The following is a 68,711-nucleotide window of genomic DNA, read 5'->3' on the forward strand; positions in this document are numbered from 1 at the left end:
CGATGTTCTCTCTCATTAATGTTTCTATCTCCCTCTCCCTCTCCCTCTCCATTCATTCTCTAAAATCAATAAAGAATTTTTTTTTTAAAAAAAGAAGTAAAAGTTGATCTAGAATGAAGTAAATCAACGAACAAACACAATCAAATGCAGATATTCATCAGAGAGATAAAACTTTGGAAAGTTCTCTCCCCACCCCACCTCACTCCACCCTATTATTTCCCCACCTCTGTGGTTACAGTGGTTAAGAGCGCAGCTGGGGAGGCAACCGTGGATGGGGAACACAACTGACTCCTTCCACGTGGGTGCACATGGGCTGTTCTCTCAGGGATGCTGCCTCCGGCTGAGCATCCTGACCTGACATTCTTCTATCCAGAGTGGCCATGAGGAAACACACTGACGAATACAACATCATTCCCTAATATGTTGATTCATTCACTCCATTTATGATTGTGTGTTTTCTAGATTTTAGATGCTATATTTAGTAATTGGCATGCACCTCAATAAGTCATAGTCCTCTTTGACAGAGTGCTTAGGAGCCTGGGGAGAATCAGACAAATTAGATCACTACAAATCAGTGTGGGGACATTAGGGTAAGTAGAAGGTGCATCAGGTTCCCTTCGTAAACTCTGATACACACATGAAATTTATTATGCCACACTCCTGATTAAAATCCTCCTAAATATGCTCATCCTCTTCAGACTAAATCAACATATCTTGGACTGGCATGTCAAAGGCTTAACCATTGCTCGCCACCAATTCTGCCAAGTGTCATCTCAGCCACTGCTTGGCACACTCTCTGGACTAGGAATGCTAAGAAGTTGATGGCCGCAGACGATTTCCACTGGACCACCTGCCAATGGCCCAGCACTCGCCATGCTCTCTGTGAGATACATTGACACCCACATTGAGACTCGGCTGCCACAGGGCTGTCCTCCAGTGTATGCTGTACCCAACAAATGAGACATAAACTCACCCAAGTCGGTCCTGTCTGCTCCCAGACTTATGTAGGCCAGCGAACTTGTTTCTGCAATGATATTATGCAAGCTGATGAAATATGAGTATGCAAAGTAAGACTGATGTTGATCTGTGAGAACAACCTTGAATGGTTTGAAAAGACTTCATCAAGCCACGTTGACAGAATCCTGCTAGTGTACAGTTGGAAAGGTGATAATAAAAGATTGGTGTGGGAGATCCTTAAGAGTTAGGCAACTGCACTTAAATATTTTTTGAAAGCTCTTTTCCACTTTAAAGGAAGCAGAATTAGAAAGAGAAGATGATGCATGATGGTGTGTGTCACTCAAAGGATCAGCCTTGGCCTTGTACCAAAAGAGCGCAGAATGGATATACAGATATATGTTGTTAATTAAAATAAAGTGTTACAGGAAAATACCTATTTTTTATGTTTTATTTTTATGAAAGTTTCCTGTGTCTTACTTTCAGGAGTAACCACCAACACCCTACTGTTTGCAGCTGAGACCAATAAGGGAACATCACCCAGTGTATTTGTAACAAGTAATGTTCCATTACTTGTCACAGATCCATGACTTTGAACATGCTCTTTCTTCTGCTCGGAAATGTCTCCTTCGTACTCCAGGCTCCTTGATCAGGCACCCACCTATGTACTGTGTGCCACCACATTAAGTGTGACTTCCTTCACCTTACCCTTCTTGGAGCTTCTTCTCTAAGGCGTGTATGTGTGTGTGTGTGTGTGTGCACGCAGAACTTCTTTCCTTTACTTGGGGAACGCCCCGTTCTCTGAGGCCGAGCCTGCCTCTCACTGTAGAAGAGGCTCCCGTTGCTAGGTCCTCGGCTCATGAGCTGGGCATAGTTGCAACTGGCCACGGGCTGCAGCTCTGCCTTGAAACCAGCCGAGAGTGATGTGAAGTCACAGGGCTGCTGCGAGAGCTACCAGTGGTGGAGACAAGGCTGTCTCTGTGACTCCCATGTTTGATTCTTCCATCCTCCCAGATAGTCTGAGTGCCCTCATTAGCCTTTAATCAATTCCTTTTCTGCTGAAATTAGCCAAATTGATGTTCATTGCTCAAAGCTAAGAATTCTGATGATACTTAGCCTTGAAGAAATGATATCACACTGTAACCGTTCCTGTGTGTCTTTGTCCCCATGTGTTTCCAAGCTGGGACCATCCCATCTCATCTCTGACAGCCCAGTGTCCAGCACAGTGCAAAGCAAATCCTCAACACATTTCTGTTAATTGATTAATATGTGAATTAACTACTTAATTGATGAAACAGTCTTCTCTGAAAATCCAAACCTATATAATGACAGCAAAGGGCACCAGAATGTTTCCTTTCCAAAGAGAACTGTGGCCACCGGGGTGTCCCTGCATCCGTATTTCTCACAGAAGACAAGTACAGTCACAAAGAGGTCCATAGCATTTAATTAAGTATGAGATGGTAATACATATCGGATACTTATATACTTAGCAGCTCTGCAAAACATTTTTAATGCACGTGGAAAGTACACATTCAAATCAGGAATGTTTACTGTAGTGAACAATGGATACTTTTAAGAATAGCCCCATCTGATCTGTATCTTTCCAATTGTCCATCCATGTATGGTCAGCGTCTCCTTGGCTACGTCTGTCTTGAAGCCCCTGTAGCAATGCTATGAACACAAGAATACACATGTGAAACAGCCCAAACTTGGCTTTCTGAAGCAAATTCCCATGGAAACCAGGATGACAAGAGAAGCAAGGGCTGGTCGAAAGCCAACTGAATGAGCCAGGGATCCCAAGATCCAGACGTATAGTGGTTTCATTGACCAACTTTAGCTGTCTATCTGCTTTCTTTCCATTTCTTGCTATACAGAACTAGCAGTTTTCATCTCTCACTTATACTTTGTCTCTGACCAGAAATTTTTCTTGCTTAATAAAATCCAAAGTGTGGTTGGTCAGAAGAAATTTGTGACCTTACAGTATACGTCGTCTCTGAGTATATGATCAAGCATTAGCAGCAGTGACAATTATAATACATGATTTTCAATGCCTGCAGTGACAGTCACACTCTAAATTCAAATTATAACCTATGCCAAACAACACTAAAATATATTTTAAAGCTGGAGGGACCTTGACTTTTCTCTTCATTTCTTTAAGAGATTGCCTACTTTTTCCAGGGATATGAACTTCTGGCTTCTATTCCCGAGTTAATGAGGAAGCCTGAGTAATTTACCTGTCTTCTCTGTGTCTCAATTTTTCCTTAAGTCAGAGAAAACGGCAACACATACTGCAGAGGGCCTCTCTGAATAAGGTACAAGGCAGCTGGGCCGGGCATGAGGTTTTCTGGGATGGCTTTCTCTTTGAGGTCACCTTGGTTCCCACTTCTTCAAAGGGTAACGAACACATGCCCACCTGGGGAAGATGTCTTCTACCTACACATCAGCAGGTTCTGCTTTTCCTCCTTGCCACTGTGTGTCATTTTGTGGTATGTCCCTGTCTCCAGCAGGGCACTGTGAACAGGTCTCCGCTGTAGCACTTCACATCATTACAACCACTAGTTTACAAAGCTGCCAGTTTCATTAAATTGTTCACTTAATGGGGGCAGGGTCCCAACCTTGCTTCTTAGATCTCCTGTTCCTAATCCGGTGGTGTGCACATAGCAGGCTGTTCATGAATCCTTATCAAGGAAATGAGAGAGATAATGCTCATGGGGGTGCTTGAAAAACCACAGGCACAAAGCGAGACTGCGGGGTTACGGGATTATGTTCATTACTCCTGATCAGACAAAAGGACTTGGCAAGTGCAACCCCCGACTGAAGAGTGAGATGATCTGATTGATTACTGTTGGGTCTAAACCAACAGATAATGTGGATTAGTCCACCGTTTAAACTCCCTTCACAGACATTACAAAACAAAACAGCCACAAACAAGAAAATTGAAAACAGTCCCCTCCCAAACGAACTCCAATCAGAACAAAGAAAAAAAACCCCACAAAACATAAACAACAACAATGACAACCAGCCCCAAACAGAACCCTGACCGTCTACCCCTCTTCGCTTCCCGTCTATGGCTGCAGATCTTGGGACGAGTTGGGCCGGGGCCTCCTCTACACACACAGAGGGTGACTCCCCGTTCACTGCTCTCATGCACCAGAACCAGAGCGGGCAACAGGTTTTTCTTCCACCCATGGAAGCAGCTGAGTGAGGTAGCAAGAGGTTGGGTTGGTGATAACCAGCAATAGACATCCCGGGCTTCCCCTCCCGCACTTCTTCAGGAAAATGAAATGAAATGGGCTTTGGCACTTGGCTGCCTCCTTCACTTCGTGTGGATGCGGTGGGCCCTGCCTGGTGCTTCACACGTCACGACTTTCTCCCGTACTTCCTTCCCCACAGCTCTCCTATTATATCTCCACTTGTCCGGGACACTCCCGGTGCATGCTTATTGTCCTGGAGTAACTATTTATAACCTCCTTTCACTTTCTAAAGTGACCCAGTTTGGACACAGATTATCTAGTCGTCTTGCTGTTAGGGAGGGTTGGTACTGGAGAATGGACAGCCCCTAGTCAGGAGGAAGGCATGGCTGCGGGCGGACTGCCCTGGACTCTCGGCAGCGACTCTGGTCCCCACCCTCTCTGAGTGGGAAGCATGGCGGTTACTTTAAGCCTCCGTTTCATCATCTATAACAAAGAGAATACTAATAGTTAATAATGATAGTAAGAACTGCTCCCATCTCCCAGTATGGTGAGGGTGCAGGGAGACATGCCGAGTCCTGACCCAGCCCTGGACGCACAGCAAGTCCTCCTGACAGCAGCCCTCCTCCAGCCCTGGATGTACAGCAAGTCCTACTGACAGCAACCCTCCTCCAGCCCCAGACACACAGCAAGTCCTACTGACAGCAGCCCTCCTCCAGCCCTGGACGCACAGCAAGTCCTCCTGACAGCAGCCCTCCTCCAGCCCTGGACGCACAGCAAGTCCTACTGACAGTAGCCCTCCTCCAGCCCTGGACGCACAGCAAGTCCTACTGACAGCAGCCCTCCTCCAGCCCTGGACGCACAGCAAGTCCTACTGACAGCAGCCCTCCTCCATCCCTGGACGCACAGCAAGTCCTCCTGACAGCAGCCCTCCTCCAGCCCCAGACGCACGGCAAGTCCTCCTGACAGCAGCCCTCCTCCAGCCCTGGACGCCCTCTTCTTCCCGGCTCGCTTCCTGCCTTCCCTGCCCCCATCTTCATCATTTCCTCCACTCGTTCTTTGGCTCTTTTCTGCTTTTTGTACTTTCTGAAATAATTGCATCATTTGGACTGCCCAAAGCAGAATGTCCCTGCCCCATGCTGGTAGGGGGAGGGTGGGGTAAGCGATGGTTCAGAATCCTGTAGGTAAGGAGAGGGGTGGGTTAGTTCTGTCTCTGTGCTGTGAAGGGAGTGGGAGCTCAGCCGTCTTTGTTGCTCGCATGGTTCCAGTCCTGGGTTTCTGACAGCTCACTGGTTTTGGTAGAAGCTGGACATGGTGACATACGCTTCTTCTTGATTTGATCCCAAGGAAGTGAGGAGGGGCTGTCCCTGGGCAGCTGGGTTCAATATCAGGATTTCTGATGGGAAGAAAAACGGAGGGTGCAGAGTGGTGTTTGTCGTTCCAGGCCCAAGCAGCAGGCCCTGGTACACAGGGGGCCCGTTCTTGCCACCTGCCCTGCAGTCTGGGGACCGGGAGGAGGGGAGCACAGGGGTGCCACACACATTCGCATTCCCAGTCAGGCACTTGGGTGGTGTATCTTCTCTGAAAGGTTTTGGGGTGATGACCACATGCTCTATTGGCCAGTTGGGGCCCTGCACACCCCCTCCAAGCCTCTGCTTCTCAGATTCCTCCAGATGTGGCGGAAATGTGTCTTGAAGGAAGCTTTCCACTTCTTCTCTAGCTAGGATGCCATCCACCTTGTGAATCTGGCAGTCCAGGAAACTTTCAGGATTGAAACTCACGTTCAAATTCTGCATCAAAAAGAAAAGAGAGAGAAGGCATAAAACGTGCCCTGGAGAGACATACCACTGAATGGTCTTTTCAGGAAAAATCTAAAGAACTTCTAACAGGGGTTTACCAGGGAACGTCAGAGATGAACCCACATATTCTAGTTGACTTTTTGCTTTTGGAGGTGCTAGGACACCTCAGGGTCAGAAATGACCACTGGCTGTGCCCTTTAGTCCTGGGAAGCCTAGAAAATTCTGAAACTTATATCTCACTTTTGTTTCCTACCCCTGAAGCTACAGGTAGAACCTTATGAGGAATCCTCATTTGGGATCGCACAAAAGACCAAAACTTGAGTTCAACTCTTTCTTATCCTGCAATATCATTTCTGGCTGTTGCGACGCCTTGAACACAGTGACGGAAGGGCATCAGAAGCACTTGCCTTTTTTGGTTTCTTGCACAGTTGCTCCAGAGTCTTCTTATGATCAGGGAGACTGGGCCATACAATAGGCTTAATTCTGAAATTAGAGGACATTGATAGATGAAAAGAATGGCGGAGGGAGCAGGCACATTAGATCTTTCCACTTATTCTGAGCCAGAAACCAGAATAATGGATTTCTAGTCTTGGCTTTGTCCCAGCTAGGTGGGTCACCTTGGGCAAATGATTTATCTGGGCCTCAGTGTCCTACTATCCATGGAAGACTTAGACCAGAGACTGCTTTCAGTGATCTACTCTGCGAACAAGACAAAACAATGATACACCTCTGGGAAAGAGCACTGGAGAAAAGGAACGATGAGGCTTGGCAGTGCAGAGGTTTGGTGACAGTTGGAGCTGTTCATCGATTCCTAATATATATGTTGTCATCTTATTCCTTCTCTTTTTTGGCAGCAACTCCTTCTCTCTCATTTTTGTAGAAGTAAGGAACATTTTCTAAGTTACACAAAGAAATTGCTTTGAGATGGTGCTTTTCAAATGGGAGTATTTGCATTCTTGGACGTGTGGCCCTGTGCTGAAGGCATCTTTCTAGAGCATTCATAACTTGACTGGTATGTATCTAAAAGACCATTTTTATGGTGAAACAAACATGGACGTATCATAAGGTAGAATGCAAATGTCCTGTGAACATGTGCTAAAAGTCAAGACTTCAAATATGTTCTACATTTTCTATAGGTGTCTTTGGTTGCTCAGTCATTCTGAAGGCACGACTCCTACTCCTTTAGGAGGAAAAGTTTGTGGTGAGCATTCACCTGATGTCTGGTTTATATATTTCGCCTCTTAGGAAACTAGGAAACGTCATGAATGTCTGAGGATGAGGGATGTTGGGCACTATAATTTCTGAAATGCCTTATTCCTCTTTGTAGTTTTCTCATCAATAAGTAGGGTTAGAGCTCTGACTGTCTGGGATGACACACAATCACCCATTTAATGAAAGAAATTCACCTTTTTTTCCATAACACACAGGCCAAGATGACCATCACAGCCAGAGAGAAGAAACTCAGAATGCTGACTGTTAGTAGAATAGGCTCCAGCCTTCCTGGAATGCAAGGATAGTTCTATGTTAACAATCATTAGCATGTCATGGGAGAGACTTCAGGACGATCAGTTTATTTGGTAACTTGGTTCATTTACTATTTCTTGGAAGTTGCTCTTCAGTGAACAGGATGATGTTATAGCTTTATGGGGGAAATCTTGGCTTCAGAAAGTGGCCCTGACTTAGGTGACCAGGTCCAGAATATCTGTCACTTACAATGTAAAAGTGACCTAACATTAAAGATACCAGCACTCCCTCCTCAACTCCCATCACCAAGAGTAAGAAGCCAGGCAGTGGGGTGATGAGATAGATACTCTCTCCTATAGTCTCAGCCATTTCTAGGGTGAGGGTGAGAGGTTAGTGTGTCCGATCAGCTCCCCTTATCCCCCAAAGGGGAGATATGTGCAGTGCTTCAGGTCCCCAGGGAGCTGCCTAAGACATGCCCTTTGGCTCTTTCGGCCACTCTCCTTTCCTAGACCACCGGGGTATCTTCACTATCTGGAAAGAGGGCGTGGAGAGCCCTATCAGCCTGCTAACCTGCCATCCACAGAGATATTCCCTGGAGGGGTCTTAGAGACACCAGGCACTAGGATCCTCATCTGAATTGGTAAACTGGAGGCAGTGGATGAGGGTTTTTTTTTTTTTTTTCAGATATTAGCAGAACCAGGAACACCCAGGGCAGTAGACAGGCCCATCAGTTGGTCAGCAACTGATATAGGTGGGAGGGTCCAACTCCCACCACTTCCTGGTTCTTCACATAAAGGGCAAAGATGGCAGCTCTTCTCCAAATAAAGTGTAAGAAAGCCCTTTGGGGCGTCATCTCCCTCGCTTTCCCTCTCCCTCTCCCTCTCCCTCACACACTTGGATCTGAAAATCTCTCTGCGGGGAACGGAGACTCTTCAGTCACTTCTCACCTGGGACCTTGGTCTCTGGAGTTCTGAAGTGGACACTTGGACTCCATTCACTCCAGAAGCCTTTAAAATAAATCATGGTGGGGATGGATCGGACTTTAATCTCATACATTGCATCAGGTTGTAGCTTTCTCTGTAGGAGTGTCAGCTTCGTACTGGATAAATTCACGTGCTGAAGAGCAAAAAGTGCCACTACATTTTTAGGATGAAAAAACAGATTCTGCCCAGATCTTTCAAGTCACTCAAGTCAAGTGTCTTTAGTCTTGTGGACATTCACTCAAAGTTCTCTCATATGTGTTACAAGAAGAAACTGATACGTGAAGGGGTCAGCAGCAAAATGTGGAGCACAGACTATGAGCTCATAAATGATGCTACAGATGGCAAAGGAGGACGGACCCTTGTACAATGGGTTATTATTCAGGTGAGTGGGCTCTCCTACTTCGGGAGGATATAAATCATTCCCAGGCTCCACCTCTCTTCCCACACTTCAAGCTCTTCTTTTTCTTTATCTCTCCTTTCACATTTCAAGAAGAGACGAAAGGGAGTGGTAAGGTTAGTGTGCAAAAATCATTTCCCTCCAGCAAGATATAATTCTACCTTTCTCTCTCTTTAATAACTCTCATAACTTCCGTAGATCAATTGTGGCTATGACTTGGTGATGTTTTTGCCTGTGAAAGCTAAATGGGATACCTTTTGAGACCCCCAGATAGAGAGGATTGACTTGGTTTTCACCTATATGGCTAGTCCAACAACCTAATTTAGAAACATCATAAAACCAAAAAATAGAGCAAGAAAGAAAAACCCAAAACAGAGTCAGAAGAAGACTAGGCCAGAGTAGATTCAGGTTTTGTGGGACCTGAAGCTTTTACTCTTAGGTACATTTTGAGCACAAAATTGCTAGGGGACCTCCCCAGGTAAATGCAACTCTGGAACAACAAAAAAAAATGTAACATTAGGACATTCTTATTTAATAGTTTTATACATTTATATATCTTAATTTATATATTTTATTTATTTATTAAGTATAGTATATATACATCTTTATGCATTTACTAATCTATAGATGTAGTTGACCCACGTACCATCCAATCGCCTTCATTCTTTTCCTGGCGGTAGGCTACCTCATGTATTAATTGTTTGACATACTTCTTCCACAAGTGCGATGTATTAAATGTCACAACAAAGTCATTTGCTTCCTCACGATAGATGACTCTTACGTCAAAAGGAGCCTCTGGTTTAACTGGAAAGGAAAAAAGAATAATGTCCGCCTTAAGACAGTCAAGAAAATAATTGTAATATTTAAAGTTCATCTGCTCTGAAAATCACATTCCTGTTCAGAAAACCATTTCTTCTTCTTCCTGGTTCAAAGCCTGACTGTATTTCCCAGCCCCCTTGCTGAGGGTAGCCTAGTGAGCAGCGTGAGTGGAAGGGATGTGCATTACTTCCTACCCTGGCCTAGAAACCCCCATGTGTGAACCTGGGCTTGTTCCCCTTGCACCGTTTGGAATCAAATATTGAAGACAGTGGAGCCACAGGATGAAGGAGTCCTCAGTATCGCCTGGAGGACCTCCAACCACAGGGGAGAAACACTATTTGGCTCTTAGGAGAGCAAGGAATAAACTTAATGGTGTTTGAGATATCATACGTTTTTAGGGCTTATTTGTTATAGCAGCTAGTGCTAATTTTACACTAAAACACATTCTCTTCACCTTTTGAATACTTGTTATCAACTAGCCCCAAAGCAGAGTATTTAAACTTTGAGTGTTCATTATTCCAATTAGATCAGGTGATAAGATTGCACCTCATTCCAGCTGCGTAGAAGTCAAGGGTCTGCATCCTGGCCGTGGCTTGGAGCCTCTAGTGTGACCTCAGACTGCCTCCTCCTTCAACCTCATCTGCTCCAAGCCCCTCTCTGGCCTCTTCCTTCTGCCTGCCTGCCTCCCAGAATTGCTGTTAGGATCACTCGCACCATATAGAAATACTACTGGAGAACGATGTGTATTATTTTAAGCAGAGCAAACCCTAAGGAAGGTATCGGATTTTTAGAAGATCATGTGTGTCAGGCCGCCTCCCCACCACTGACCAGAGGCTTCCCTGGCCTCTTAGCTTCTTTCACCAGAGCCTGGGAGGTCTGTTACCTAGAGGTGGGGCAGCCACTGTTCTGCATGGCTGATCTCAGACAGAGAGAGGGGAGCAGAGCTTAAAATAGAACCTAAACCCTTTGTTAATGAATGAGAGAGGGTGTGCTCATCAGAGTTGACTCAGTAGACTGAGCTGGGCTTTCTGACTGACTTGCTGACTCAATGAAATGAACTGTGTGCAGGAGTTTGGCCCATGTACTACCAGCAGTTCTCATGGTGGTGACTGGCCGAGTTTCTCCTGCCTGACTCCAGAGGCTCTATAAAACAGGAAGTGGCTCCTTCTATGCCCGCAGATGTCTGCTGAAAGGGGAAGTTGATCCTTTTCCCCTTAGAGGCACTAGATAAAGGGATGATGCCTGAGGGAAGCAGGAGGAAAAGTGCAGGGAAGCTGGACAACCGGGGACCCTGTCAACTCCACGCCACCAGGCCAGAGCCTGCCCTTCATCCAAACAATGATCAAGAATCACATTCTCAACAAAACCTCTGGCACTGAGTTCCTTGCTCCACCCCCATCTCCCAAGGGAGATAAAGGAAGAATTAAGGAAGACCTGACTACTATTGGTCATCTACCCACTAAGTGCCACGTGCCTTACCCGCGCCATCTCCATCAACAATCCCTTACGGCCGCTACGCTGAGGAGGAAATTGAGTCTCAGAGAGGTTGACTGATTTTTGTTCTGGCCCCTGTCGGATGGTTTAAGAGGATTTAAGTTCAATTCTGTCTGACCCGATGCTCGCTATTCTTCGTTTAGCTCTCGTTTCTGGACCCCGTGGTCGGTCCTCCACAGGCTTGTTCGGACCACTCTCCCCATCCGTCGGCCTTGAGCCTAAATGCTGTCTTCGAGCACATTCGAAAAAGATGCTCCTTCCTCAAGTAACAGTGTATAACGTTTATTTATTCTTGCACAACCTGAACAACGGTATAGATGTACCCTGCCCAGAACAGTGGGAAAGGAGGAAGCTGCCCCTCTAGACCCAACGACGGGGACGGAGTGCAGGAGGCAGCTGGTGGGAGGCGCGGCCTCTGACCTTCCACCAAGAGCATCCAGTGGCAATTTAATTACGAGACAGTTCTGTCAGTAAAGCGTCACATTAGGAACCAGAGGAAGATGCTGCTGTGAGACGCCTCCACCACTTTCATCCTTCTTGCCCAAGGATGCTTTCCAAAGCCCCGTGTTCTCACCGCCCCCTTTACGGGTGCCCATGCGACCAGCAGTGTGCACCCCGCCTCTCCCCTGGCCCCTCAACCGAGGCGTGTCAGGTTAGCAGTCTGCGGGGTGCTGCAGAATGTGGACCCTTAAACACCCTGGGCATGTGAGATCTCGGGATTCAGATGGGGCAGGGTGCCACCCGGAGCGTGTGCAACATGCCAGTGTTCACACCCTCACTGTGTAAAGTACACACAGGCCCCCATGTGGTGAAGGCTTCTGTAGGAAGGGGCTCTCCTCCAGTGCTCGGGGACTCTGGCGGAGGATCGAGAGCCTCTGCCCTCTCCGCCTGGTTTCAGAGAGCGAATAGGTGGTATTTGCAATGTAAATGGCAAAGCTGTAGATAGAGTGTCCGTGTGCAGTGCAGAAGCTGAGCGTCCATCCACAGCAGCTGAGTCTCCAGATGAGCAAGACCCAGCTCCCTGTGTCGCATGCTGGGCCTGGCAGCTCCCCCTGGACACCTGCTGTGTCTGTCTCTTTCCCACCACCTCTGGTTGTCTGAAGATAGTTGTTCACATGTGGAACTTCTGCTTTTACTCTTTATTTTATCATCTTAGTGAACAAAGTTGAGACTAGATTCCATTTCTCTTTGTTGTTTCTACATTTAATTGTCTTGCTCTCCTACATTTAATTTTATTTTTTGAGGGTAAGTGTGTGTGTGGGGGGGGAGGGGTTGTTGAGAATACGGAGAGACAGAGCCAGCGTATTTAAAGCCAGAGTATTGAAATAATTCATCTCTTCAATCACTTTGAACAGTTTTTCATACATGTGCATGAACTCTCCATAGGTAGAATACATACAAGTAGTTAGTATTCTATTGTACTGATATATCATAGTTGGCTTATATTTTCTCCTATACCTGGGTATCTCTGAGGTTTTGTAAAGAACTTTATTCACCTCAATCTGTAAGTAATGGAAACATTTTTGGGGTCAAAATCCCAACTTTTCTGATTGTTTTGATTTACTTGCTTGGTAACCAAATGGTAAACTGGTAATTAATATTGACTTCGACCCAGATAATTAAATGGATTTACTAATTTGTATTATTATATATATGGTTATTATCATGCAGATATATTCAGTAATTCAAATTATAATTATAATTTTATTTAAAATATAGTTATCACTTTTTTCTCAAAGTGTAATATATGTATTCTAGGTCAAACCAGATTTGCTAACAATCCTCAATAATAGGTCTCCTAGGAAGGTGTGACGGTAACTTCATGTATCAACTGGTGCCCATTTGCTTGGTCAAATGCGTCTAAAGGTACAATATTTTTTTAAAAGGACACAGCTGACATTTAAAGCAGTAGACTTTGAGCCCTGGCCAGTGTAGCTCAGCAGCTGGAGTATCGGCCCGTGGACCAATGAGTCTCAGGTTCGATTCCAGCCAAGGGCACATACCTTGGTTGAAGTTCGTCTTCAGCCCTGGTCCAGGTCGTGCAGGAGGCAACCAGTCAATGTGTCCCTCTCATGTCAATGTTTTTCTCTCTCTCCCTGACTCTCCCTTTCCCTCCCACTCTATCAGAAGATAAATAGAAAAATATCCTTGGGTGAGGGTTAAAAATAAATAAATAAATAAATAAATAAATAAATAAATATAAAGTGGTAGATTTTGAGTAAAACAGATTACCCTCTATAGCATGGTAGGCTTCATACAATCAGATGAAGGCCTGGAAAGCGAAGACTGAGATTCCCTGAAGAAGAAGCAAGTCTGTCTCAAATTCAACCCTGCTTGAGTTTACAGACTGTCTTACTTGCCCTTTGGAATTTGGACTCAAGACTACACTATCCATGTTCTTTGATTTCTAGCCTTCTGGCCTGTCCTACAAATTTCAGATTTGCCAGCCCCCACATTCATGTGGGCCAAGATCTTAAAAAATACATATATTCCTTATAGGTTTTCTTTCCTCTGGAGAATTCTATTACAGAAGGCATATTTACTTTTTAAAATAATTTGATTATTTAGTTAAACACACTCAGAATATGGTAAGTACATGGGGAGAAGTCTGCAGGGAATATAGGAGAAGGCGAGGTGATGAAGGACAGGGCGTAGGTGAGTGGATAACAAGTGACCCAGCTCCCATTAGACACTTCAGATAGATTAACTTCTCTTGCAATCTATAGGTGCCAATCACCTTCATTCGCTGAGTGTGAAAACCCAGAGAATTCTCCCAGTAAGAATTAATAGCATACACTTCAAAACTTTCATTTCTTTTAAAAATTATTTGACTCATAGATACAAAGAGCAGACTGACAACTGTCAGAGAGAAGGGGGTTGTGAGTCTGGGTGAAAAAGTTGAAGGAATAAAGCAGTACAGTTGGTAGATGCAGATCAGCCACAGAGATACGGTTTACAGTGTGGGGAATACAGTCAATAATGTCTAGATAACTGCGTGTGGAGCCAGGTGGAGCCTGGGACAGAGGAGGGAACACTCTGTAGAGTTCATGGTGTTTCTGGCCATTCTGTTGTACAGCTGAAATCGGTACATAATGGTAGTGAATGTAAACTGTGGTTGAAAATAAAATTTAAAAAAAGATTATTTGTGTTAAAGAATTTGCTTTTCTCTAATGCAAATAACTTTCAGGATTTGTCTACTTTTAAAATTCAGAAAATTCACACACTATCAATATCTTCAGATATCTGAAAAATGGAAATCATCCCCCCCCCCCTAATCTTCTTACCTATATGGATTATGTTCAATTTTCTGCAAGTTAAGGCCTTTTGTTCAAGCTTCACACATATTTTGCTGTCTCCAATCAGTAAGAATTTATTTGTCTTGATGAAATATATCTCTTGCAGTTTCCTTAATGTCAGGCATTTTACACTCACAAGGCTTTCACTGTAAAAACAAAAAGGGTATTTGTCTTGAGTCAAGTAGGAGTTTCTATATACAATGGACGAGCATCACGCATACTGTTTGTGAGACTTCAACTCTGACCATAGGTAAGTGAGTGGGTAGGTTAAAGAGAGAGAAAGAAGAAAAATAATGTAGCTTTTTGCTACCATCAGTGATGATTTCCTCAGGCATTAGATGTAAGTAAACCTAAAATAAGCAAAGCATGTTCATGAAAATAATAGAAAATTCTTATTCTTAATAATTGATCATTGAAAAACAAATACTTTGTTTGGGTGAAAAAGTAATAGTATTTTTGATATCCTACAGGCACATGGAAGAAATAAAGTTTGTAAAGAAACACTGACCAAAAAAGGTTAAAGGAAATGATAAAATTGTCTAAAGGATTATATACATAAAACCATATATATTTAATGCATAATTTATGGGTTTTCATAAGTAATTTTGACTGTGCTCTACTTTTAACCCATCAACATATTTTAAAACCAACCCTGCTCCCTGTTCCATACTATGTTCTGGGAATGGAATTATGTCACTTCTGTAACTTTCTATAACTAATTAAGATCAGGCTTCCAGAAAATGGAAGAAGAGAGAGTCGCCCACTATGCAACTAACATTAAAAGCTCCCAATTGTACTCTTTCAAAAATTTCCTATTTAAAATAAGTGTAAGGTTTAGTTCCAGTATTGGCAGAATAACTTATATCACACTAACTTTCTAATATATAACTCTAAACTTTGGACAATATATTTTTGAAAATCCTATTTAAAAACAATGGAGAGTAAACAAAAGCAGGCAGAAACTAGAGGGAATTTTATCCCTTTAAAAAAAAAGATGAAATCTTTGTGTCCTTTTTTTTCCTTTTCTCAACTTTTTATTTTTAAATTTTTTATCTGATGGCACTGCTCAGGTCACATAATGATAGACATCTAGAATATTACAAAAAGCCACAATTTTGTCTTAAGGAATTAGAGAAAATAATTTTGGATTCCCAAAGTGGCTGGCTATTTTTATGGGAGGAAATGCCTAGAAATGATAAAAATATAAAAATGAAAACATCAAATCAGCATATAAACTCTGCTCAAATTATTATATGTCCTCTTCATCATGCCTGTGTGGAGGAGACTCCACAGAAAACATGAAATTGCAATAGTTAGAAGGCTCTAAAAAGAACTAAGCATAGATTTTTGGTGCTGCTTCAAAAAAGGAATTTGGGTATTAATCTAGACAAATTAACTATCAGAGCTAAAATTAATACTCACTAGAGGATAATAGATTTGCACCCCCCATTTTCAACAGAGTTCTTCCTATATTCAAAAGTTACTACAAATAACTAGAAAAAGAAAAATGTGACCCATAGTCAAGAAAAAAAAACAGTTGATGGAAACTGACCCTAAGATGATCCAGATATTGGAACTGGCAGAAAAAGGACTTTAGAGCAGCTCTTGTAAATATGTTCAAGGGCTAAACATAAAACATTGTCATGATATTAAACAGACATTTAACCTTAATGGAGAAGTAGAAACTATAAAAGAGAACAAAATGAAAATACTATAACTAATGATTACATATCTAAAAAGTTTTAAAAGGTGCTGAATGTATGGGATGGACTTAACAGCAGATTGAGGTTGGCAGAAAAAAGGATCAGTGAACATGAAGATAGATCAATTGACATTATTGAGTCTGAAATAAAAGAAAAAGTCCTGGTGGCCTGCAGGACAACATCAAAGGGATAAATACATAATTTGAGTTCTGGAACAAGAAGAGAGAAAAAATTTGGCTGAAAAAATATTTTTAAAAAATGGTTCTGAATTTTCCAAATGTGGCAATAAATGATCAACTGTTAGGTTTAAGAACTCAGCAAATCCAAGCAGAATAAATACATCCATCCAAACAAACAAACAAACAAACAAGCACATAATAAAAGCTAAGCACATCACAGTCGAATGGTTGAAAAAAAAAAAGACAAATAGGAAATCTTGAAAACATCCAGGATAAAATATCACTTTCCATCAGAAACTATGGGAACCAGAAGGCACTGGAATAATATCTTTAAACCTCTGACAGAGAAAAAATAAGATGTCCACCTTAAATTCTTATGTGCACAAAATATTCTTCAATAATGAAAACAAAGTAAAGGTATTTCCAGATAAATAAAAATTGAGTTGTTTTAGGAAGTTCTTTAGATCAAAGGGAAATTATACTAGGTGAAATTTCAGACCTACAGATAGAAATTAGGGGTATCAGAAAAGGTACACTTCGGTAAATATACAAGACTATATATATATATCTAGAGCCTTCTAACTATTGCAATTTCATGTTTTCTGTGGAGTCTCCTCCACACAGGCATGATGAAGAGGACATATAATAATTTGAGCAGAGTTTATATGCTTACATTCTTAAAAGATAACTACTTAAAGCAAATATTATGACATAATTGTGGCATTTATAACATATGCAGAAGTAAAATATATGACAACTATAGTACAAAGGATAGGATATGATATATTGTTGTGAATCTCATATTTTACATGAAACAGTACAACATTAATTCTAAATAAACTCTGATAAGATAAGGTTGAATATTGCAATCCTTAGAGCAATCACTAAAAAGAGATATTGCGCCCAGCTGGTGTGGCTCAGTGGTTGAGCGTCAACCCATGCACCAAGAAGTTGCTGGTTCAATTCCCGGTCAGGGCACATGCCCAGGTTGTGGGCCTGATCCCCAGTGGGGGGCACATAGGAGGCGGCCAATTGATATTCTCTCTCATCGATGTTTCTCTCTCTCCCTCTCCCTTCCTCTCTCTCTAAAATCAATAAAGAAAAAGAAAATTAAAAAGAGATATTGCCCAAAAGTAAAAATGAGGGAGACATTGAATATCTCAATAGTTCCATTTCTTTCAAAGAAATTAAATTTATTATTAATACGTTTACCTACAAAGAAAACTCTACCAGACATGGTTATATGCTTGTAAATTCTGTCAAATATGTAAGAAATAGTACCAATACCCCAATTCTTCCAACAAATAGAGGAGAAATGAACCCTCCCCAACTTAGTTTATGAAGTCAGCTCAACTTTGGTACCAAAAACTGGCAAAAAATATTACAAAAGGAAATTTACAGATAAATGTCTCTCAAGAATGTATATGCAAAATTCCTTAGGTGAATATTAACACATTGATGTTATTACATAATTAAAAAGTAGGATGTGCCCCAGAACATCAAGATAGGTCCAGCAATAAAAATCAATCAATGTAACTCATATTAACAGAATAAAAGACATAAACAATCTGGTCATTTTGAGTGATGCAGATGAAGCATTTGACAGAATTCACCATCTATTTATATGATAAAACCTCTCAGCAAATAATTAATAGGATGACATTTCCTTAATTTGATAAAGGGCATTATAAAAAAAGTCTATACCTAATATACTTAATGGCAAAATTTTGCATATTTTTCCCTAAGATAAGGGAAAGACAGGAATATCTCACCATTTATATTCAATAGTGTGCTGGAGGCTCTAGCCAGTGCTAGGCAGCAGAAACAAATAAAAGGCACCCAGATTGGAAAGGAAGAAAAAAAGACTTCCTTTATTTTAAGACATCTTTATTTACATGGAAAATCATTTTCTCCAATGCATTTATAGGAACTAATAAAGTAAATTCATCAAGGTTATTGTACAAAAGTCAGTTATATTTCTATAGGTTAGCATCAAGCAATGAGAAAAAATAATTTAAAAAATAGCTTTATTTATGCAGTATAAACAAAATATTTGGAAACAAAAATAATAAAAAATGTGTAAGGCCTCTGCAATGGAAATTACAAAACATCCCTGACAGCTATTAAGGAGGATATAAATAAATGGAGAGCTACATTTATAGATTAGCAAATTCAGTGGTAAATATGTGAAAAATTCCCCAAATTGGCATTGTAATATTTAAAAAGTCTCAGTGGGATTTAAAAAATTGATAAGCTGATTTAAAAATGTATGTAGAAACCCAAAGAGTAGCCAAAACAGCATTGAAAAAGTAGAACAAATCAGAGCTCTGCATTTCAAATGTACTGAAGCTACAGGACAGTTTAGCACTGGCATAAGGATAGATAAGTTGATCAATAGAGAGCATAAAGAATTTGGAAATAGACTCTTACCTATAAGGTTAATCAATTTTAAATATAGGCACCCAATCAATTCAATGGGAAACAGAAAACCTTTGCATCAAATTGTCCTAGAACACCTGAGCAAATGTATAAAAAATTTCAATCTTACACAAAATTAATTAGATTATGCACCTAAACAGAAAGGTTAAAACTATAAAATATTCAGAAGAAACCAGAGGACAGTATCTTCCTAACTTTGGCAGTAGACAAAGATAGTAAAGATACAAAAAGGAAAATAAAAGAGAAAAAAGGTGGATGTATTGGACTTCATCAAAATGAAAAACTTCTTGCTTATTAATACACTATTAAGAAAATTAAATGGCAAACTACTGACTAAAAGAAAATAATTGTAATACATATATCTGTAATACATATATGTGTATCCAGAACATATAAAGAGTTTACGCCCTCAATATTAAAACTCAATAAAAAGGACAAAAGATTTGCCAAAAAAGACATACAAAAGGCTAATCAGTACATGAAAAGATGGTCAAAAATTATATGTTATTTGAGAAATGTCAACAAAAATCACTGGATACTATTTCAAAGCCAAATGTTAGAAATGATTGTAGCTCCTACATTATGTGTAGGAGGTAGAGTGGTGTAACCACTTTGGAAACCTGTCTTATTAACTGAAACACACACCTACCCCATCAAGCAGCAGTTCTACTCTGAGGTTCTACTGGGGAGAAACCCGCAGAGAAACAAAAATGTGTACTGACAAACTGAAAATAAAATAGTCTCAAACTCGAAAAACTCAAATGTCCATCAAGAGGAGACAGGAGTAAAATTTGTGGTATATTCATGTAGTGAAATTGCTACTCAGTAATTGAAAAGATGGGTTATGAGATGTGTCAGCGTGGGCCAATCTCAGAAACACCGTGTTTTGTGACAGAAGTGAGACAGAGAGGAGTGACCGGTGTGTTATTCCATGTACAAGAACCAGCAGAAACTGGCGCTGACGGAATTCAGAGCCTCAGTTGCTCATGGTGGGTGAAGAGTGACTGCAAGGGGCCCTCAAACATCCTTCTGGGGTGAAATAAACGTTCTGTATCTTGACTGTGGCCGTGGCCACATGTTAGATTTGCTTCTCAGAACCCACTTAAGATCTGTACACTTCACCATAGGTAAACGTTGCTTCCCAAACGAATGACCAACAAAGAAAGTAAATCAAATAAATTAATAAGGCACATAAAAATGAAAGAAGTATGTATTCTCATTATAAAACCTTTATAATGAGAATACACACTTTATTTTTATAAAAATAATTAAACAGTGCAGAATAAAGTAAAAGTGTTCATTTCTCCTCCTTTCTCAACCCTCCATTTAGTTTCCCTCACCTGTGATACCATGATTACCAGTTTGTTTTTCCTACATGCGCTTTCAATTGAGCCGAATAGCCCTAAAAAGAACTAGCTGGGGCAACTGGAAGTGGGGGTTGTGGCGGGAAAGAGCACCTCTGTGTAAGTTGCTTAAAAAAAAAGCATCAGTGCTTTGCCCAGGGCAGTATCGTAGCCGATGAGGTTTATCTGAAGTGTGATTATTGCTACACACACACACACACACACACACACACACACAAGTTTCAGACACTTTTTTTTTTTTTAAATCATAAGGAACAGGTTCTAAAAAGATCCTTGACTACTTCCAATCTAGAATGTGTGTCGGTTTTCTTCGGTGAATTGGATGCATGTGCACTTTTGTCTGCATGTGCTCAAGTGAGCCCTTTACATGAGTATCCGTGGACTCTGGCTGGCGGTGAGGTGAGCCCGAGGCTGGAATCTACGGAGATCCCCTCACCGTCGGGTGCAGTCACTCACCTTTGGGGTGCTGGTGTGTGGTCTCTAAATATATTTACTCTTTGTGGGACATTCCTTAAAACTGTCCCCCACTCCCAATTTAGTGAGCTAACCGTTATCTTTCAGGGGTATGCAATTGTTCTGGTTTTAAGTGTGTGTGTGTGTGTGTGTGTGTGTGTGTGTGCTTGTGTTTGTTGGAGTTTGTTCAGGATGTGTTCTTTTTTGGGGCTAGATGAGTTTTGCCACTTGGAGTGGAGTAAAAGTAAAAAGCCAGTATTTAAGGTAAACTAGACGGTTACCAGGGAAACTCTTTGGGAGGAGTGTCAGATGGAAAGTTTTGAAGATGACAACATTGCCATGATTTGATGACTAGAAGGGGCGAATTGGGGCAGAATCCCACTTCTAAATTTCAGGTAAACATGCGATGTGGAGAAATGAGAAGGATAATGGCTTTTAGTTCAATCACTGGGCATAGAATATACTGGGAAGTAAAGAATGCGTGGAACATTCAGCGACAAATCCTTAAGATGTAGCAAGTTCCTGGTGCTGTTGGAGGTTTAAGAAGAATCTAAAATGGTATGCTCATGGGGGAAGGAGATTCATGAGCCACGAAAAATGACGATTGTCATATGGTTGTCTTGGGAGCCTGGGCATCCTTTTAAAGGCTCTGAATTCCAGGAGCTGCTTTGTGGGGGCTGGGGGTGGGCGGGGAGCCTTTCAGGAGACTAAGATAAAACTGTGGCCTGGAACAGAGAGCCTGGCTGCAGGTGACTGCAGGCCCTTTAGTGTGCCCCATGAGTAATTCACCTCCATTCAATCCAACTCATTTCAATTGACTTAATTAAATTAAAACAATTTACTTGGTTGCTACTATATATTGCCAGGATTAGGAATGTTCTGGGGCTACACGGTCTGACACAATAGCCACTGTCCCATGTGCCTACTGAACACTTGAAATACGCTTGGTCCAAGTCGAGATGTGCTCCTAATATGAAATGCACACCAGATTTTGAAGGTTTAATATGCAAAAAAGAATGTAAACTATCTCATTGATATTTTTTGTTCATATTGATTACATGTTGATCATAGTTTGGATATATGAGGTTAAATACAATATATTATTAACATTCATTTCACCCATTTTCTTCCTTTCTTAAATGTGACTACTAGAAAATTTTAAATTTTATGTCTGGCTCGCACATTTGTGAATTGCACTGTATTTCTGTTGGATAGAACCATTCTAGGGTATTTAAGGAAAGGCATCCGAGTAGTTCAGTCACTGGGCTAACAAGTCTGACCCTGGGACCTTCCCTGGGGACATGAACCCTCAACCACTCACACAAATCCCCTTGTTCGGAAAACAGGGAGAGGCTGCTGGAGAGCATGGCACCTGGTTCTCTAGCCCGCCGCCCTCCTCCTGAATCTGTATCTCATCTCGCTGAGTGTGATGGTGATATTTACATGGGAGCATGGACAACAAAAACAAAAATTAACTCCAGTTTTTATTCCTTATTTGAGCCTGAAAGACAGAATATATCTCAAAAATATGGAACAACTTTGAAAGTTAGTGTAGTTTACTGTAGGGAGGACTCCACTAACAATACCTGTCAGAAATTGCTAGTGAAGTCTAGACTGAGGTAGAATCAGCAGGGTGTAGCCTGTGACATTGGTAGTAATTGAGGAAAACAAAAAATGACATATTTGAAGTGGTATCTGTAGGCGGTGCAGGGGAGTGACTGTGGTGCCCCCAAGAATGTGGAAATAAAGGAAACACAATTGCCTTCTGAGAACTGACTATAAAAATTGTGCAAACACCTAAAAAGCTGGGTCCAAATTCAAGTACCTATGCAGGCAATATAAGTGAGAGACGTGAGCCTAACTTCAGGATCGAGATTTAAGTTCCCGTCTACAGAAACAGCCAGAATTCTGTTCTATTTGTTTTGGATGTATGTGCCCAGTATTATGAAACCCGATATTTAAAGAGATACCTAGATATCTCTTTAAATGCCGGCAACTTATTATTATTATTATTTTAAATCACTTTGAGATCTGAACCAAGTAACTCCAGTCTTAAAGTTAACAAATTTCCTTTGTTTGCCTCTATACTTACTGAACAGCCTTTTGATCACAGTTTTAAATGAAAATCAGACTACTGAGAGAATTAAGTACCATTTACAGACACTAATGCTTCTACCCCAACCAGAGAGCTTAAAGAATCCCGAGGGTCACAGAGCTAGTTTTGAATTTCAACCTAGTGCCTGTTTCCAGGTACCTCTGCTTCGTCACTCCAGGCTCCTGACAGCTGGTTAGTGTTCTGGTAAATGAAATACGTCAGGCTCCCCAGTAAGAGTGGATTTATACTAATATGTAACCTATTGGCCCTCTCTGTCCCTCCTCCCCCCGTCACCACCCTGAGCCCAGTATGAATATTTGGGTCTCGATTGTAGTTGTATCTGTCGCTGTGAAGTAGTCCACTGGTATGCTGGTAATCCAACTCTGTGATTTTGGCTCATTCAAATTCATCCCTGAGAGATGGAGCCACACATTGAGCACCAAGTAACTAGGTTTCTACACCTGGCAGACTGATGGCCAGATCAGGCAGGTGGTAAATTCACCCAGAACAATGCCCCAGGTAAGCCCTCTGGGAAACAGCACCTGGTGCGTAGGGACTTTAGCGGAAAGCACAATTTTCAATGATTTTCAGTTTCTTCTTTATGAATTTATATCAACAGGGGAAAAAAGCTCCATAAATTAGTTTCAGTGTGGAAAAGAAACCCAACCGAAGCAGCAAACACAGCTCTCTGAGTTGAATTTGAGACACGTACATTGTCCGCTCTGAGCCTAGGGTCCCAGCAACCCTCCCGCAGGTGTGGGGACCTTTATGAAAACAGCACCGTAACCTACAAGGAGTTCACACTGACTGTTTCACACGGAAACCATGTCTTACGGCGATTCCTTTCCAGTGGAAATATCTGACTCCAACTACAAAACCCCAGTGGAGGCTACGGGCAGGTGGAAGTATGTGAGGACGTGTGAAGACTGTCAAAGGAGCGGGCACGTTTGCTCAAGTGAGCCAGGAAGTGGTCAGATGCGTGTGAGTGAAAGTGGACAGGAAGGTCAGCCCTGGACTCCTGAGAGAAACCGCAGCCTCCACTGAACTCCACCAACGGCGGCTTGGGGAACCCAGAGTCAAACCTCTATGTCAGACCATAAAAATGAGCTCATGGTTTGAACGAGTTATTGGCCGTTTTCGTATAATCTAGCCGCAGTGTAGATTCTGGATATTGGAGGTTCCTGTTCCCTCGACATAGTGTATTCCTGGAAAGCAGAGTATAGAGGCGAACTGACAGGGGCAGGCGGGCATGCTGTGAAAGTCAAGTGCAAGACCAGGTCTGCCCAGGGACTGAGCAGGATCTCTGCAGGGCGGATGCAGGAAGCCTGTAAGTCAGCGTGACACATGGAATTCAGGGCTTGTCCGGACCACGCAAGTTGGGGGGGGGGCTGGCTGAGCGCCGGCGGAATTTAAGAAGCCCTCTTTTACTACTGGTGGGTCCTGACCCACTTGTCTTACTAGGAAACTAACCAAAATTAGGTTATCTGATAGGAATTTGGAGATAGCCACAAGCCAGAATTTCACGTTAGAGTATTTTTTCTCAAGCCACCAGAGATAGTAACCCTTAACAGCAAGCGCTGATTTGTGGGGGAGGGGGAAGATACAGCCCACTGAGCTCTTACCAAACTTTCAAAACAGAGGTTTTCTCTGTTTCTTGGCCTGTTCTCTGAGGCTTCATGAAACCAAGAGCCAATTTATTCCTGTGGGGTTTTGGAAAATTGATACTGAGAATATCATCTAAAGCCAAATTTTGTCAAGGAGGTGGAAGTTTGGTCTCTAGTCACAAATTTTTTTTTTACTTAATGCATTTTTTTCATTATTTATTACATAGTGGATGTGTTTTCTAATTAAATTACTAAAACCTTGAATCACTCAGTCATCACAACCTCCCTGTAAGGTAGTAGAGCTTATTTAACTGGGGAAGAAACTGGCATAGAAAAGTTGCATCACTATCTCCATGTTAAAAAGCGGGTAAGTCGGTGTTGGGATTCGAAACCAGGCATCAGAGTGCTCCTTGAAAGCATAACATGGTCGCATGTCAGGCCAGGAGATGTTTTAAGAGTGTCCTAGATGAGCCAGGATTTCAGTTCTGCTATGAAGTCAGGAGGGACGTGGGATCTAGATTCATGCTAGCATTTGGCTGTAGCAGCCGGACCTGAAAGATGAACCGCAGGATGAGTCTTTGCATGAGACTTCGGGTGAAGGACAAAGAGTTCCAGAAGGCTTTTGGAATTCATTCGATTGTAATGTTTGATAATTAGCCCCCACACTCCTGCCTTTGCCACTGTTGCTGCACAGCACGTGAAAAGAAGGAATTTCTAGTCAAACAGTAAAGCCAACACTTCTCACCATATTTCAAATTGCAGATGGGTGCTGTTGATGTCCGGGTCGTCAAAAGCACAGCTCAGCAAGTGCTGGGAACCATCCACTTCCAGCTGACTGTAGCAGGAGAAGGAGTAGTCGTCCGGTTCTGCGTCTTCCAGGTCTCCTGGGGAGGAACAAATGTGCAGCCTTTACTAAGGCAAGTGAGTGGGTGCTTTGGAGATCGGCTGTGATGCTAATGAAAGGCAGCCTTTGGGGGCAGACAAAAAGAAGTGATTATAGTTTATCTAAAGAAGAAAAACCCAAAGGCAGAGACGAGAAACACTTTTGAAAACTAAAACAAACATACAAAAAACAACCCGAACCAAAACAAAACCTAACGAGCACAGATTTTTCTAATACAGAAAAAAGGGATCATTGCAATTAAGAAGTGACATCCAAATATTTCCAAGTATTTCTGCCCGTGGGTTAGTGCTTTAGAGATCTAGAATGAAGCACTGAATCCAGTCTTTCCTTTATTTAAATGGTGATTTCTGTGGTTAGTTTGTACATTTCAAGTAAGAGATAACTTCCTTTCTTTTTTTGTTTTAGAACATTTTATTTTTTATTTTTATTAATTAATTTTTGTTAGAGATGTTTCTCCTTTTTCCCCCACTGATTCCTCCCTCCCCCTCCCTCCCCTCCCTGTCCCCAGTTTGTTGTCCATGTCCACTGTTCATGAGTAAATGCATATAAGTTCTGTGGTTTGTCTCTCCCCCACCACCCCCTCTTCTGGGGATTGTCAGTCTGTACCCCACCTCCATGTCTCTGGGACTACCCCATTCCTCAGACTGTTATGTTCAAGTAAGTGATAACTTTCCATTATTCATATGCTACCTAATCTAGCCTTTGACTTTATTACAAATCTTCATTTATTCCCTTTCAAGTGTTCTTTTGAATGAAAGAAGACGACAGAAGTCTTACAGAAGTTCACGTTTTTAAGGGGTAGCTTTCTCTTGCCTAAATGGCATCATCCCAACTGAAAGCACCATTGATTATCTCTGTTGTGTGGATATTTATTTAAGGTAATTTGTCTTAAGTCACCGAGGCAAATGTAATTTAAAAAAAAATTAGATCTAACAGGACTTAGATCTTGTAGAACTCCCCATAAATCTTCTAGATACTGCTTCTGGGCTTATTGATCTTCTATAGATACTGTATCTCATAAATAAGAGCAAATTCTGTAAGTATGAAAGGAACCAGAGATTTTTTTTTGCAGTTGCTTTTACAAAATACAGGCTGTCCCAGATCGTATTTAATTTCTTAAGTTGGGTTGAAGCCCCTAAGCTTAAATAGACATTTTATATGTATATTTCACAATATTTAATAGAGAAAAATCTGTCAGCAAACAGACTCAGACCAGACTGGAAATTAGATGCTTCTAGGGCTTTAAATCAGATATTTAAAAAAATACTAAAATCAAACCCCAGCTGAATGTCCCAAAGGGCCATGAGATGTACAAACAGCACCCTCTTGATTTAAGAACCAGCAGGCCGGTGAGGACGGTAGTGAGGCCGGCTGTGAGCAGACCCGCCAGCCGAGGACAGGTCAGTTCGGTCTAAGCAACAGATCTGGAAGAGCCACATCAAGAGGAGAGCGGCGGACTCTGCTCTTCCTGGAAACTCCTGGAATCCATCCAGTGCCCAGTTCTGCTCCCAGCAAAGCCTCCTTGGGTCGCCTCAGCAGGGTGCAGCCCTCCACTCGATCAGACTAAACGATGAGGGCAGCCCACCACGCGGGCTCACAGAGCGTGTTCATTCCCAACCTTCCAGACTGAGGTCTGTCCTGAGAGCTGGCACTGTTCTCAATGGACAGGTTCTGGGTGGGTTCAGCCTGCTGTTCTTGCATGGCAGTCCGTACACTGCCCTGATGTTTTCTCTTCTCTGGACCATCCACCCATCCTGTACAACAGAACCTCTACTGCTGTTTGGGTCCAGACACCCATGGGTCAGCTTTCTCTCCAAAATACTTCAACATGCAAAGCCATCCAGAGAGCGAGCAGTTCAGAGCTGCTGGGCGTGGGCAGAACCAAGCACTTTCCCTGTCCTCAGCCATCCGGTCTGGCAAAGTGAGTCTGTGTACATTCTCAAACAATCTACAGAGCACTGGCCATACAATTACAGTGGGTAGATTTTGAGATGTAGCTCATCGACTCTCCAGCAGGTTTTACTAGGCAAGAAAAAGTCCCCTTAATGACTTGCAAAATTGCCATTTTACAAAGCAAATGCTATTCCTGATCTAAGGTGAAACATTCTCAGGTAAGAGTAATATACACAGTGGTCAAAGTCCCCAGCACCAGAGCTCAGCAGAGGTGGGCTTACATCCTAGTGATTCAGCCTTGGAGCTGTGGTCCTCTGTCAGGTGTCTCAACCTCTCTGAGCATCAATGTTCTGATATGTACATTCATGTTATTATGAGGAGCAAATACAAAGACTTGGCTTAGAACACAGTAAGCACTCAACAGGGTTAGCTATGACTATTATCATATATTTCTTTTGAGAAATAAATCACAAAAAGGGAAAATAAGAATTCTGATTCTGAGAATATGAACGTGAAACTTTTGGGGCTCCTTTGAAAAAGAAAAAGGTTCTATGTCAAAGCTGTTAGTTATTACTATGGCTTTGAAATTACATAGAGCTTTTGAACAGCAGTGAGCTGACCTATTATTTTAAATGTTCATTATCTAAGCATATTTTTTCATAAAAATTTAATTTTTTTTGGAAAGTGTATTATAGACAATATAGTGTGGTTTAGAAGTCTTCCTACTGAAAGGAATTAGTTGATGAAAGGTGTAAGTGGCTTGGATTTTTTAAAAGTAGCCATTTCTTCTCTTGATTATTCTTGTGGTTTTCAGAGAACTAACTTATCTTTCAACAAACAGCAGCTGATTCATTTACACACGAAACTGGGAAGTGTGTTGATGTGATCGTGGGGATGGGTGGTTACAGATCTCCTTAAAATGTCTGAAATGTGAAAAGTTGAAGTGAAAACTCAGCTTTCAATTAGAATTCATATTTCTTTTAAAAATGATATAGTCACCAGGGAGAAACAGAAGGAATATATTATACTTCCAAATAGTAAGATTTATGTGTTACTTGCCAAGCATCTGTGTGCAAAACACAAGGCGACATTGGCATGGAACCATGGCTGTCCCTCACAAAGTGAGTCATTCATGGTCACACTGTGAAAAATGTCAACCCTCTGACAATTCCCGTAATGAAAATATTCTAGGAGTTTCCATCCTGAGCAGTTACATGACTTAAAATATCGAAACTGAGTCATTAGGCTGATGTAGTTGATAGAAAAATACTTTTTAACTCTTAAAGTGAAGGAGTTTAATTTTCAGGAAAAAATTGGTGGCCCAGCTTCCCAGGTGTCCCTGCGGCTGCTGCTGCTGCTTTATCTTTGTCTACGGTTTTGTTGTAATTACAGTGTATTTACTAAGTAGGCAGCATCTGCTTCTAGGTACTAAATACATTAAGGATCCCAGAGAGAACTATCATATGATAGTAAATTTGTTGATACAGAGACAATTAAATATATTTCAATGAGGCAACTCACTCAGATTTTTCTCTGTTGTTAGTTACTAAGACTCTCACATAAATCCATCAAAACAAGTATTTTGAAAAAATTTCAAATGCTGTACATTTAAATATTGCAATTGGATGTCCACCAGATTCTACACACTCCAGTGCTGAGGATGTGGCGATGGTAAATGCAGACAAAGCTGTTGTTTCTAGACGTTATTTTATCACGCACGTTATATTTTTGGAACTTCCTAAAAAGCTACGCAAAACACATATAGCTCGATGTCTTAACAAAATACAACCAGCAGGCTCAGCTGTTGCATCTAATGGGTGTTGTTTTCGTTAGAGCAGAGGCGTTGACCGACACTGAGATCCACATTCGGAGAGTCAATCAGATGCATTTCTCTTGACAATTCTAAGACTTACTAAGCCACCCTCAGGACTGTCCCCCAGCCCCCTGTCCTGGTGGTTAGAATACACACAATGAAGGAATAAATGGCAAGTTCTCCATTCCAACCCAATGCCCAGCTCAGGTCTGTTAGAGATCTGAGCTACCTAAAGCATGTCCTTGAGATCATCTGAAATCCTAAGAAAAGTTAGAAATGACTCACCGTTCTGTGCATAGCCACTTTCTCCAGAAACGACCTGAAGCAAATAGAAAACAATACCAAAAGCAGTCCCTAGAACTGTCATTCTGAGAGAGAGAACGAGAGGCGAGCAGGCGTGTGAGCCCAGGTGTAGGAATGAATGAGAGGAAGCGCGCGAGCTCAGCGAGACAGACTTCAATCTACAGCTTTAGTGCTTTATACTTACTTAACCACAGACAGGGGGAAGTATAAACACAGCAGAAAAAAGGCATGCTTCAGAAACAGGAAGTCGGAGTAAAAGTACTGCTGCTCTCAGCAGAGGTGAGGAAATGAAGGGATGGAGCCGTCAACGTCAGTGTGCTTCTCTGATATCCCTGACAGCCCCGGACTCACCGTGCTTATCCGAAAGAGATGTGACGGATTCAAGTGTAAACTCGAACTATTTCAGATTAGAGTGTGAATGGGGCCCATTTTAAAAGAACCATGGGACAAAAATCAAAACTTACAAAGCTAATCGATTAACTGTCAGGGGTGAGTTTTGATTGACAGAAAGGCTCTGCACTGAATAAAGTAATTTATTGTAGGTAATATAGTAAATGGTTCACCTCCAATCTCTGAACGTAGCGAGTTTCACAGGAAGATCAATTCTTCTGTTTTGTTCTCTATATAGCCCCAGCAGTTACTTATACCTCACCCATCACAGTTGGCATTCAAAAGATATTTGTATAATTTAGGAGTTAACAGAAGATGGCCGAGAGGCCAAAGTTGACCTACATCCTGCTGTTGTAAATAAAGTTTTATTGAACATGGCTACTTTTGTGCTGCCACAGCAGAGCTGAGGTGCTAAGACAAAAACTGTACAGTGCACAAAGTGTAACATCTTCACTGTTTGGCTCTTCACAGGAAAAGTCTGCTGATCTCTTGCTTATCAGATATAAGAGTTAATTCCCTCGTGAGTTTAAAACAGGATTCTATTTGTGGAAATCTGATTGCCACACAACTTTTCAGGAATACGTGGTCCATGTAAACCATACTGGTGTCTACATACATAGGGCAGAAGACTGAGACAAGGAGATGATTCAGACTCGCTCCACACTTGTCTACTAATTGAAATTGCTCCTGGCATGGCCTCATGGTTAAAGTAGTGATATGTGTTAAGCCTGGCTGACCTCTTGGTCATTGTTGGATTTTTTTTTTTTTATCCTCACCCGAGGAGATTTTTCCATTTTTTGTTCAAATAGAGTGGGAGGAAGAGAGAGGGAGAGAGAGAGAAACACCGATGTGAAAGGGACACATTGAATGGCCGCCACCCACACGACCAACCAGGGCTGGGGACAAACTGCAACCGAGGTACATGCCCTTGGCTGGAACCGAACCCTGTCTCTCTGGACCACAGTCCGACATTCTAACCGCTGAGCCAAACCGGCTAGGGCTCATCTTTGGATTTTTGTCTTTAAGCTATTATTAGTGTTGGAAGGCACAGGTTGAGAGTGGTCCTGTCATTAAAAGACAGAAACGCGCCCGGTTAGTGTGACTCAATGGTTGAATGTCGACTCATGCACCAAGAGGTCACGGGTTCCATTCCCAGTCAGGGCACATGCCCAGGTTGTGGGCCTGATCCCCAGTGGGAGGCATGCAGGAGGCGGCGGGCCGATTGATGTTCTCTCTCATCAATGTTTCTATCTCTCCCTCTCCCTTCCTTTCTTTTCTCTCTAATATCAATAAAGAAAAAAAAAAAAAGACAGAAATGCCTTCTGAAGGACATACTTCTGCTCATTAGATGAATAATCTAACCTGGATTTAGGCTATAAAACTCTACTGTCTTGATTCACAGGGACTCCCTTTTGGAAAAAAGCCACATGACTGCGACTTTAAGGTACTGAGGACACAGATGCTGAGCAGACAGTGAGTTAGGAGCTTCTGTCTGATTCACTGTACTGGGCAGACTCAGTCCTCTGGGCCTGTGAAACGGCTAAATTAGCAAAGATAAACGACATCCCCCAGCGTGTAAAACAGAGAGTCTTGGAAAGACGTGTGACTTAGTCTCATCATTACAGTTACGTGACAATCTCAAAATGAGAAAAGAGGTGGGGCATTTGTGCCAGTCTCTGGGAACCTCTCTTCGGGCAGATCCAGTGACAGAGATGGGTGCCCTGTTTAGAAAGTCACACTCTGGACTATCCGCTCAAGGGAGGTGCCAGAGCACAGAGCCAACCGAACAAGACATCATCTTTCCCCTCCCTCTGCTAATACCTTTTAGTTTTGTTTTGCATTTTCCAACATCTTCCAAAGTAAAGGAAGTGTGACAATTTGGGGCATCAGATAATAATTTGTGTCCTCGTTTCTCATCTTGTCTTGAATGCTTGGTGAGAAAACTGGACGCCTGATTCACAGAACTTGGTATGTTTTGTGTATTGAGCTACATGTGCAACCTTTCGGGAAAACTGTAGCCGGGCCAGGTGGCTCAGGTGGTTGGAGCACCGTCCCAGACACCAAAAAGGTTGAAGGTTTGGTTCCTGGGCAGGGCACATACCCAGGTTACAGGTTTAATCCCTGGTCAAGTTGTGCATGGGAGGCAAGTGATCGATGTTTCTCTCTCTTTCTCAAATCAACAATAAAAAAATAAAGAAAGCTATAATTGTAAGTCTCTATAAACTAATTAAGTGTTCAAGGAGAAGTCACAAATTGTATCTATCACCAACATAGATCTCAAGAACTACTCACAGGTTGTTACTCCATGGGTGAATAATTTGGGTGATGTCTCTTTAAATTCTCTTGTTTATCATTTAAGTGGACTATCATTTCGATTGTATCTCTTTCCTTTAGTTGTGAAGATGTAAAAGAACAAAGCCTAGACACAATATTTTGGTACAGCATGTGCTAGTTTGCTCAGGGGATTTCCACTGGTGTGCTTGCTGTCTTTGGGTGGGGCAGGAGATGCCGAAGGACCTCAGAGAGAAACCTAGATACAGCATGGGGCGCTCAAAGAAATGAGAAGACTCACTCGTCCTTCTAGAGATGACGGGGACAATCGTGCCTTCTCTGCTCTCTTCACCCAGATCTCGTTAGTCCTTGGGAAACAGAGAAACTGAGGAAGGACAGCCTCACTCCATCTGTCCCCCCAGGAAGAGACATTTGCGATATCGCTTTGTCATTACTGCCCACGAGAGAAGTGGAAAGATAAGGAAGCCAGATCAAGAAACGCACGCGGGACACCCGAGCCTCCAGCTGTGGAACCAGGATCTGAGCACTGAGCTGGGGGTGTGTCCTCCGCACGGGGCTTGGTTGGAGCATACTTCTCTCATCGCGGCCTCTTCTCTTCCCTCTTCCACAGCGTGTCTTCCCTTAGCTCCCGGTGGCTGTGATGCGCGGATCACAGGACGGGAAGGCGTCTGATTGTTTCTCGTGCACGAGCGGCACACGGTGACCTGCTAGGCTGCCCAGTATCAGTCCCGCACATCTCTCGTTTCCATCTTCGTGATTGTTCAGACCGCTTGCTAAACCGACGAAACACATCAAGATGTTATTTTTATTTTTGCTTGGTAATAAGTTAAGTGCCCTTTGTATATAACGCGTCCAGTTGTACAGAGCTCAGATTAGTGACCGTGCAGCTGGAGACTCCGGGATGTTAGAGTCGGAGGACAGCACCCTCTTTATCTGATCATTGGTTGCTTGTCGACTTGGTAAAAGTCCACCCCAGGAAGTCTGTACTTTTTTCTTTTTCCAATTGATTAAGGACAAAAATTTTTCTGGGCAAATTCAGGCTGAGCATCTGAACTTATCACTAATCTTCACCATCTGAACTCTTCCCAGAGGAACAGAAATTTCATTTACTTCCTTGACAGAAATCAAGTTAGTGGGGCAGATACTAATGCATCACCTCTTTCAGCACCCTTGGGAAACTCTTGCAAGAGCAAAAGTATTTCTCTGGGTCCGCTTTTAGATAAAACTTATAAACTAACTCTTAAACATTTAGCAATTTGTCTTAAATGCGAAAGATTTAAAAGTCACTCACCTTGCGATGGAACACTGAAAAACAATAAAGTGAAACAACAAATACACCACAGTAATAATAATAAACAGTAACTGTTGCTGAAGGAATATCCTGGAAAAATCTGATGTTTGGAAAATGCTCACAAACTTCCAAAACATGTTCCAGGAAATCTGTATGAACTGCCCCTCCTCCTATGGTCACTTACCTGCTTTCATTAACGGTTAGATTTGACCCCTAACAGAGCAAATAAACTTGGGCCCTTACCTTTGCTGGAAAAAGGAAATCCAGGCCAGCTCAGTGGAGTGACTGGGGACCCCCAAGAGCTCTGGGAAAAGAGAAATGAAAACACCCAAGGGGTCAAGGAGGTGAGGCTGGGTGTGGGGAAACCTAACCTTGGTCTAGTCCTGGATGACTGTTCTTCAGTATTTGATCAGTGCGTGCTGAGTCAGTCCCTGGGGCTGCAAGGGGGAGTCCCAGCATCATGAAGTTTCATTTCCAGGAGCATAATATTTTCCTTGTTGTGGCTCTTCTTTCATTTCCCTTTCCTCCTTACCCCACGTCTTCAGCCCCATGTCTTGCTGTCATTGTGTTCTTTCTGGGTAGAGTTTGAAATGTCATAGCTGTTTTGCTACTACAAGGTTTTAGTCTTGGTCTTTGGATGCAACAAAAATGGAACCTTTGAGTGCCAACTGTTCCCTCATTGCTGAAGACATTTCTGCCAGAAATGAAGTATGTCGATGACGGGACATGGCCAAATTTTGATAAAAATCTACACAAGAGTGTCCATCCTTGGGGAAGGTGACCTGCCTCTGGCAGTGGCTGTAGATCCCGGGGAGCAGCTGGCTCAGGTGTGGATCTATCAGTAGCTCAGAGTTCCTCTCAGGTCCTTCCCAGAAGGCAGTTCATGGCGGGATCCTGCTCCCAACCCTGACGTCCGCCACAGCCTCCCACAGAGAAAAATCTGGCTGAAGTGATACCACCCCTGGCCCCTGGCCCCACACAGGTTCCCTTGCCTTGGGGTGGACTTCTGTCCTCCCACAAACCACTTTCTAAGGGACGGCAGGGCTGATTGCTACACCTGCATTGGAACCCAGGCAGCTGGGAAAATTGGTAAGAGCCCCCAATCCTATGTCATGTGCTTCCCCTGCCCTGTTAGAACCCAGCATCTCCGTGGAAATCAAATCCCTAAGAATAGCACTGATAGCCTGTAACTTCCCAACCTGAATATGTACAGTGATTCTGAGTAATAATGTTCATGGAATTGCCACAGAGAAGCAGCGTGTGTTCCTGAAAAAGAAGAAACGAGAGGTCTATTTATTGCCAAACTACATGACCCTAGGCTAAGTCACTTCAAGAAACTTTCCAAGAAAATGGGAAAATAGTACCTGCTTCTGCTTACCTACATGTAAACCTTGACTTAGCAGTCTCAGAAGACCTTGGAATTTAATTTAGAATTTGTTATTGTTGTATTGGTTGGGTTATGCTGCTGAAACAAGGAGACCTAGAAGTATGGTGACTCTGACAAAGGTGAGATTTACTGCTCTCTCAGAGTAGATGATCCACGGGGTAGGCAGCTCCATGAGTTCATCCAATTAGGAACCCAGACTAGCCCTTCATTTCACAAGCTATTTTTCTTGTCTACGAATTTGAAGTTAGCTTACCAGCACATTACAGCACATGGGAAGTACATACAAACGAGTAAAAATGAATCAGTTTCTTTTTCAAGGACATGATCTGAAAGCTGCATGTATCACTTCTACTCTTATGCTATTGGCCAGAAAGTAGTCACTGTGGCTACTTTATCGGCAAGGGAGAAAGGAAAATGTGGTCTGAAAAGGACTAACCTCTGCACTCAAATAAAACTGGAGTCTCTATTAGTAAAAGGAAGAAGGGGGGAATGCATTTTGGGGAGAACAAGTAGCCTCTGCAAGAGTTGCATAGTTAGTTGTTATACAAAAGTATGTCCACGAAGAACATAGGCAATAGTACCTCTCTTCACCTGTAGGAGAAGAGAGTAAGCATTTTATTTTGGGATTAAAGGATGTGAAATGACCTGTCAGGTGAGTGGACCTAGATTTGGGCAGGGGGAGCTTGCACTAGGCCACTGGGGAAGTAAGACTTGTAATATTTATACCAGGGTCATTTTCTCTAATCTCAGATCTCTGAATCCAAGAATCAAAATTCTAAAGGCAAGATTCTAATCGGGGCGCTCCACGAATCTCCTAAAACTAAGCAATATAAGAGGGTACAAGTTCTTTTCATTTTATTAGACTATCACAAGGAACTCTGACCCCAAATTTTAAATTCCAATTCACTGACCTGGGGGGGGGGGGCGGTGAGGGCACCATGCTAAAGCAACTGAGTTGTCATCATGGGGACCGTGGACTGTGAGAAACCCAGGCAGCTGTATCTGAGACTCTTGACTTGCATTTCTGGGTTCTGAGACACTGCAGGGTCCTAGCTAGTTCTCCCACCTCAGCTCAGCAGAGCAGGAGCTATGTCCAACAGTGCGCCTCCAGCAGTGAGGATTTGCGCTGGTCTCTACCTTCCTGACTCAGGAGCAGGTGGGAGAAGCTGCTCGTTCTTATTCTACCTCCAGTGACTGGGGGGAGGTTGGCCTTCCTCCCGGGGAGGCTTCTTTTCTCTTCTTTCTATGCACTGCAAGTGCCTTTCCCAAGCAACTCCCTTTCTTTCTACAAACAGCAGTCTGTTCCCTGGCTTGGCCCGGGTCTGTGATTTCCTAGCTAGACTCTCTTCCGCTGCTGGAAGCAGATCGGAGGGGATTTGTTTCTGCTAAGTGAAGAATGATGAAGGGGGCAGGCAGGGAACTTCAGACTTTGTACCAGGACACATCGTGTGCTTGCTTTTCACTGAAAGGACTCTGAGTTCTACCCGTTCATTATGAGACGTTGAATTTTGCCTGCACTGATGATTTTACAATGTCTCCCACAAAGGCAAAGTCCTATTTTAAGTTAAAAATCTGAGGTCATTCTGAGCAGTGCTTCGTGCCCACATTTTCAAGGTCCATCATAAAGATTTTAAAGGTCACCAAAGAGTGTAGGAGGGAAGAGGAGGAGGCTGAGCCAGGGTCCTGTGGTTCTAGCTCAGAATCGTGATGTTATGGAAACATTAATCACTGCTGTCTCTCTTTCCTTCCCATATGTCTTACATCCCCTTTGTGCTTTGTCAACAAAAGAAACATCCAAACCCTTGAAGAATTTTGTGAGTTTATTTGAGCCAAACTGTTGACAAATGCAGGGAAGCAAGACCTCAACGGATTGAGATAATGCTCCCGAGAATGACAGTTTTGCTCCTTAATTTATACATTGCAATCAGAAAAGAAGATGCAAACGGATTACATGAAATCCACTGGTGATAGATTAGGGAGGTGGGAGAAAGCAAAGCCGGGGGGTGGGGGGGTGGGGAGGAGATCTCTGGGATTGGATGAAAAGTAAAACGATAGGCACATTCTTCTTTTAAATAGGTGGGTACAGGCCCGGCTGTGTGGCTCAGTGGTTGAGCATCGACTCACCAAGAGGTCACTGGTTCAATTCCCAGTGGGGGCACATGTCCAGGTTGTGGGCCCAGTCCCCAGTGGGGGTTGTGCGGGGGGCGGCCAGTGATATTCTCTCTCATTGATGTTTCTATCTCTTTCTCCCTTCCTCTCTCTCTAAAATCAATAAAGAAAAAATAAAAATAAAAGAATAGGTGGGTACAGGATAGTTAATAGTCAACAATTAACATAATAACAACAACGAAGGGATTTGTGGTTTCCACCCTGGTGTATAGGTTGTGCCTCTTATGGGAAAAAGGCCCCAAATTCCAAAGGTATGTTTCTTAGGTGCAAAAAGAAAAGGCAATAGGCTCTATTAAGGTGAGAACTGACCTTTGTCAGGGAAGGTGCCAGCCTGGGACTGGAAACCAGACAACACATGGGTCCAGGCTGCCTGTCACTACTCGAGCCAACGAGGCAGACATAAGGCAGAAGCGAATCTGAGTGTTTATTCCAATACTGCCAGCAGTGTGGGAGAGCAGTGGCTCACCCCGGAAAATCGGCTCTGCCCTCCTCGCTTGCCAGCTGCCTTTAAAGGGGCGAGAAACAATGACTGTGAGAGAGGGCGGTTGGGCAAAATGGAAACAATGGGTGAACTGTTTTCAGGCAACGGGCGAGGCATGCTGGCCGGGCTGCAGGGCTGGCCCAGTGAGTCACAGCCACAGTCCAGTGTGCAGCGTCCTGATCGATAACCCGGGTGTTCACCCTTCCAGGACGCCAGGCAGTCCCCCTCGTCCTCAGAGGAAGAAACGGACAGCGTTCTGGAGGTCAGCCCCCGAGGTGCACACCTCCAGCCAGGTCTTCAATCAGGGAGAAACGACCACTGTTCACATTGCAAAGGACGATGAACATTTCTTGTAACTATGGCTCGCACGCCACCGTGACGAATTCTCTGTTGTGTCATTCTCTCCCACTCCTTTCAACTTGACTACTTGCCATAAACTGCTGTTAGTTAAACAGTTTGCGTCTCAGGCCGTCCTCTGTGGTGACTTCAGTTCTCTGCGTTTGCAAGGCTGTCACGCAGGTCTCCCCTGAGCTTGGCAGGTCAGTATGTGGCCCCTTTTCATCCACGGTTTTTACTTCTTTCTCTTCATAGAAGAACCAGGCATTCTGAACTCTTGACTCAAGGTGTTACCATAGTTAACTAATTATTGATGGGAAAGGAAGCAAAGGGGGTTCAGACACTATGGAACATATTGATTTGGGAAGCAGAGACCATTTGCTTCACCAGGAAGAGACAGAGCACACTCCCTCCAGGGGAGCAGAGCATTCCACTTAAGGATTCACAGCCCTCCCGTCCGCTCCTGGATTGGGGTGGGGGGAAGGGGAGGTAAGCACATGCTCAATAAAGTCAAAATGGCACAGGGAGAGGTCCTTGACCATAGAGGCCTGTGAGTCTAACCTGGGAAAGGGATCATTCATCAAGGGGTGGACCCCACTGACAGCCTGTGATAGTTTGGGAAGTTGATTGGTCATTTTGATCCTCATCTGAGGATATTTTTCGGTTGATTTTCAGATAGAGTGGAAGGAAGAGAAACATCAATGTGAGAGAGACACAGTGATTGGTTGCCTCCCGCACGACCCCAACTAAAGCCCAGGATCAAACTGCAACTGAGGTACGTGCCCTTGACTGGAATCGAACCCGTGACTCTTTGGTCCACTGGCCAATGCTCTAACCGCTGAGCCAAAACAGCCAGGACTGATTGATCATTTTGAAAAACCTCATGTTTCAAATCTCAGGTGAACGAAGAAGCTCTCCCTCCGTGTGTGTGTGTGTGTGTGTGTGTGTGTGTGTGTGTGTGGTGTGTGATCTGCTCTCACCCCATTTGTTCTTGTTCTCTCCTGTGCAGGTCTAGTGGTCACTCAGGGCCCCTCGGAAGACTGTGAGGGCTTCAAAGGACTATGAAGCAAAAATTCTGGACACTGACCCTTGTCTTGACCTTGCTGAAGACAAGGGTGTCCTTTTCCCATGGCCGGACAGACGGAGATGGGACATTGGAAGCCCAGGGCAGGCATCACAAATAAGGCACCATACCACCACACCAGTCTCTCAGGTGGGAATCCTTGAAATGCTGTCCTCAGGACCCTGTGAAAGAGACTATTCTCCACCCACAAGGGCAAAAGGCACTAGTTGAAACCATTGAAGAAATGAGTCTCTTCCAGCTTTTGAATTGCAAAAGCCCAAGCTTTGGAGGCAGTAAAGAGAAGAACAGCATGAGGAGGATCACAAAAGAAAGTATTCTCACCTTCTCAGCACCCTAAAACATCCGGCCCATCCCTCACTCTAGGGAAGGATTCACACTGCGGAGGGAGGATGGAGAGAAGGGACGGGCCAAGAGGGCATGTTCCCAAGGCTAAGAGGTGGCAACTGGGAGATGGAGTCCACAGCTGCCACTTGTCTGCCAGTCTCTGGGATCTCTTTGCAAGATCAACCAGAGCCTCATCTCTCCACCGCGGGGACCCTGCGCACCACATGCCCAGAGTTCTACCAGCCCTCCTTCCCTGGGGGCCAGTGAGGGTTTCATTTCAACAGCCACCAATGTCGCCTCTGAACGCCCATCGGGGACACTGCTCTAATGCGGTCTGGATTCCCCCCAGATGAAGTTTTGGGTAATTGCTAAATCCAGAGAAGAAAAAACAATACAGTCTTGGACATTCAGATGGGACTGGAAAGAAGGAAAAGACAATCCCTGGGCCCCGAGGCAGGACTGAAGGAGAGACGGCAAAGTAATTTGAGTTGAGTGGCTGTTGGTCAATTTCATTAGGAAATCCAAATAAAGAAAAATGAATTAAGTTCCCTAAACTCCTGTATAAAAAAACATTTTCTACTTAAAATCCCTATGGAAAAGAAAAGTTCAATTCCACCAAACCAAGAGAAGAGGATTTGCAACAGGTTGTTGAGGACAGGGAGTCAGAGTGGGTAGCTTGTGTCTTTCTAGGAATACACCCATCATCTAGGTTTATCTAATTTATTGGCATGCAGTTGCTTATGGTATTTCCTTCTAATCCTTCGCATTTTTGTGCGCTCATGAGTGACGTGTGCTCTTTCATCCCTGATTTTAGTCATTTGAATCTTTTGTCTTTGTTGTAGATCAGTCTAGTGAAGGGCTTGTGTAAATTTTGCTGATCTTTCTAATCTACCATAGGTATATATTTTTAAGAAAATCATAGAGAGGAGAGAGGAGGGGAGGGGAATTTCTTGTTGAGTGCCGTGACCTGCACCGCTAGTCGAACCACACCTGAGTAGGGGCAACGAAAGGCTGAGAAAGACAGAGACTGAGGGAAGAGCTGGGGCCAGGTGGGACCCTGCTCTCTGATGGAGGAACAGTGACTCCCAGCGAGCTCAGCAAGTTTATTACATAGCCAATTGAAGGAGGGGAGAAGTTTAAAAGCTTTATTGTCTTCAAACCCCAGATGTTTCTCCTCCTCTCAGCCCAGGTCCAGATTGTTGATACATTGTTGCCCTTGGCTCATTAGGCCTCTGCAGCCTTACCTGCAGCAGGGCCAACAGGAGGCCAGGGACTAATAGCTCCATGGCCAGCCGGCAAACACCACAGGAACAAGAGACCTCGGCTCAGCCAACCTCCACCGTTGAGAACATCCCTTAAAGCCTCATTCGGATATCTGACTGGGGAAAGTGTTGCTAACAAAAGTCGAATTTTTGTATTCCAGCATGATTACCCAGAATCACAGCACAAATACAAGAAGAGATGAATCATAGTTCAGATGATGTGATTGGGAGAATTATATGCTGTTCATGGGATTCCAGTGAGATTGATTTAAAAATAAAAATCTCTCACTTCACATTAAATGATACGCTTGCAAGTGTGCACAGGGGATGGAAATCTCTCTTCTTTGAAATTGTGTTTCATTTCACGGTAGAAAGCATATCTGACTTACAATGGGACAAGACTAGTGTGTGGCGGGTTTTCCAAAGGCATTGTGAGAGGCATGGGTGATCACGTATGGCTATACAACAGGTTTTAGTATCGGTGGACAGTTGACTTTCTTTAAGAATAAAAGTGGCTGGCCCTGGCCAGTGTGGCTCCGTTGGTTGGACATCATCCTGGGCACCAAAAGGTTGCTGGTTCAATTTCTGGTTAGGGCACATGCCTGGGTTTTGGGCTCGATTCCTGGTAGGGGGCGTGCAGGACACAGCAGATCGATGTTTCGCTCTAACATAGACGTTTCTCTCTCTCCCTCTCCCTTTATCTCTAAAAAAAAAAAATCAATAAAAAAATCTTTAAAACAAAGAATGAAAATGGCTGATGTATGTATGTGGAGGAAATATGGGCATGGGTACAGAGGGCTTGAGTAGCCAGACAAGGGGTGAGGGGCCAAGGAGAGACAGATGCTGAACTGATGTGAGAACTTCCACATGACATAAACCTCTAGGTAAAGAGAGTCTCAGGCTATGTTATGGTGGTTTGCACTGTATTAATAGCTCTGTTCCCAGTTCCCAAGAAATCGGCAGTAAATTTTATATTAGTCATCAGTGCTTAACTGCATGTTTGTGTGTGTGTTTAATGTGACTCATTTTAGACCGGCTGTGAGGAAGAAACAAGATTGTGAAAGGTATTTGATGATTTTCATAGCTCTAGGCCTCTGTGCAGGTCCTGGGTGGGGGAGGGGCCAATGGCAGAGGACAGCGGCACCACCTTTCTCCATAGCTAGTGCCTGTCCCTTGTTAATGTTTAAGTATAATGCGACTCCTTTTAAAATCTCACTTTGAAAAGAAAATTTCACACTTTGATAAAAAAACATGAGACTAGATGATTTCTAAAGTCATTTCTATGGAGTCACAGAATAAATGTGACTAAAGTAATGACATTAGAAGAAAGCTGATCTTTTGTATTTTTTAGCAGTTTAAAAAACTTTTTTATTAACAATAGGTACAGGATAAACAGATGGGGGCAGTGAAAACTCAAGAAATGACAATTTAAAATTTTAAAGAAGCAAAGTTTACTTTTGCCACTTATGAACCCTATCCCTCAATTCTGTGGACTTTTGTCTTTGTCTGATAGAAGCTTTGGCATTGACTTTATCTTTCCATCTGCTTTCCTTTGCATTTTCTCTTGTTATTCAAAGTGAAACTGGAGGTTATAGAAATATCAGTAAATAATAAAAATGATCCAAGAAGGTAAAGTTCAGCTGTCCTCCCTTCTTTTGACTATGGTGTTTAATATATTCTGTCCTTGGCTGTAGGCGAAGAGAGAGAACAGACAATAACAACCTTGTATAATAGATGCTTCCCATACCTGACTCTTCAGATAACCAATGGTCTCTGTTTCATTTCAATATACTGCTGATCACCAAGGCACACTGCTCTGACGAGTGGAATTGTTTTTTTACCAAATATAAATTGCATTGGTCTGCAAACTTGTTTTTGCCAGATGTATTTGTTATCATAATTGCCCAAGTTAGTTAAAGACTACATAAACTGGTGGCCTATTCATATAATATAAAAATTATTATCTCGAAGATTCCAAAATGGTGGCGGAGTGAATGGAAGCTACGCAGACCATCTCCCAGGATCAGACTGAAATTACAACTAAAATAAAAACAAATCATCAGGAAAAAGCAACAGAAAAGCAGCTTGCAAGGACCATATAACCAGGGACACTGAATCGATCCAGACAGGACTGCAGAGGCCGAGAGGGGAGCTGGGAGCCCACGGACAGCAGCGGCCTTAGCTGTGAGCAGCTCCTTCGGGGTTAAACTCCCAAGTGGCTCCACAGCACAGAGCCAGAAAAGACACTAAAATAACCACAGCCACACACCTTGGGCTCTGGCAGAGGGAAGGTGGACTGGATTGGAACTGTGTGGGGACACTTGGGATTTGGAGGGCACTCAGAGCTTTTGCTGAGTTAAGTCCACGCAGGACTGTGGCCCTCTTACTCCTTCCCAGGTCTCTGGGGAGAGGTGGCAGCCCCTCCCTCGGAGACTCAACCCCACCCAGGTCAGCCATTGAAATGCAAATTGAGACTCATTGACAACCAGCATCTGCCCCAGTCTTGGGAAATCCCTTTACACTAAACACATGAGGGAGTTTTTCATTCAACTGAGAACCCAAGGCTCTTCAAGTAACTGAGACTAATAGCCTCCAGGCAAAAAGCTAGAGGATAACTGAACCATTCCTGGACTTGCAACTCAGCCCAGGAAAGTAAGACTTGACAGTGGGGTTTAATGTGGGCCCTCCCTGCGTCATCCAAACCCAGTAGAGGGATCCACAAAAAGCAGAACACCAACGCCCACGGGGAAAATTTGGCAAGCTCCAAAGTCCACTGAGATAGCCAAAATGGTGAAACAAATAAACAAATGCCAATGAAATAACAAGAAATCTCTACCAAAGATGAGATAAATGAGGTGCAGTTAAGCAAGTTAACAGAGCTAGAATCCAGAGCCATGATCTTGAGGAAGCTCAACAGCATGAGTAAGGACATCAATACCATGAGTAAAGACATAGAAACGTTGAAAATCAACCAATTGGAAATTAAAAACTACCAAGAAGAAATGAAGAATGATATAGCAGAAATAAAGAACACATTGGAAGGTCTAAACAGCAGAGTAGAGGAAGCTGAGGAATGGATCAGTGAATTAAAAGACAGGGTAGAAAAAAATCAACCAATCAAAAAACCAAAAGGAAAAAACAAGTAAAAAACAGGAAGACAGCTTAAGAGAACGTTGGGACAACTGGAAACATAATAATATTTGCATCATAGGAGTCCCTGAAAAAGAAGAAAATGAGCAAGGGTTAGAGAATATATTGAAGAAATAGTGACAGAAAACTTCCCTAATTTGGTGAAGGAAGAAGGCATTCAAGTTCAAAAAGCACAGAGAGCCCCAACTAAGAAGAACCCAAACAGGCCCACACCAAGACACATAGTAATTAAAATGCCAAAAATTAAAGACAAAGAGAGAATCCTAAAAGCAGCAAGAGATAAGCAACAGGTTAACTACAAAGGAACCCTGATAAGGCCCTCAGCTGACTTGTCAACAGAAGCACTACAGGCCAGAAGGGAATGGCACAAAGTAATTAAGGTCATGAAAAACAAGGATCTGAATCAAAGACTACTCTACCCAGCAAGGCTATCAATCAAAATAGGAGGTCAAATAAAGAGCTTCCCAGACAAAAAAAGGCTAAGAGAATATATTAGCACCAAGCGAGCACTGCACAAAATGTTAAAAGGACTGCTGTAATTAGTAGAAGAAATAGGAAGAAAAGTATAACCACATTAAACAAAAATGGTAATAAATAAGTACATATCAATAATCACCTTAAATGTAAATGGATTGAATGCTCCCATAAAAAGACAGAGTAGCTGATTGGATAAGAAAGCATGACTCATCTATATGTTGTTTACAAGAAACCCACCTCACAACAAAAGACTCACATAGGTTGAAAGTGAAGGGATGGAAAAAAATCTTCCAAGCAAACGGAAAGAAAAAAAAAGCTGGGGTAGCAATACTCGTATCTGATAAAATAAACTTCAAAATAAAGGCCATAACTAGAGACAGAGAAGACCACTACATAATATTGATAGGATCTATTCAACAGGAAGATATAATCTTGGTAAACATATATGCACCCAATATAGGAGCACCAGAGTATATTAAAAATCTTATGAGCCCTGGCCAGTTTGGCTCAGCAGTTGGAGCGTGGGCCTGTGGACCAGAGAGTCCCACTAGGGGCACGTACCAAAAAAAAAAATTTGCCCTGGCCGGTTTGGTTCAGCGGTTAGAGCGTCGGCCTGCGGTCCAGAGAGACCCGGGTTCAGTTCCCACTAAGGGCACGTACCTCAGTTGCAGTTTGTCCCCAGCCCTGGTTGGGTCGTGCGGGTGGCAGCCACTCGATGTATACCTTTCACGTCGATGTTTCTCTCTCTCTCTCTCTCTCTCTGTTCCTCTCTCCCCCTCCCACTCTATCTGAAAAAAAAAAATGGGAAAATGTCCTCGGGTGAGGATAAAAAAAATCTTCTGGAGGACTTCAAAGGAGACATTGAGAGCAATACAATCATAGCAGGGGACTTCAACACCCCGTTGACACCACTGGATAGATCCTCTAGACAAAAAATTAGCAAGGAAACAGAGACTCTAAATGAAGCACTAGATCAAATGGATTTAGTAGATATCTACAGAGAATTACACCACAAAACTACAGAATTCACATTCTTCTCAAGTGCACATGAGACATTCTCAAAGATAGACCACATGTTAAGGCACAAACTAAATCTCTACAAGTTCAAGAAGATTGAAATCATATCAAGCATCTTCTCAGATCACAATGGTATGAAACTAGAAATCAATTGCAACAAGAACATGCAAAGACATTTGAACACATGGAGGCTAAATAGCATGTTATTAAACAATAAATGGGTTACTGAGGAGATCAAGGAAGAAATTAAAAACTTCCTGGAAACCAATGAAAATGAACACACAACAACACAAAATCTATGGGATGCAGCGAAAGCAGTTCTGAGAGGGAAGTTCATAGCACTACAGGAACAAGAAACATTTCTAATAGATTATTTAACCTCACAAGCTAAAGAACTACAAAGCAAACAAAAACAAAACCCCAGAGTAAGTAGAAGGAAGGAAGTAATAAAGATCAGAGCAGAAATAAATGACATAGAGACAACAAACAAACAAACAAACAAAAAAAACAACAATTCAAAGGATCAAGGAAACAGCTAGTTTTTTGAAAAGATAAACAAGATTGATGGACCTTTAGCTAGACTCACCAAGAAACAAAGAGAGAGAACCCAAATACACAAAATCAGAAATGAAAGAGGAGAAGTAACAACTGACACCATAGAAATACAAAAGATCGTTAACACTACTATGAACAATTATATGGCAACAAATTCAACAATCTAAGTGAAACGGACAAATTTCTAGAAACACATAGTCTCCCAAAACTGGACCCAGAAGAGATAGAAAACTTGAACAGACCAATAACAACTAAGGAAATTGAACAGGTAATCAAGACTCTCCCAGCAAACAAAAGCCCAGGCCCAGATGGCTTCACAGGGTGAGTTTTACTGAACATTCAAAGAAGAACACCCATTCTCCTCAAACGATTTCAAAAAGTTCAAGAAGAAGGAAGACTTCCAAACTCGTTTTATGAGGCCAGCATAATTCTAATTCCCAAACCAGAAAAAGAGACTACAAAGAAAGAAAACTACAGGCCAATATCCCTGATGAACATAGATGCCAAAATCCTGAACAAAATACTAGCAAATCAGATCCAGCAATACATCAAAAAAATTATTCACCATGATCAAGTGGGATTCATCCCAGGGATGCAAGGCTGGTGCAATATTCGCAAATCAATAAATGTGATATACCACATAAATAAAATGAAGAATAAAAATCACATGATCATATCAATAGATGCTGAAAAAGCATTTGACAAAATCCAGCATCCATTTCTGATAAAAACGCTCAGTAATGTGGGAATAGAGGGATCATATCTCGACATAATAAAGGCCATATATGAAAGACCTACAGCCAACATCATACTCAATGGGCAGAAACCAAAAGCATTTTCTTTAAGAACAGGAACAAGACAGGGATGCCCACTTTTGCCACTCTTATTTAACATAGTACTGGAAGTCTTAGTCACAGCAATCAGACATGAAGTAAAAATAAAAGGGATCTAAATTGGAAAGGAGGAAGTGAAACTGTCATTATTTGCAGATGACATGATATTATACATAGAAAACCCTAAAGATTCCATCAAAAATCTACTAGACCTAATAAATGAATTTGGCAAAGTAGCAGGATACAAAATTAATGTGAAGAAATCGATGGCATTCTTATACAACAATGATGAACTCACAGAAAGAGAAACTAAGAAAACAATCCCATTTACCAATGCAGCAAAAAAATTAAGATACCTAGGAATAAACTTAATCAAAAAGGTAAAGAAACTATTTGCAGAAAACTATAGGACATTGGAAAAAGAAATAGAGGAAGATATAAAAAAGTGGAAGCACATACCTTGTTCATGGATTGGAAGAATTAACATCATTAAAATGTCCATATTACCCAAAGCAATCTATAGAGTCAATGCAATCCCCATCAAATTACCAATGACATCTTTCACAGTACTAGAATAAATACTCGAAAGTTCATATGGAACCATAAAAGACCTCGAATAACCACAGCAATTTTGACAAAGAAGGACAAAGTAGGTGGGATCACAATACCAGATATCAGGTTATACTACAAAGCTACTGTAATCCAAACACAAGAATAGGCATATAGACCAGTGGAACAGAACAGAGAACCCAGAAATGGACCGAAGACATGATGCTCAATTGATATTTGACAAAGGTGGCAAGAGCATACAATGAAGTAAAGACACCCTCTTTAATAAACGGTGTTGGGAAAATTGGACAGCTACATGCAAAAAAATAAAAATAGACCATCAACTTACACCATACACAAGAATAAACTCAAAATGGATAAAAGACTTAAATGTGACCTGTGATTCCATAAAAATACTAGAAGAAAATGTAGACAACAAACTTTCAGACATCATACGCAGCAGAATTTTCACTGATACATCACCTAAGGCAACAGAAACAAAGGAGAAAATGAACACATGGGACTACATCAAACTAAAAAGCTTCTGCATAGCAAACAAAACAACCATCAAAATGGAAAGGGAGCCCACTGTATGGGAGAGCATAATTGCCAATGATATATCAGATAAGGGGTTAATTTCCAAAATATATTGAGTACTCACATAACTCAACAAAAGGAAGACAAATAACCCAATTAAAAAATGGGCAGAGGAGCTAAATAGACACCTCTCCAAACAGGACATACGAATGGTCAAGAGACATATGAAGAAATGCCCAACATCACTAATCATCAGAGAGATGCAAATTAAAACAACAATGAAGTATCAAGTCACATGTCTCAGAATGGTCGCCTTCAACAAATCATCAAACAACAAGTGTTGGCGAGGATGTGGAGAAAAGGGTACTCTAGTACACTGCTTGTGGGAATGCAGACTGGTGCAGCCACTGTGGAAAACACTATGGTGTTACCTTAAAAAATTAAAAATTGAATTGCCATTTGATCCAGTGATCTCACTTCTAGGAATATATCCTAAGAAGCCTGAAATACCAATCAGAAAGAATATATGTACCCCCATGTTCATAGCAGCACTATTTACAATAGCTAAGATGTGGAAAAAGCCCAAATGTCCATCACTAGACGAATGGATAAAAAAGCAGTGGTACATATACACAATGGAGTACTATGCAGCTGTAAGAAAGAAAGATCTCAAAGGATAACTTTGAGATGACATGGAGGGACCTGGAAAGTATTATCCTAGGCGAAACAAGCCAAGCAGAAAAAGGCAAATACCACATGATCTCACTTATTTGTGGAATATAATGAACATAACAGTCTGAGGAATAGGGTAGATCCAGAGACGTGGAAGTAGGGTACAGACTGACAACCCTCAGAAGAGGAGGTGGTAGGGGGAGGGAAGAGATAAATTACAGAACTTACATGCATGTATGCATAACTATGGACATGGACAACAAAGCCGGGGACGGGGTTGGGGGATGGGGAAGAGGGTGTCAATGGAGAAAAAAAGGAGAAACATCTGTAACAAAAATTTTAAAAAATAATAATCTGTACATAAAAATTATTATCTCTATAAAGTCACATTTGAATTATTTGAAAAAGTTGATTTATCCACTGCATTGAAATATGGCAATCAAAGTAGGTGTATGACAATTGTTAATGATTGGTAAGAAAAAATCATAGACATCTAAATGCATTCTTCATTCAGTTTCACAAGTATCCATAGCTTATTGATTCATTGAAAAGAATGAGAAACTGGAAATTATTGGATAAAACCTTCTGAGTGCACATTTAAAATAACATCAAACTCCAGTAAGAGGACCTTTACTGAAAAAAAGAAAAAAATACCTTGGTCTTCTTTTGAGATGTTGGTAAATGAATAGACATTAATTTAAGTAAAAAATTGTTTAGATTATGATTTTTTTAGATGAATTATCTTACATTCAATCAATCAGTATTACAAAGTGTTCATGCTGCATACAACCTCATAGCATGCAGGTGTGTGGGTATCTATAAAAGGGGGGACTTCTAACCTCTGTGCTACAGTAGTGTTGCCTGAGTGCCCGTCCACAGTGTCCACTGGCCTGGCCTCCTGTAGGTCAGGGCCTGTGGAACCTTGACCATCAGGCTTCTGAGTGCTGAGCACAGAACAGGACTCCTCTCAGGCCTTCCCGTAACTGCACGTGAACCTGCTTGGCAGGTGGGACTTTTGTGGACATGGCTGTGTGCAGACCTGCGCCACGAGAGAGAGCTGGTCCCGGAGCTCGGAGGCCTGGCCTGGGCTCAGGCGAGTGAGCCCCATTGCCTTGCAGCCAGAGGTACAGGGAGCTGAGGGAAGGGAAGAGGGAGCAGCTCTGTGTGTGTAGCACACAATGTTAGTTGTGAGAGGGACAGAACAGAGAGAGAGAGAGGCCAAAAAGCATCAGGCAGCTGAGAAAACCAGAGACACAGGTATAGCCTGGGCACTCGGGGAAAGCTATACAGACCTGGTGCTCTCTAGTGCCAATCTGCCAGGGGAGGCGGAGGGGCTGCAGGTAGGTTCCAGCAGGCCCTGGGTAGGGCTCATCCCCTGCCTGTCTGTTCCCTCCTGGACCCGGCTGTGGCAGAGCAGAACAGAGCTGGTCAAAAAGGTGAAGAGAAGGATGAACATCCCCACTGCACCCAGCAGGACTGCAGCTCAGGGAGACTGACACCGCAGGACCACGTCACTTGTACTATGGCTCCAGCAGCTGTTCCAGGAGCATGTCCTCAGTGTTGCCAAGCTCGATGTTGTACACTATATACCAGAAGCTGGGTCTGAGCCGCGGAGCCCTCTGCCAGGGTAGAGCTGCCACATCACAGGCAGCAGACTTGCCAGGCCGGTGTGGCACAGTGGTTGAACATTGACCAAGAGGTCGTCGGCTCAATTCCCAGTCAGGACACATGACCAAGTTGTGGGCCTGATCTCCAGTGGGGGCATGCAGGAGGCGGCCAATAGATGTTCTCTCTCATCGATGTTTCTAGCTCTCTCTCCCTCTTCCTTCCTCTGTCTCTAAAATCAATGAAGAAAAAAAAAAAAAAGGCAGCAGGCTTGGAGGCAGCTGGATGGGGCTCATAGTCTCCCCCGGGGGGATGTCTTCCTGACGCATGAGCACTTGGAGTCTACTTCCATCTGGATGATTATGGGCAGCCACGCGCGCTGGTTCTCGTCCACACACACAGACCGCTGCCAGGCCCACAGGTGGTCTGGGTGCAAGGCCGTGTGCACCCTGACCTGGAACTCGCTCATGACACCTCGGACAGTGTAAGGAGCAAGAGCTGCAGCGTCTCAAAGCTTCTCGCTCCCAGATTATGACTTTTACTGATTATGCTCTTTAAACAATTCCTACCTCCGACAGAAGAACTTCTACAGTAATTGCTTTGGTTATTACCTGCCTAGTGCAGGATTTATTGTATTATTTATGCCTTACTTTAACACTTTTAAATGGTAGTATTATTTCCATGTTACAGATAAATTATCTAAAACTTAAGAGTGGTTAAAAGACCTACTCAAAATTATGCAACATAAGTGTTCATAGCAATAAATAAATAAGTAAATAAAAATCTTCTTTTCTATATAAAATTCTGAAATGGCAATATTCATTTCTTCATTTAAAAAAATTTCATTGAGCAACACTTAGGAACTACATCTAAAAATTGTGCAAAATTTTTTTTAAAAAGACACCAGCTCTAACCGCGGAAGGAGAAAGCAGTTAAAACAGATAACCAAAATACAACATGCAAAGGGCCGGTGCCCGCAGAGCTGCAGATCCCACTAGAGAGACAGTATAGAGTGGCGGAGAGAACCTGGCTGTGCAAGCCACTCCTCTAGTCCCTGTGTCTTCATTGAAAAATGCACATAATAATGCTTTTTGCCAAGATATGGACCTTCAAGGATTTAGCAGGAACCTGGCATATATAGTAAGTATTCAGCAAATGGTGGCTATGGTAGTGGGAAGTTAGGCAGGCATGAGCGGAGCAAAGGCGATGGGCCAGGTGCAGAAGTTACTCGGGTGGAAAGCCCTGGGTCCTAGCAAAGGACAACCGTAGGACGGGACCTTGCCCCAGGGAGACTTTTCCTCCCCTAGAATATTGCTGGTCATGCAGTTTGGATGTCCTGACCTTGTCCTCCCTAGAGATAACTAAAAGATCTGGGCCAGTAGAAGATCACGTCTACAAGGCAAGGCCAATGTAGAGCGAAATGATTTTATTGCAAATGCCTGGGAGCAGGCGGACTGAGCCTGAAAAAGGAGTCAGCCCCGAATAATAGTTGGAGTGTAGATTATATATTCTGCTCCAGGCAGTTTCTGCTGATGTACTCTGCATGGCCCATTGTCCACTTTGCAGTTGGACTGGTCTGGTATCTTGTCCTGCATTTGCTGGGTGATTCACTGTCTTGCGGATAATCCAGATAATCCATTCTCAACAGAAGGCTGAGCAAAGGTCATGCAAGCAACAATTTTTCACAGTTTCTACCTTTTGCAAGCGTTTGCCTTTACCCTTCAAAACATTAACTCTTTCAATAACATCTAGGCTTAAGCTGTATTTCAGCTCCAGGCCCAGAAAAGAAGCAAAACCAGACAATTGATGCCATGGCTGACCTCAGGACCAGCTGCATTGAATAATGACCCTCTGCCCTGGGGCTGACCAATCAATCAGTGGAGACCCAACCCTGAAAGGACACACCTGGAAAGCTGCTGAATATTCTATTGAATCTTCCCCCTTACAACCCTCAGTACAGAGTGTTACTGGAGAGATGAGTGGGCCAGATTTCCCTGACACTCATGGGAGTGAGGTGGCTCTTGTGATATCTTCAGAAAAGGATTTTCTAAGACTTGCATGGAAGAATGAATGGTTTTTATTGGTGTGGAGTTATAATCCTTGAATTGCAACATCTCAGTTCCCTTAACCGAGTCCTAGAAGGGGGACAGCTGTGGATCTAGTAAAGCTAGAAACAGGGACAATGTCTCAAGTTTCCTTTTCATGGTGAAGCTGAGTCCAGCAGAATATCAGGCATGGTTTAGTCCATCAGCCCACTGTATGGGGTCCACATGGCTGTGGGCCATGTGAATGAATACAGGGCATGGGAACCCTGCAAGTTGGAAGTCTGGTTTAGGCAGCAGGAGAGAGAGAGGAAGAGAGAAAATCTTCCTTTGTTCAGGCGATTAAATATTTAGGTTTCATGCTCTTGCAGTGGCCATGCCTATTCTGACCACTGACTCAATCCCAGGTGTGACAGATGGGTAAACACCTTCCCATATCACTCAGATCTTACTGATCAAGCATCTAAACTGCCTTTGTCCAGTCCCTTCCCCTGTCAGTCTCTGGGGAACAGACTTGGAGAGTATTAAACTAGCTTTCTGACAGAAGCTGTATAAATGGCATGCCTATATTATATAGTCTTCCCTTGCCTCTTTCCTATTAAATAATAACCAGATTACTGCAATGGCATTAAGAGGACCCAGGGTGCTCTCTCTCCAAGGAGCACCGGGTGGCCCCTTTCCCACCCCTTCCCCCTCTCTCTGCCCCTCCCCCCAGGTATGTCACCTTTACAGTCCTCACTTCTAAGCTCCAAGGGTCCTTATTTTACCTCTATAACTTGTTTCCTGAGCCCATTTCTTCTATAAATTACTTCTATATTTGGGATTTTCCAAATAAACATTCTCTTATAGTTTGAGTCTTGACTCTGAATTCTTTCCTAGCCAGGATTCAAGGACAGAGGATACTGAGCCCAGGTCTGGTCTGACCCCACCAGTCACACCTGGCGCCTTTCTTGCCACCCCCGACATTAACACTGGCTGGGCCATCAGGTCTGCTTTTTCAGTTGTCCTCCGCACCTCTGTGCTTCCGCTATTTCGCTTCCTTTATTTGATTCCATGCCAACCTGGGCTCCTTCTACTCAACCCCCAAAGTCAGGCGATTCAAAATGAAAGCAGGCAAATGAGTCTTTGGAGGTCAGTCTATCCAATGCCCTGCGCCTTCCACCCTCAGCCTCCTAGTCTCGGCTCCGTACCCGCAGCCCTGAGCAGTGTCTCCCAAGCTCACCGGGCGCCGGAGGCTAAGGAGACGGGCTGCTGGGGAGGAAGGGACAAAGCTGCTCACTCTGAAATGATTTAAAAACTCATCTTACCGGTGGAAGGAGGGTCTGAACTAACTCGTCTTCTCTACTGTCCACATTCCCTCCATTTGTCTTTTCTTCTTATGGGAGCTTTTACTTGCCCTCCTTTTGGCAAAAAGGATGCCTTTTAAAATGTCTGTTTTTCTGTATATAGATACAGGATTTTTGTGGTTTTTTTTTTTTCCTTTTTGTTCCCATCCATTTTATTATTTATTTATTTATTTATTTATTTATTTATTTATTTATTTTTTATAGCTTATATCACATTTAAAATTTTTTTTTAGAATTCTTTATGAAAAAGTACACCCTTTATTTAAAATGCCTTTCTTGCCCTGGCCGGTTTGGCTCAGCGGTTGGAGCGTCGGCCTGCGGTACAGAGAGACCCGGGTTCGGTTCCCGCTAAGGGCACGTACCTCGGATGCAGTTTGTCCCCGGCCCTGGTTGGTCGTGCGGGTGGCAGGCACTCGATGTGTGGCACCCGATGTGTCCCTTTCACATCGATGTTTCTCTCTCTCTCTCTACCTCTCTCTCCCTCCCGCTCTATCTGAACAAAAAATGGAAAAATGTCCTCGGGTGAGGATTAAAAAAATAAAATAAAATAAAATGCCTTTCCTATATCATACAATAATCCTTTTCTAATTCAAAAGTGACATGTATTCTTTTTTTTATGCTGAGTTTTGTTTTTATTCTATTTATTTATTTACTTATTTTTATTAATTTGTTTTTGTTACAGATGTTTCTCCTATTCCCCCCATTGACACCCTGTTCCCATCAATTTTAGTTCACGATTGCTCAGAATGTTTTCTCCTTCTTGGTCATGAAGATGATAACCCATCGCTGTGTTTCACATTTGCAAATGAACTAAGAAATGGGATCCGAAAGTGTATTTCACTATGTTTAAAGTAATAGTTATTCGGAAACTTAAAATTTCATCACTTGGAAAATAAAAAAATTTAGTCAAGATGATAAATCAGAATGTTAGAACCATGTTAATGCTAACCACCGACTCCAGACAACTTGAATAGTGTCATTTCCTCAAAAGTTTAGTCATAAATCACCACTTTCAGACTTTTTCTGATTAACAATGAAAAAACAAACAAAACAAAAACCTAACGGCGCTACTCCTTTCCCTCAACTTTCCAGGTAGATGTTTTACAGTTATAAGAAATGTTTATTTAGGAGGCAACTGAAGGAATAAGACTCTGTTATGAATGCCGGCAGGCAGTTAGGAATTGCTATGACCACAGCTGACAAGCGGTGGTGGTGGAATCTTGAGTACATTTATGAAAAGAAAAGTCTGAAAGTTCTGAATGGTGAATGGAAAAAAACCCAGGCAGGAGAGAGAAATACAGCTCCTACTAAGAAAAGTACCAGTGTAAAATCAATCCACGGGAGAACTGTACTGCAGTGGGGGAAGGGCAACTCTCAGTAGGCTTGCAATTAGCAATGGCGCCTCAAAGAGCTAAGTGAATAAATGCATGTACATGGGGCCCACCATCCTTCATCATCATGATCACCATCATTGCAAATACATGCTGAGCACCTTGTTTTAGCTCATTTAATTATTTCAGCAAACATATTTGGTAGGAAACTAAGACTTTGAGATTTTAAATAACTTCCCCAGGGTTATGCTGCTATTTTAAGACGGATGCAGGTCTGTATGAGTCCAAACCCACTCTCTTAACTGTTATACTGATCTGCCCCAAAGAACAAAATTTAAAGATAACATGCCCTGTGAGAGGAAGCGGAGTTCGCCACTTGGGGTATTGCCTATTTTAAGCTGATTATTTTGAAAAAACACAAGACTCTGGAAAAATCTTTGCCTTCCCCCCCTAACTGCCTGAAAGGAACTTAGACAGAAGGCCTGCTCCAGGAAGGGAGATCTCATCACTGATAACTATAGTGTAACAGGAGCTTGTGTGTGGTAGGCAGGGACCTAGCAAGGCCCATTCAGAATCCTCTGTGTCCCATTGTTACAGATGGCCCAGCAAACATTTATTTACCAAACATTTGCTTTTTCTCTCCATGTGAATTGCCTTCTTGCCCGTTGAAGTCCCAAACCACAACCCCAGTGTCCTTAGCTGCAGATGGAATATAAGCCCAACTGTCCAATGTCCTTGGGGCCCATATTCTTATGGTACCCCGCATGTACATACATGTTAAATTTGGTCATTTCCTGTTTCATGTTAATTTGATTATTAGCCTGACCAGAAGAACTTAGAAAGGTGGAAAAAAAATCATTGTTTCTTCTTCTACTCTTAGAATGAGCCAAACTCCAAAAGGTAGTTGTTTGGACCTAGAAAACACGCTCCACAAACCATCACAGTAAAAGAAACTCCTGCTTCCTGTCTCAGAGAAAGAGACTCCACAGGCTTCTGTGACTTGGTGCTGGATAGCCCTCCTGGAACAAACAGGTGCACACTTGAGTTGTTTCTCGACCGCAGTTCCCTTAGCCTCCTGAGGGCTCATGGTAATGAGACTGTTTATCAGTCAGTGTCCTTCACTAAGTGGGGAGTTCCTGAAAGGAAGCTTGATGTCTTGCCCATTTCTGTATCATCACCATAGTGCCAGGTACACAGTGGTAATAAGTACTGAGAAAATGAATGCGTGGCTGATTATTTGTAGCACTGACTGCAAAGAAGAGTCACAGAATCATAGCTGTATGAAATGTCATTAGCATGTTTCCAGCGGAATTCCTCCTAAATGGCCACTGAATAAAGAATGCTTGAAAGATAAGCTAATTCCGTGATGTAGTGGTTTAGGCTCATTTATCTTTTGTTGAGGTCAGTAAATAACAGGAATTGCTCCTTATGGGTTTTCATAAGAGCATTCACATGCATGAGAACATTACTAAGTTATATGCAAACCTCAAATCCTTTATGCTTTTATTGCTGCATCATCTCCCAGCCCTTTAGCTATCTGAAGTGTTCTCTATGTCTGTCCAAGTCCTTCTCCTCTTGCTTAGTTTAAGATCACAGAATGGGATTTGTGCTGCCTGCAGATGTCTGTCAACCCTGACCCTCCTTGCTAAAATTTCGAAAATACTCCTGCATTTTCCATGAGGACAAATGCATGTGTTAATGTTATTTCAATGAAACAAACAAGAAAAGAACAATCTTCGAGGTTTCTCAGGGACAAGGAAGCTTATTTAAATTTTAAATGAGTTGACTTCAAATTTTAAAAGAAGGTTGAATCAGTGTATCAGCCAGGGTTAATATGTCCTCCCATGCTTATTTCAGTTCCCAGTGAAAGCAAGCCATAGTCTTCAGCACGTTTTCCACCCATCTTTCTTCCTGTCTGATCCCTGTCCTCTTTTTGTTGCAGACGCCACACAATTGTTACCTTGCAGTGAGTTACTATGTCAAAAAGGCAATATCTGAGCCATTGTAGGCAGCGTCTTGATAGTTCCTGATGATTTACCAACTTGTTTGCCGAACAACAAGAAAAGGTGTTCAGGTAGGAAACTTTAGAGAGATTAGGTTTTCCTGTTTACATAGTTTAGACAATAGGTCTGTCTTGACACACTGGCTTTTATTTTTGTGATGCACCGGAAGTTGACTTTGTCTCAGCCACTTTGAAGTAGGGCTGTACTCTGAGATTGACTTCAAACGAGTAGGATTAGATCTTGTTTTCCAGGCAATAAACACACAGTAAAAATCGTGAGCCAATTTTGAATTGGAATGAAAAGGATTCGCACCTTCCCCTTCTGCTTGGTTCCGGAAGTCCAGTTCGCCCTAAGCCCTTTCTTCCGACGGCTGCGCTGCCTTGAGCAGTTAGCGGCATGCGGTCTCAGTCAGCACTTCGGGCCAGAGCCATGTTGATACCAATTTTTGCTTAAAATGCAAATTGTTCTTGAACAAATTGTGGGAACAAAGAGCCTTGTTTAATCTGACACTCTGCTTGTGGTTTATAGGTGTTAAAAACATTTCTCCAATAAGAGAACAGCCAAAATTCATGTAATTAGCGCTTTGGCAATTATTTAATGAGAATGAATGGATAGATATTTTTTTTACCTGGATGATTCTAGGACTTGCAAACACTAGACCCTCCAAAAGCTTAATCTTGTGCCAATTTTGAGGTGTATTTCCATGTGCCCTAAATAGAGAATATTTTATGTGCAGAAGTGTTCAGCATCAAAAACGTGATATCCACATAATGACCTGCATGATACCCCTACCCCCACGGGTGCAAAAGCAAAGCCGCCTGATGATTTGATCAGGCCCTGAGAACAGCTTTTTAATCTAGAGATTCAAAAAGGTTCATTCACATATGAGTCATCATTCTAGTAAGATTAATTAATCTGGTCATTTAAGAGGAGGTAAGAGTTGACTAAAGGAGCAATTTGGTTCTTAAGGACACTTCGTAATAAATCACTAAGAACACTCAGAGGAGAAAAAGAGGGACCTGGAAAAAGATATCTCTGTCTGAAGAGCAGGGTGGAATAGGATTTTGTAGTAGCCTTTTCTGTCATTTTTCTCTTGCCTGATTGAAGAAGTAATTCTGTAATGACTTTAATTCATGTTCCTTCTCAATGAATGTTTCAGAGAAGCCTTATACAATTGGAAATAGGTCAGCCAGTGTTGGTAAGTGATTTGCAATTGTGCAACACATTCCTATCAAAGTAGGTCAGGTCAGTGTCCTGCTAAGCACGATTCTACTTGTGTAAGCAGGAGTTCATTTTTCACAATGGAAACCTATGTAACATTTGAAAACAAAAGGAATAAAGGTAGGTTATAGAGCCCTTCTTCCAAAGTGATGAAATATGAGTTGCAATCCATTCAGTCGTATTGGACAACCACAGTAACAGTAAAAATTACCTTTAAAGCAAAGTATCATTACTATGACAACCACGGGAGCAGCAAAAATTACCTTTAAGGCAAAATATCATTACTACGGCACCAAATACTTCAGAATTCTTGTAAATTAGGTAACCTAGACAGATGCTTAATTAGGTATTATCAAAAAATAAAACACTTCCTAGATAAATACATAATTAAAAAAGAAACAAACAAATAAGAGACCTGAGAGGGTATGATGAAGAAAAGAACTTATTTTACAAGTACTTACAATAGCTTTAGAGCCAACGACATTTACACGTGAATTTGATATTGTTCTTAATTAATGCAATTCACGAGATCGAGATGACATTAATTATAAGGTTCATTCCAGTTTCAGAGATGCCAACTTGTGGGGAAAAAAGTCCATCATACGAAAAGTGACCTTTGATCAAGATGTATTTTTTTTCACCCTAGTTCCTATAAATGCATGTCTTTAATATTTGTAGGCACTAGAATTTCACTGCTAGAGATTATTATATTGCTTATTCTCATCCCGAACGCAGAAAGGAGTCCCTATTAAAGCATACAATTAGTGCGTACCATGCTGTGAAGTTAGGAGAGGAGAGGCATTCAAACAGCAAAGCACATGACCGTCTTATGTCTCATCATGGGTGTCCCTCCCTATCCATGGATCACCCTACATCCCTGAGACTGTTCGACCCTGAATTTCCAACTCACCATATCTTAAGGTGCTGGGGAGGAGGCAGAACGGGACATTATCTCCCTGGTGCTTTCTTTTTTCTTTCATCCTCACTTGACAACATTTTTCCATTTTTTTTTTTTTTTTGTTCAGATAGAGTGGGAGGGAGAGAGAGGAAGAGAGAGAAACATTGACGTGAAAGGGATATATCGAGTGGCTGCCTCCCGCACGACCCCAACCAGGGTCAGGGATGAATCACAACCGAGGTATGTGCCATTGACTGGAATCGAACCCATGACTCATTGGTCTGCAGGCCGACACTAACCGCTGAACTAAACCGGCCAGGGTTTCCTGGTGCTTTCTTACCCCAGAGAGGCTGATGCCTTGTTGGGGGCGGGTGGGCCTGAACACGTACCGCCCAGTGGCAGCTAGTATTTGCCTGGCAGGGGAAATTCTGATGGGTCAGAGATTATAGTTTTCCCAGTTGCCTCGGTGATGCCCCTACCGTCTTATTCATACGAGCCTGGGTATTGCTTGTCTACTTGGTGGAGGGCATTTGGTTCCCACAGATGGAGGTGAGAGGGACACAATGCTATTTGCCAAGGAAGACTAGATGTTTACACCTGGTTGTCATCTGCAGCTCTGAGAACACCAACTTTTTCAGATTCGCTTCAACAAACCACAAGTAAACAGTATACTAACCCAACGTTATGGTGAGAAAAGTTAATGAAGGTGACAAGAAAAATAAGACAAGGGAGACTGTCCTCCTTCATGGCTAGAACTTTCCTTTAGGAAAGGAACTTCTCAGAAAAGAAGGAAACAGATAGCAGATGTTTTGGGTATCTGGACATCTAAATGTCTCATACTTTTCAATTTCCCATAGAAATAAACATTTTGGGTGACATAGCTGAATGTATTAGAGTACATCTTTTTTTAGGTCTAATAGCTTTGCCATGGAAGTCAAATTGAAATCTGTATTTTAAAAGGAGAAAGAACTAGAAAGCTATGTTCTGCTCTATTTCTGAAATGGTTACAGCATTGCTTTGGACTATAAAACCAGGGCTGTGGCTTGGAAACAATCTTTGATATTATCTGAAAATCTTAAAAAAAAAATGCAAGTATGGCTGTATTTTTTTTCTAGCTGTTCTGCCGTGTGTATTTTAAGTGTCTGTGTGATAGTGCTCAGATGTGGGTAAGTGGTGGGGAGGAAAAAATAATGTTTCTTAACTCTGCGGATAAAAAGACTTTAAATTCGGTGCAGTTCACATACTTTGGTAACCTGCCCCACATTCTGCACCGTGATGTGGGATAAATACTGCTAATTAAGTGTTTATTTCTTTGGGGGAAAACACGCTTTGAAGGGAGTTGTTGCAGATAGACGGTGATTAAAGTGAAATGGGTGACACTGCGAAATGAAGACCTCAGGGGGATTCAATCACAGTTATGGTGTCTACTTTTATGAGCAATCGATCTTGGGAACCCCAAATCCTGTCCTCCCTGGCCATTATTGAGATATCAATCTTCATTCTGATTTCTTTTTTCAGTTGAAAACAACCAAACTAGGACATACCATATAATGGACTAAGCATGGATTCTCAAAGTCATACTGAAGTCATTTTAAGAAAGTGAAGAAAGACCATGTTCTGAGAACATTGGTGGTCTCACGTTTTATCTAAAAATGTATATATAGTTTGTTCTTGAGCCCATACATAGGGATTTGTTTAATATAAAAAAAAGGTTGTCCCAGTTTCATTAAACTTTTTTTTTCTTCTTTATTAATTTTAGAGAGAGTGGAAGGGAGAGGGAGAGAGAGATAGAAACATCGATAAGGGAGAACATAGGCCGCCTCCTGCATGCCCCCCACTAGGGATCGGACCCACAACCTGGGCATGTGCCCTGACTGGGAATCGAACCTGCGACCTCTTGGTGCATGGGTCGATGCTCAACCACTGAGCCACACCAGCCGGGCTGCCTCAATTTCTTTTCTTTTTTTAAAAATTAATTAATTTATTTTTGTTACAGATGTTTCTCCTTTTCCCCCCACTGATTCCTCCCTCCCTCACCCTCCCCGCCCTGTCCCCAGCTTTGTTGTCCATGTCCATTGTTCATGCATACGTGCATATAAGTTCTGGGGTTTATCTCTCTCCCACCACCCCTCTTCTGGGGATTGTCAGTCTGGACCCCACTGCCACGTCTCTGGGACTACCCCATTCTTCAGACTGTTATGTTCATTATATTCCACAAATAAGTGAGATCATATGATACTTGTCTTTCTCTGTTTGGCTTGTTTCACTTAGGATGATACTTTCCAGGTCCCTCCATGTCATCTCAAAGGATAAGAGATCTTTCTTTCTTACAGCTGCATAGTACTCCATTGTGTATATGTACCACTGCTTTTTTATCCATTTGTCTAGTGATGGACATTTGGGCTGTTTCCAGATCTTAGCTATTGTAAATAGTGTTGTTACAAACATGGGGGTACATATATTCTTTCTGATTGGTGTTTCAGGCTTCTTAGGGTATATTCCTAGAAGTGGGATCACTGGGTCAAATGGAAGTTCAATTTTTAATTTTTTGAGGTGACACCATATTGTTTTCCATAGTGGCTGCACCAGTCTGCATTCCCACCAGCAGTGTACTAGAGTCCCCTTTCTCCACACCCTCACCAACACTTGTTGTTTGATGATTTGTTGATGGTGGCCATTCTGGCAGGTGTGAGGTAATACCTCATTGTTGTTTTAATTTGCATCTCTTTGATGATTAGTGATGTTGAACATTTCTTCATATGTCTCTTGGCCATTTGTATGTCCTGTTTGGAGAGGTGTCTATTTAGCTCCTCTGCCCATTTTTTAATTGGGTTCTTTGTCTTCCTTTTGTTGAGTTGTATAAGCACTCTGTATACATTGGAAATTAACCCTTTTTCTGATGTATCATTGGCAACTATGCTCTCCCATACAGTGGGTTGCCTTTCCATTTTGATGGTTGTATCTTTTGCTGTGCAGAAGCTTTTGAGTTTGATGTAGTCCCATGTGTTCATTTTCTCGTTTGTTTCTGTTGCCTTAGGTGATGTATCAGTGAAAATTCTGCTCCGTATGATGTCCAAAATTTTGTTGCCTACAGTCTCTTCTAGGATTTTTATGGATTCATGAGTCACATTTAAGTCTTTTATCCATTTTGAGTTTATTCTTGTGTATGGTGTAAGTTGATGGTCTATTTTTATTTTTTTGCATGTAGCTGTCCAATTTTCCCAACACCATTTATTAAAGAGGCTGTCTTTACTCCACTGTATGCTCTTGCCACCTTTGTCAAATATTATTTGGCATATTTCCTTGGGTCCATTTCTGGGTTCTCTGTTCTGTTCCAGTGGTTTATATGCCTGTTCTTGTGCCAGTACCAGGCTGTTTTGATTACAGTGGCTTTGTAGTATAACCTGAAATCTGGTAATGTGATCCCTCTAACTTTGTTCTTTTTCAAGATTGCTGTGGTTATTTGAGGTCTTTTTTTGGTTCCATACAAACTTTTGAAGTATTTGTTCTAGTTCTGTGAAGTATGTCGTTGGTATTTTGATGGGGATTGCATTGAATCTATAGATTGCTTTGGGTAATATGGACATTTTAATGATGTTAATTCTTTCAATCCATGAGCAAGGTATGTGCTTCCACTTGTTTATATCTTCCTTTATTTCTTTTTTCAATGACCTTGTAGTTTTCTGCAAATAGGTCCTTCATTTCTTTGGTTTAGTTTATTCCTAGGTATCTTAATTTTTTTGCCACGATGGTAAATGGGATTGTTGTTTTAGTTTCTCTTTCTGTGAGTTCATCATTGGTGTATAAGAATGCCGTCGATTTCTTGACGTTAATTTTGTATCTTGCTTGTCTCAATTTCTTTATGCATAAATCTACTTGCACACATACATACAATTTTGTGTGAATATAATCCTATCTTACATACTATTTTAACACAATTTTTCTCTCATTTTTCCTTTTCACCCACAGTCACCTCTTGCCACCTAAATCTAGGCTAATAACTTAGTGTCTATCTTCTCATATTTTTCTACATGCATATAGAATCATATATAGCATGCAGACATATATGTTTATACACACAACAAATAGGAGAAATATGCATATATGTATATGTACACTACACACATATGTATAAGTGCACACATACATATGCCTTTAGTTTTGTCTTTTATTTTACAAAAATTGAATCTGTAACACATACTTTCCTGCCTATGGCTTTACTCATTCAACAGTACCTTGTAGAAGTGTCTCTAAATCAACCTTACCTCTGAAGTCTCCCTCTCTCTCTCTCTCCCCTTCTCTCTGTATAACCTTTAAAATTTCTTTTTCATCTTTAAAAAATTTTTTTAATGACTACACATTATTCCGTGATCTGCATATATCACAATTAACTCAATCATTTCCTATAAATGGGGCTTTTTCCCTCCATGTAGTTCTACTAATCTTTAAGAATGGGATTGCTGGGTTGAAGATTTCAGATTTTTTAAAATGTTAATAAATGTTCGGACATCATACTGAGCAGAATTTTCACTGATACATCACCTAAGGCAACAGAAATAAAGGAGAAAATGAACACATGGGACTACATCAAACTAAAAAGCTTCTGCACAGCAAAATAAACAATCATCAAAATCGAAAGGCAACCCACTGTATGGGAGAACATCATTGCCAATGAAGTATCAGATAAGGGGTTAATTTCCAATATATATAGAGTGCTCCTACAACTCAACAAAAGGAAGACAAAGAACCCAATTAAAAAATGGGTAGAGGAGCTGAATAGACACCTCTCCAAACAGGACATACAAATGGCCAAAAGACATATGAAGAAATGCTCAACATCACTAATCATCAGAGAGATGCAAATTAAAACAACAATGAGGTATCACCTCACACCTTTCAGAATGGCTGCCATCAACAATTCATCAAACAACAAGTGTTGGCGAGGGTGTGGAGAAAAGGGGACTCTAATACACTGCTGGTGGGAATGCAGACTGGTGCAGCCGCTATGGAAAACAATATGGTACTACCTCAAAAAATTAAAAATTGAACTTCCATTTGACCCAGTGATCCCATTGCTGGGAATATACCCTAAGAAGCCTGAAACACCAATCAGGAAGAATATATGTACCCCCATGTTCATAGCAGCACTATTTACAATAGCTAAGATCTGGAAACAGCCCAAGTGTCCATCAGTAGACGAATGGATAAAAAAGCTGTGGTACATGTACACAATGGAGTACTATGCAGTGGTAAGAAAGAAAGATCTCTTATCCTTTGAGATGACATGGAGGGACCTGGAAAGTATTATCCTAAGTGAAAGAAGCCAAGCAGAAAAAGACAAATACCACATGATCTCACTTATATACGGAATATACTGAACATAACAGTCTGAGGAATACAGTAGACCCAGAAACATGGAAGTAGGGCACAGACTGACATCCCTCAGAAGAGGGGGTGGGGGGGTGGGGGGGTGGGAAGAGATAAACCACAGAACTTATATGCATGTATGCATGACCAATGGACATGGACAACTAAGCCGGGGACAGGGTGGAGGTGGGGTGGGGTGGGGGGTGCCAAAGGGGTAAAAAGATAAAATATCTGTAACAAAAAAATAAATAAAAAATTCATAAATAAAATAAAATGTTAATAAATGTAAAATCGCTTTCCAGAAATTATGTATTAATCCACTCTTCTCCCAAGATGTATTAGAGTAAATATAGTGTTCTAAATGCTTGTTATTCAATGTGTGGTCCATGGACCAGCAGCCTGGGCATCACCTGGGAGCTTGTTACAAACGCAGAATCTTAGCCTGACTTAGGGTGCAAACTACTGAATCAGAATCTGCATTTTAATGAGATCCCTGGGAGATTGACACATACTTGACCATTTGAAAATTAATGTTTTCAATAATCTGAAATTTGTGTAAAATTGAGAGGGGGTGTATTTGTCAAATATCTCCTCTGGAAGAGTAATTAAGAGATTAGTAATAGTGGTCAACTCTTGGGTGGAGCCTTGTGGGACTGGCAGGCAGAACTGAGATGGAAATTTGCTTTCCGCCGTATATTCGTGTAACCTTTGTACACTTCCATGTGCACATATCTGTTTAACAAATTTGAAGAGCAATTCCTTGCACATAGATGGCTTACTCTGTACCCTCCCGTCTCGAGGAGATGGCGGCCCTCGGCTCCATGAGTGCGTCATGTCAGTGTGCTGCAGTGTAGGAAGCCCGGTTGGAAATTCTCCAAGCAACACCACTTGCCTTTTGAGGATATGAAAATGTAATGATGTCAGTGGGGTTAGCTGATAAGGGAACATTTGACAGGGCAAATGTCAAATGACAGAGTGAGTCAGTGTCACAGGACACCTTCCAACTTTTTCTTCGACATCCCCATAGTGTGAGAACCGTGATCACCATCCCTCTGTTCAATTTGCAATAACACAATTTTCCAGTACTCAAAAGCTGCATGAAAAATGTTAACCACTGGTTCAGCTTCTTGAAATACCAGAGTTCTTGTGTTGCTTGTGAATCAGAGAGCTGGCCAGCAGGCACGGAATACGTCAGTTTCAGAGTCCACACGAGGTCTGTCGACACCAGGGTGGGAGTGGATGTGTGCAAAGGAGCAACATAGGCAGCTAAGGTTGGAAACAGAGCATCCTCATCACCCTGTCGGTTCGGGGAAATCCTCCCAGGACAAGAATCCCCCTCTACCTCAACGATCCATTGTGTACATAACTTATTCTTGGGAGACATTTCATGCGGGCTAGATTGAAATTATATGGAAATTCTAAGTAGGTTATGAAGATTAAAACATACGAATCTTTTCAGTTTAGTTTCTAAATGGCTTTCCATTATGAGCGATAATTCAACCCACACCCTCAGGAACACCATACTCCCGAAAAATGTTAGCCAAGTATTTGGGTAATCTTTGGGAGGGTGGGTGTGGTTCTTTAATGCACTCACAAACGAATGAGGATGGCCACCAAGGAACCTGCCATTTCTTACTTTTCACCAACTTTTCCCCCTTCCTCTGGGCATCGCTATTCCTGCCAGGATATTTTCGTCTCGGCAGACTATCTTTTTTAGGGACACCGACGTCCTGGTGTGTGCGTGGGGTGTAGGGGATTGAAGCTGCGTGGTGTTCTTCTGGACAGGAAAGAACTTTGTCTTCATGTGGTGGCAATCGTCAGGGTTTCGACGAAGCAGCCCTTTTAGCATATGTTTGAGGCCATGGGCATGGAAGGCTTTGCCAGAAGACAAATCCAAGTAACAGAACAGAAAACACACTGTGGCCATGACATTGTAGTGAATTTAGCTGCTGTTCTAGCTTCTTCTATGCTCAAGGTACATTTTTTTTAAAAGAATAGTTTATTGTTTTTTAGAGACAGAGGAAGGGAGAGGGAGAGAAACATCAATGTGAGAGCATGGCACTGATTGGCAGCCATCTGCATGCCCCCTACCAGGGATCAAGCCTGTAACCCGGGAATGTGCCCTGGACCTGGAATCCAACTGACAACCTTTTGGTGCATGATGGTGCCCAACCAACTGAGCCACACTGGCCAGGGTGCTCAAGATCTGTTTTTCCTCAGGATTTTATCTTCTGCATCTGGGCTTCTGAGCCCCAGATTAAGTACCTGCCGCTCCCACAGCAGAAACTCTGTTCATGAGACAAAGTGGCTTATTTCTGGACCCCTCCAGGCCCTGGTCCCTAGATGAAGCGTTCATGGCTAACCAGATACCATCTGCTCAACTCTTGAGGAAGCTCCAGGGGTGGGGGAGCAGCCAGCTGCAGTCACGGGCTCCGGGGCAAGGCCAGGCCTACCTGGTCTGCAGCCACTTCCTGCTCTCTCTGGCCTGGAGATGGAGGTCAGTTCAGCCTCCGTGGGAAAGAGCAGTCTGCAAAGCCTCCCAGGGAAGTTGCAGGAGAGGGATTGTTCTCCATTCTTGGGTCCCGGGACGCCTCAGCACTCAGGTGCAGAAGTATCTCTGGGTGATGGGTGGGTGCTGGGACAGGTGGGGAGCCAGAGGATGGAAGGTGATCCAGGGGAGTGCTTTTACCCAGTGCGCCCTTAAAGCAGTAAAGAGGTTTTCGTAATGTCTTATTTTCCTAAAGAGGAAAGGGGGGAGGCGACGGAGGCCGTGAAAGGGGGCAGGATGATGGGGTGGGCATGGGAAACACCTCTGAGCATGCCCTTCCACCTCCGGGGGCTTCTGTGAGAGGAAGGGGATGTCTTATTTATGAAGTGGCTGCACAGCCACTTTGGAAGTAGATCCACCAGCTGTGGTTTGGGAACAACAGTTCGATCACAACTGATATGTGAGTTTTCAGAAATTCACCACCTCGGTGGCTCTGCCCTGTTCCTAGGCGTAGGGGGAGGGGTGGCTACAGGAAGTGGTGCTGACTTTTCCATTTCAGTTTAGCCTTGCAGATAAAATTGAGAGTTAGGTAAAAGTGCACTGCTCTTCAACCTCCTGATGCAAAGGAACGTGTGGGCAAAGGTATCAGCAGATTGTGCAATGCGGTTGTGTGCTTAGAATTGGACTTGGCCTAGTTCACCACTTGCAGGCGTCTTCAAGGCTCAGCCTCATCCCACGCAAGTGTGCAGCTCTCTCTGCTATCCTTCTGTGTCTTGCCTGGAAGGGACATGCGGGTGATGAGAAATGGACTGTAGAAAGGGTTGTACCTTTGATCTTGGTCTAGCTGTGCAGCCCTAGCCTCCTGGGGGAGGGTCACACACCTGGCAGGCTAGGAATTGGTGAGCAACAGCTGGAGAACCCTGGCTGCTGACTCTCTTCCTTGTTCAGATTGTTTTAGAGTTTCATTCATGATGTTTGAGTGTCCAGATAGGCTGGGTGGGGCCACATCAGGGCTGCTGTACATGGCTGGGCGGTTTGTGCACTGAAACAATTCAACCAGTTGAGAGGGAAAAGGGGCCTGAACTCTATTAGCTGACCTGCTGTGCCCTGCCAGGGTGCTGCGTCAGTCTGCAGGAAGGGACGTCTCCCAGAGGGGGTCTCATGGAGAGAGACACGCGAAGGTGCCAGATGAACCAGTGGTGGCCCTGGGCACATGGTTTTGACTGTGAAGCATGGGGTTCGGTAGCCTATTCTTGCTGCCATGACCAGCCCTTCCGATTTGCCTGGAGTGACCCCTTTGGGAAAGCTAATAGTGGAAAAGAGTGAATATAATCCTTTGGCTTACACGGAGTTGGCCCACGGAGGGTTTAAAAATATTTGAACTAGCTGTCAGTATTTACAGTTTGAGCGATTTTGCACAAGGGCCAGCATTTCTGGCATCCCTTGGACCTGCCACTGCCGGTGACATTTGGTAGCAGCCAGTTAGTGTGTGACAGTCCTCGCCCTGCCCTGCGGCCTCTCCAACGGTGAAGATAAAGGTTAATTGCTGTTTATCATCGTACCTGTGCTCTGTTTTCTTCAGTAGAATTAAGAAAAAAGTAAATATCTATCTTCTGCTCCCTTTTAAAATTTGAAATAGACTGAGAAGCCATTAAAAAAAATCTAACCTGCACCCGGCTGGTGTGGCTCAGTGGTTGAGCGTTGACCCCTGCACCAAGAGGTCACCAGTTCGATTCTCGGTCAGGGCACATGCCAGGCTGTGGGCTTGATCCCCAGTGGGGGGCATGTAGGAGGCGGCCAATCGATGTTCTCTCTCATCGATATTTCCATCTTTCTCTCTCTTCCTCTCTCTCCCAAATCAATAGAGAAAAACTATATATAAAAAACATCTGGCCTGCTAGGTATTTTTTTTTTTTTTTATCCTCACCCGAGGATATTTTTCCATTTTTTGTACAGATAGAGTAGGAGGGAGAGAGAGGAAGGGAGAGAGAGAGAGAAACATCGACGTGAAGGGACACATCGAGTGGCTGCCACCCGCACGACCAACCAGGGCCGGGGACAAACTGCAACCGAAGTACGTGCCCTTAGCGGGAACCGAACCCGGGTCTCTCTGGACCGCAGGCCGACGCTCTAACCGCTGAGCCAAACTGGCCAGGGCCTGCTAGGTATTTTTAAAATGCCTGTCCAGTCCCTTTAGCCTTATGTTTGCAGCCTGAGCTCTCGTGCTCAGATGGTCTCATCACAGTTGAGGAAACTGGAGGAATTCAGTTCAAGCACCCGAGCCTTCATTTGGCCATTAAATTAAGCTACGAGGCTGACAGAAGAATCTTGATTAATCATGACTCCTCGGCAGCAGATGGCTGACCTTGGGAAGTGTCCTCTGCCGCCTTATCTGTCCCAAATGTCCCCAGTCTGAAGTGTTTGTCAGCACAAAGGGTTCAGACCCTTCCTGCTCAG

The 68,711-nt window shown here is 42.7% G+C and overlaps 1 protein-coding gene across 2 annotated transcripts; it reads right to left on the bottom strand.

Moving 5' to 3' along the window:
• Positions 1-412: 412 nt before the first annotated feature.
• On the bottom strand, positions 413-29,338 carry IL7R (interleukin 7 receptor). Of its 2 annotated transcripts, XM_036279223.1 has the most exons (9): positions 29,130-29,338; positions 24,980-25,118; positions 14,386-14,543; positions 9,435-9,592; positions 8,356-8,524; positions 7,351-7,444; positions 6,352-6,427; positions 5,687-5,935; positions 5,455-5,541 (listed from the first exon to the last, which is right to left on the bottom strand). In XM_036279223.1, exons 1-9 carry the CDS (start codon positions 29,209-29,211, stop codon positions 5,533-5,535), a joined length of 1,134 nt encoding a protein of 377 aa, XP_036135116.1. In that variant the 5' UTR covers positions 29,212-29,338; the 3' UTR covers positions 5,455-5,532. The 2 variants fall into 2 exon arrangements, with proteins under 2 accessions (XP_036135115.1, XP_036135116.1); XM_036279222.1 differs by having other exon boundaries at positions 413-5,935.
• Positions 29,339-68,711: the final 39,373 nt, after the last annotated feature.

This window comes from Molossus molossus, unplaced genomic scaffold (genome assembly GCF_014108415.1).
Source record: "Molossus molossus isolate mMolMol1 unplaced genomic scaffold, mMolMol1.p scaffold_m16_p_3, whole genome shotgun sequence".
Lineage (NCBI taxonomy): Eukaryota > Metazoa > Chordata > Mammalia > Chiroptera > Molossidae > Molossus > Molossus molossus.

Excerpts from the sequence above, each read along its gene's own strand:
- IL7R (XM_036279222.1), bottom strand. The coding sequence starts at position 29,211 with ATGACAGTTCTAGGGACTGCTTTTGGTATTGTTTTCTATTTGCTTCAG. Across the intron at positions 9,593-14,385 it reads ATTGAACATAATCCATATAG|TTAAACCAGAGGCTCCTTTT; the intron begins GTAAGAAGATTA and ends TTTCCTTTCCAG. Across the intron at positions 6,428-7,350 it reads TGTGTGTTATGGAAAAAAAG|AATTAAGCCTATTGTATGGC; the intron begins GTGAATTTCTTT and ends CTCTAATTTCAG.